We start from the raw sequence: 60,948 nt of genomic DNA, 5'->3' as shown, positions 1-60,948 counted from the left end.
GCAACTTGTGACATTGACACTTGCTGAGGAGCATGATTGCTGAATCAACACCTCGCTATTCACAGAGGATTATCTAACTAATTAATAATCTATGCTTTACGCATTTGCTAGTTTTATTATGTTTTGTGCACATTTTCTGATTAGTTTCACGTTGATATTGTAAGCGTAAAAGAACATTTGCAGATTTGTCGCGGAAGATAGTTCACATTCAATAGATGTGTTCAAAAGAAGTGCTTCTAGGCGTAATGTTGATATGTTTATATAAATGCATGCTAATGATGGTTTAAGACTAAATATATACATAAAACAAAGATATGTCTTAAATTCTTGCTAGACATTCATTCAGAGAAGCTATTTTTGTCTTTGAGAGTTTAGTTCGTTATGAGTCTGTATTTGCAGTAATATAAAAACTTTTGCACAAAACATTCATGTTGAAGCAAACAAAAGAAAGCACATAAACCATTTGTTTTGTCTTCAAATATACTTTGATCTACAATGCTACAATAACATAAAAGCTGTAAAATAAATAAAGCAAATAACAATAACATGTAAAAGCTGAAAGTTTGATGAAAGCAAACTAACGTACGAATAGTCTGGATAAAACAGGAATGGGGAAGCTGAGGTATTTTCAAAGCATAGTAAAAGCTGCTATAGGAATATTGTAGTATCGTAACATACATATATTTTAGTAAGTGGCGCAAAAATTTGAGGTTCAAATTAGGACATGTACATGTAGATGCAAGGGTGAAATGTAGCATTTTTTTAGTTTGATTAAAATATGGAGATTCCGGATTGGTTGTTTCCTTCCTCATAAGTTATGTGTGGAGAACATGGCATGGAGTAGGGAGAGTGATTATCATAACTTTGTCTGTGGTAATCTCTAGGTCTCCTAAGAAAGGGTGGTGGGTCCAGGTCGGCGAGGCGTTCTGACATTTGTGGTCTCACAATCTGAGGCTGTTTTATTGGATGGGGTGCGATGTACTCCTTTGGCCTCCTTAGCGTTAACTCCGTCACAGAACTGTATCGTTTCATTCCATCTAAATATTGAAATACTAAATGTCATGGTTGCACGAAGCAAAACGATTGGTTAGCTGAGGGTCTCAAATTTTCGACTCACTAATGAGCGAGGTGGTTAAACAGAAAAAAAGAGATTTTTGCCTGTAGTTGAATCACAACAATGGCCTGGTACCTCATACCTATATCTTACTTGTTAGCAAACTCAGCGGAGGGAGCAACAACAGGCAGTACAGAGATATTTCGTGCCACAGCATATTTAGTGGCATGCTATATGAAGTGAAAAGAGTAAACAGCTCAGAAATTTAACTTCTGAATTACGAAATATAAGTATTAGTATGAATCTTAAAACCTGAAAACTTTTGTTTGTGATACTTTTATTAACAGTTCATACACAAACTCCTAGCATATACATAGAATCAGGCCTAACTAAACATTAATGTTACTGTAACTAAATATAATGAAACTGGAAGCAAGATTACCTTGAGATTGTTGGGTGTATCCAGCGGGACTGAGTAAATCTGGGAATTGTCTTCTTTCATCTGTAATGCATTAGCTAATGAGAAAGGGCTATGACTAAGGAGGATATATACTAGCATATAATTTATGACTAGCATACATTGTATGACTAGCATATATTGCATGACTAGCATATATTGTATTAATAGCATATATTGTATTAATAGCATATACTGTTTGACTAGCATATATTGTATGGCTAGCATATATTGTATGCCTAGCATATATTGTAAAACTAGCATATATTTTATGACTAGCATATATTGTATGACTAGCATATATTGTATGACTAGCATATATTGTATGATTAGCATATATTGTATGATTAGCATATATTGTATGATTAGCATATATTGTATGATTAGCATATATTGTATGATTAGCATATATTGTATGACTAGCATATATTGTATGACTAGCATACGTTGTATGACTAGCATATATCGTATGACTAGCATGTATTGTATGACTGGCATATATTGTATGACTAGCATATATTGTATGACTAGCATATATTGTAGACTAGCATACGTTGTATGACTAGCATATATCGTATGACTAGCATGTATTGTATGACTGGCATATATTGTATGACTAGCATATATTGTATGACTAGCATATATTGTATGACTAGCATATATTGTATGGCTAGCATATATTGTATGACTAGCATATATTGTATGACTAGCATATATTGTATGATTGGATATACCAAATACACCAAAATAATAATAATAACTTCATTCATCAAAAAGGATATGAATAATACAAAGACATTCAGAACAGATAGCTAGACGTAGCGTCAAAGCTGAGTTAATAAAACTTTCTAAAGACTGCTAACTTTTAGTTGATATTCTTGGTCTAATGCTGTAAAGGCTACAGTTTCTAGGAAGTGATAATTATATTGCTAAGGCAAACGGTTGGCATCAACCATAGACATCAATAGTAGAGAGCAAACGCTAGTATACCTTAAGCGCACTTCACCTAAGAAGGTTCACGGGTAATGATCAAAGACATAAAGTGAAGTTCATGGGTTTAAGGCTGGTTCATAATATATCCCCGCAGTTCTTTCAGTGTTCTCTGTCGATCATGTGCACAGTGAACTGATGGCATCGACGAAGAAGCGCGGATACGTCAGGAAAGTTTGTAGCTGTCAAACTTTCCCGATGATTCGCCGAGCATCGACGCCAGCTTGCACAATGTGCACCATTTCGGTGATAATAATTTACTGTCATAGCTAGCTTTATTTACGTATTTCTATTTGTGCTAGTCGCTGCGGGACCAGTATTTTATTTGATCAAGCGACAAGAAAGAGGGTCCTTCGAAAAAATTAAAAAGAAAATGGAACCGTGTGGCGTGTGTTTATGATAGGGTGAGCATTGTTATCATCGACGATCACTGAAGTATTTTGGCATCAACGCCGAGATACAACGATATATGTTGCGAACCAGCCTTTAGTGAGGGAAGATGCATGAGGAGGCGACTCTAAAGATCGAAACTATTTGCTATGACGTAATGAAATGTTAATACTTTACATACATGATTTAAATAATATGGTCAGTTTGGTAACTTACTATAATAGGAAGGTAAACACCATTTGTGCGTGTATGTATCAAATGTAGGTCTCTCCTCTTCCCTTGCCCCTATCATGCTGTGGAGACGTGCTGGTCCACGGCCTACCATGTTGAGTGCGGAAGTAGAGGAGCTAAGTTGACGACCAAGGACCCCAGGGCCTCGCGGTGCTCTCACAGGCGCATATCCTTTGTACTTGACTCCAAATGTAGCCTGCATCAGAATACTCACTAGTAGCCTACTAAAAACTTCCATGTGCAAGCAGCAAATCTCATTGAGTGCACCATAGACCTATTAACTATACAGGTATAGTTAATAGGTCTATGGAGTTCACTGACTGCACATGTGGCCATCACCATTTGTGTTGAAATGAGTTTTAATGCTGCCAAATGACCGATAACAGATCACAGTTGCTTTCATCTTTTGTTAAGTGTCAGCGATTCCCCGTGTTAGCGACGCAAACACGGGAAAGGACGACCACGGGAAAGGACGACGAAAGTATTGAGAATGTTTAAAATTGTATTTTAATTTTATTTTAATGCTGTATTCTAATGCGTATTTAAGGCACTGTGTTTTAATGCGCATCGTTCGCAAGTTGCTGTTTCCATTATTCGCAAACACGATGGAGTCGATAAAGTTTTGCAAATAGCACAACTCGCTTAGCTTGCAGATTTATGCTGTTTTTACAGTGTGGTTAACTTGCGATTGGCTCAAATTTGCGAATCATGCGCATCATGCAAACATAATGTATAAAAATCCATAAAAGTCCATAAAAGTCCATAAAAATGTTTAGCGAACCGAGCATTGCTAGCCATCATCATCATTATTGGCAGTTTATCAAGTCGACGGTGGACTATTGGTTATAGTCTTTGGTGTAAATCGTTTGAAATTTTGTCAGCAGATTAGACAGCAGCTCAACTCAAGTTATCCACAATAAGTCATGTAACACTTTACAAACTCATTAGCTAATTTACCCTGAGAACTGAGTTAATATGACATAAGGTGACACATACCTGCTGGTGGTCGTACCCAAGGGCGTGTGAAGACCGATCCTGTCTAAGGTCCGGCTCATCATGAACCGACTGCACAGCGCATGGATCATCAGGAGCGAATGCTCTCTCTATATTTCCTTCCCACGCCGCTTTCCATGGGGATTTGTACTCCGTTTTTCTAACCACATTCTGTTGCAACTGATCATCCAGCCTGTTGAAATGCGACAGCTGCTGTCTGTTGTTCTCATCAATAGTGAACTCTTCTGCACGCTCCGCATTTTTCCTGTACAGATCGACTCCTTTTCCGTGATTTCGACTTCTGGTCAAAGCCGAATTAATGTCAAAGGCGACAACAGGAGGCAAGAGGTCATGTTTTGAGATGTTCTCCGTGTTATGCTCAAGTCTCTCGAGTTCGTCTACTGAGAGGTTCTCTTTCATTCTGCTAGGCCAATGGGGGACATCGGTGTAGGGGCGTGTGTACACTGATGGACAGAAAAGGGTATGCAGAATGTACTTGACCGTGATGCAATAATGTATAAGGTGAGGGCAAGGTCATTCTGAGCTTTATAAATAATAATCCAAGCTGGATAGATAGGTTTGATCACCAACAAGGCATCTATGGCTATGTGATGATTGAGTTAATCTTTTGCCAAGTAAACTGAGACATAATACACTCACACATTTATGGATGTTTCAATTTTTATTTAGGGTAAGTTATATCAACAAACAAAATTGAAATCAAAATTACTGGATGACCTCTGTGATAGTCACCTGAGTCAAGGCCGCTGTATGGTGGCTCATATTTCTGCCCCATAGACTCCTTCGCCCATTTTTCAGCACAGTTTTTGCGCTGGTGGTACATCTTGCCACCCCGAGATCTCATAGCACCTGGGGCTTCGAGAATGCTTGATATCATCTTGCATAGTCGCATCTGTTCGGGGATAGTCGGGTACATTCTGTCTTTGGTCGTGTAAAAGCTTGAGTCTGAGTATAGATCTCCTGCAAAATGGTTGCTCTTGTAGCAGCTTATAGCTTTTTGTGGGTTTTTGAGCAAATTTATTCACAATAATTGTACTTATTTTAAGGTACTTCAGATACAAACTATTCACCTGGGTTAATGTAAATCGAGTTATAACTTTGCTAGATAACAATAATATTACTGTAAGAATAATAATAATAACTTTACCGCTGTCCCCGATTAATATCTGACAAAAAACAGTGTTAGACTATTTTTTCAGAAGCATTCATACATAATCAGCAGAAATACTGAAGAATCTGTTGACTTAAGCTAAAGCATATGAAAAAATGTTGCCATAATTTTTTAGGAAATCTGCTGGTATTGACTGACATTAACAGTAAATGCTGGTATATTTACGTGTATCAGGAGTGCCTGATATCTACACTTGCTGCTTTCTCATGATTGGATGACTAATTGGCAGCAATTATGTTTTAAAACTAAAATGTTCGAAATGTACTGAAAGTAGTTAATTTTGTAATAAAACTAAAGTCCCTCTCAAATAATGGAACAAAAATCAAAAAAATTGTTACAAAAGTTTAATTATTCAAATTTATATTATACATTATCAATTTGTATTACGAGTGTCATCATAGAAACTTTTATGCATAAATGTCAAAAACAAACTTTATAACTGTGTTATGTGTTTCCGTGATCTGTACTAGCAAGGACAGCCAGAGTAAAATGCTGACACTTCAAAGCGTTGAAATATCCACTGGTTATTATTAGCTGATGTTGTAAGACCTTGCAGATAGCTGCCCTACATAGTGACACTTAGTTAACCAAACACATAGTCTTAGTTCTGTAATTAGTTTTTTTTGGACATTGACATCATTTCCTAAGAAATGATGTAAATGCAAAAACTAATTAAACTAATGCAAAAAATGTCCTAAAGAAAAGGACATAGAACTATTGATGGAGAATGGCACCGTTGTCTCTGATCTCATTGATACATCAGTTCCTAGAGACACCCGTAAAATACTTGAGGACCTTGTTGATCCCCTGTAAGTTATGACCACCTGTTCAGTTCGATTATGTCAAAGTAAAACCTGGACCAAAAATTTCTGGGAAGCTCTTGAAATATGTTATAACTAGCTGATGTCTCCGACCTTGCCAATAACTGCCCTACATATTGACACTTAGTGTAATTAGGTAAACGCATGTGCTTTTGTTTATAATTAGTTCTCCTATTGACGGTATGCCCTACTCGTTCTTTTCTTATTCAGAAGTTCAATTACGCCTGAACAAGCTGCTAGACAATGAAATGCTCAAAAATTTTATAACAATTAGATACATGTGCTAAAGTTCAGCACAAAGGACATCACTATCAGCGCAATCACCTGTCCATTCAATTCTGTAAACACCAGCAATCACATGAGACATGAAGGCATAGAATCATGCATAAGTTGTGCATAGCATGGAGAGTATGTTCATAACTCTTGTTGTTTGCCTGACATACAGCCCCGCATTTGATGGCTTAGAAGGTGTATAGAAACCAGACTTTACTTTCTGGATGGATGATAGGGTTTCCCCCAAAGTCTCCCTGAGTGTCATCAACTATCAGAGGATCGACCATTCCAGGCAAGTGGTCTGGCTGGTTCTTCATAAGCTCCCAGTAGTCTTTGGCAGGCTCTTTATCCTGGTTTTGCGACGCTTCCCCTGCGTAAGGTTGAACAGGGCTCACTGTTATTGGTTTTTAAAATTATAGGTATTTAACAAGCATTTGAAAGAAATTATAGACAAAGCGGGTTAACAATTTCATGACAAATCAGATTTGACAGACATTAAATATTCTATTAACTGCATTTCAGTTGAACTCACCTGATCATATAATCAAACTAGATTTATTACCTCTCTGTTTCCTAATAACTGGACCAATTATGGAAAAACCAAACTCCTTTGGTGCTGTATTACTAATTTCAGTAAGGGAATTGACATATGGCATATCAAGCCCTGTCTTTGCTTTGCAAAATAGTTGTCAACAATATGTACATACACATATGTATTGATTTGTAGGGCTATCACTTTTCATGATAAGATTACGTTTGTGCAGGCTCTATGAATGAAAACTGTAAAAAATTGGAGATGTGTATTTGTGTATATAAATAATTGTAGATGTATACTTGTGTATATAAATAATTGTAGATGTATACTTGTGTATATAAATAATTGTAGATGTATACTTGTGTATATACAAAATAAAAATTTGGAAAAAGAAACTAGAAAGATACTACAAGCTATGAAAGTTAGAAAAAGCACCAAAAATTAATACTGTGCAAATGATATTAAAGACAGAAACTGCAAAGGCCGGAGGCATCTATGGCACTAGCTCTAGCCCTTATACCAGGCTTACATTGGTATTGAGGCTAACAAATTACTCACCTTCTTTGGCAGGTTGCCAGAATTGTTTAGGTGCTTTCACAGCGCGAACTTTAAATTCAACTGTTTCCGGCTCATTCTTTGGCATTGCAAATGGTTTAATAGGCACAACAACTGGCTGGGAACCGATTGATCTAAAAAATATCCATGGTAGAACATTGTTTGTTTTTGTTTGGATTTGTACTCTTTGTTTCGTTAGCAGCCCACACTCTAGCTACACATTAGTGAGTCCAGAATGGAAATAAAAGTTATTATTTGGTTTATTTCTTTTTTTCTTTAGCATAATCATACAAGCTCAGCCGGGTTAACTTAGTTCAATTTAAAATATGCGAGGGGTGCCCACGCTCCGACACGTACACCAACATTTCTAAGGCAACTTTTCTAAAGAGCAGCCAATGGTTCACTAACTACTCATGAGCCTGTGCCAACTTAGTTCTCACGGAGTTCCTCATAACCTCTGTATGTACACCTGTACTATAGTATTTACAGTTCATAGACCAAGCTCCAAAAAGGCTAATGATTAAGCTAAATAGCCCAAGGTTCTTGAGATTGGATAATAACTCAGACTTAGTTGACTATGCCACTAAAAAGTGTACCGTACTTTTCGGACTATTAACCGCACCCCCTATATAAGCCGCATCTGCTTTATTTTCAAAAAAACGATAATAAAACACTACATAGGCTGCACCTTTTGTATAGGCCGCAGAACCGATGGCGGTGCTATTTAACACGGCAGCAACTTTGCTGGTTAAAACGGAACAGTACCGTTAGGCCCTGCTCCGCATTAACCGGCGCTTTTTAACCCAGTGCCTAGCGGAACAGTACTGTTAGGCATTGTTTCTTATTTTCTTTCACCGCTAGAGGCGCACTAACCGGAGACTCCGGTTGATGCGCCCTAGCGGTGAAAGAAAAAGCCACAGAATAGCCGCACCTTTATATAAGCCGCATGGGTCAATACATCAGAATAAAGTAGTGGCTAATACTCCGAAAAGTATGGTAGTTGATTTATATCAGGCATGCTTAACTACATTTGCTCCCATGTTCCTAAGGCTATACTGGCTGAGGTACAGTCATACCTTGACATACAAGCTTGATGCGTTGTGGGACTGAGTTCATATGTCAATGTGCTCGTATGACAAAGCAATATTTCCTATATAAAGTAACTAAATACAAATTAATCCGTTACCATACTATGAAAAAATACCTAAAACAGGATAGTACAGTGAAAAAACGTCTTTTTTATTTTCTTAATTTAGTATCTACGCTCACAAAACAAAACAATTATCTACATATATTTAGTGGTAATGATCTGCAATAAAATGTAACATTACTATGTACAGTACTGCATGGATTACTTATCTAAACATCCATGTACATTCCTACCTAAACAATGTATATTTATAGAATTGATGCATTTTGATTTATACAAAAATTTTTGTAATATTTTGTACAAACATTTGTACAAAATTCACTCTAACTCCTATAGAGGGACAAAACAAAGAAAATGAGAGTAAGGAAAAATCAGACAACACTTTTAAAGTCTAATGTATTTTTTGGGTATATATTAAAAGCTATATCAATTAAAAGCTATATCAATTAAAAGCTATATCAATTAAAAGCTATATCAATTAAAAGCTATATCAATTAAAAGCTATATCAATTAAAAGCTATATCAATTAAAAGCTATATCAATTAAAAGCTATATCAATTAAAAGCTATATAAATTCCAAAGTTAATCATACAGACCTGCTTGCAAAAATGCTTTCCCTCTCCCCTCCTGTTGCTATGTTGCTGGATGGATGAACAATTTGACTTATAATTGGATGAGGCACAGTTCGGGGTAGAGATGCAGCCCGAGGCACTTCTGAGCCGATTGTAGATCTCGCCGGTTTGGGTGGCGGCTGTCGGCGTTGTGGAACCTCACTTTGAAATGATTTGTACTCAGCCGGGCTGTGAATAAGATATTTTTAACAGATGGTAAGTCATTTATGTACCAGGCATGTACACTTTGTTCTTCAATAATACTCAACAAATTATATCTATTCCTATTTTAAAACTATTAGAAATTGTCTGCTCACATATTATTTTTTATCTACATCACTCATCAGTTGGTGAGTGCTAATATGAGGCAATCACAAGGTCCAGAGGCTAATACTAACCATATCATAAACTAAGTTATTTTTTAATACTATGCTTACCTAATATAAAATTTGATTACTTAAATACAAACATTTGAGTGACTTATTTTAGAATCAGCTCTGTTTGGTGCAAGTGCAAAACCACAAACAACAAATACATTTATAAGTCCTTTGAAACTGAGAACCACAAAAATCACAAATCACAAATCTTACCTTCTGCATTCACTAGTAACAGTTACATAATAATATTACTATTTCTTTTGAACAACTTTTATCTGTTTTGAAGTGTTCCAGAATGTTCCAGAACATTTTAAAGCTAAAAGCAGTTCATATGTTGATGATTTTATTGTATATAGATTTGTTATATAATGTTAAATACTTTTAGGATACTACAGAATAATAGTTATGAGTGAATTTAACTTTAAGAAGCATATTATTTACTTTTTGTATATTTATTTGATTTCTTTAGGCTTATTAAAGAAAAACAAGGAGATTTTTAAAAAAGAGGAATTATGATAATAACAATAACAATGCTGTGGTTTGGTGAATACAGAGCCAGGAATGAAGCCAGAAATGAAATAGAATGCTACAGGAAGATTTAAGGTATAAAATGGGTTGTAAGGGACACCAAAAGCTTCTACTGACGTTTAACAAAACTAACCTGGTGGTGTTTATGTCCACTTTTAACAAGCCATCAGGTCTTCCAGTCGCAATCGAATGTCGTCTAGACTGTGCTCCAGTGATGATATGTAATGCTCTAGAAGGGCTCGGCGCTCTTCCTAACGTTACTTGAGCTCTCGAAATGCTTGGTTCACGGCTACGTACTAGTGAGGCTTCTGCAAATTGCTGGCCTGCTCTGCTGACGCTGCCTTGACTGTTCTTTTCTACGAAGGTCTTGTACAGGTTAACAGCTGACTCGACTCCTCTATAATAAAAGTATATAGTGAGTACCTCACAATTCTACCACCCTGGACATCTGACATGCTGAGAGCTAGTTGAAAACAGGACTAGTTCAGGGTAGCGCTAGTTGCAAGGGGAGGGGCTAGTTGCAAGGGGAGGGGCTAGTTGCAAGGGAAGGGCTAGTTGCAAGGGGCAGGGCTAGTTGCAAGAGGAAGGGCTAGTTGCAAGGGGAAGGGCTAGTTGCAAGGGGCAGGGCTAGTTGCGAGGGGAAGGGCTAGTTGCAAGGGCCAGGGCTAGTTGCAAGGGGAAGGGCTAGTTGCAAGGGAAAGGGCTAGTTGCAAGGGGAAGGGCTAGTTGCAAGGGGCAGGGCTAGTTGCAAGGGGAAGGGCTAGTTGCAAGGGGAGGGGCTAGTTACAAGGGGAGGGGCTAGTTGCAAGGGAAGGGCTAGTTGCAAGGGGAAGGGCTAGTTGCAAGGGGCAGGGCTAGTTGCAAGGGGAAGGGCTAGTTGCAAGGGGAAGGGCTAGTTGCAAGAGGCAGGGCTAGTTGCAAGGGGAAGGGCTATTTGCAAGGGAAAGGGCTAGTTGCAAGGGGCAGGGCTAGTTGCGAGGGGAAGGGCTAGTTGCAAGGGGCAGGGCTAGTTGCAAGAGGAAGGGCTAGTTGCAAGGGGAAGGGCTAGTTGCAAGGGGCAGGGCTAGTTGCGAGGGGAAGGGCTAGTTGCAAGGGCCAGGGCTAGTTGCAAGGGGAAGGGCTAGTTGCAAGGGAAAGGGCTAGTTGCAAGGGGAAGGGCTAGTTGCAAGGGGCAGGGCTAGTTGCAAGGGGAAGGGCTAGTTGCAAGGGGAGGGGCTAGTTACAAGGGGAGGGGCTAGTTGCAAGGGAAGGGCTAGTTGCAAGGGGAAGGGCTAGTTGCAAGGGGCAGGGCTAGTTGCAAGGGGAAGGGCTAGTTGCAAGGGGAAGGGCTAGTTGCAAGAGGCAGGGCTAGTTGCAAGGGGAAGGGCTATTTGCAAGGGAAAGGGCTAGTTGCAAGGGGCAGGGCTAGTTGCGAGGGGAAGGGCTAGTTGCAAGGGCCAGGGCTAGTTGCAAGGGGAAGGGCTATTTGCAAGGGGAGGGGCTATTTGCAAGGGAAAGGGCTAGTTGCAAGGGGCAGGGCTAGTTGCGAGGGGAAGGGCTAGTTGCAAGGGCCAGGGCTAGTTGCAAGGGGAAGGGCTATTTGCAAGGGGAGGGGCTAGTTGCAAGGGGAAGGGTTTGCTGAGTAGAGGGCTATTCACAAAGTTTAGTTGAAGGAATGGCTAGCTGAGGGGAGGGCTAGCTGCAAGGAGGGCTAGTTGAAAGAGGGCTAGTTAAAAAAGGCTAGTTAAAAGGAGGGCTAACTTAAATGTAGTTTAGGTCAAGGTTGGACAAGTTTCTGGCAACTAAAATAAAATATGCATAGATTTCAAGCCAAGCTTGCAATCACAAGACAATAGATATATTCGGGAGTGTCATTTTTATTAAGAATTTATATTTAAAGATATTGTATCTCTTGGTGTATTCAGAAAAAAAGTTGATTAAAAAGGCAGATAAACAGGTCAGATTACCAGAGAATTATGTAATGTGTTCCTTTTTACATCTTTAGTAAGTTATTTGTAAAATAAATGTTATGGAGTCAAATTATAATATATTTAATACAGTTTGTATTTGCTACAGTGTGTAATCTTCTTGTTTCTTATAGAAAAAGCTCGAGTATGCAATATACTCAATCTATGGAAAGGCTGTTAATTTAAACTATGAAAATTATCCAAAACGCAATAAATTTGATGAAAGAGCAATACATGTAGTGTTTAAGCTTAGGGCTCAGTCTCTTCTAGTCAGCACTAGCAGTAAGTGCAGTGATGTCCGAGATTTCTCTCATATATAATTAGACAGCCACCATGGTGGTGTTCAAGAGGCTGGCTCTCAGTAATCAGACCGAGTTGGGAAACCTAATATTTTTGTGACCTGGCGAAAGGCATGAAACACATACGTGTGAAGTTTGGATGAAATAGGCTAAAATTGGAAAAATGCACAGCGTTTATGGGGACAATTCTTCACACTCGCTGCACACAAAATAATTGTTACAGCTTATAATATAATATGCAAAACTACTGTAATAGTGATTACTATGGTAAGCCTCTACAGACGTCTTTCTTGAGAAACCTTTGCTCCTCAAAAAACTTTTTCTGAAACTGTTGTCTTTTTCAGTTGAGAATTTGAAACTAAACTCACGCAGAAACAAGCAATCTATACACCTCTTTGCCAAACCGGTGCTATAACCTTTCTAAATTAAATCATCTGTGTGATTGTATAACTTCCGTTCCATTAGCGATGTAACCAGCACTATCACTTTGCTTTTAACAGACTTAATTTATGCTTGTTGGATAATTTCATCATTCTATCTCACATTTTGTAAACTTTAAAACATAGATGGCCACAGTTGGATTTGCTCTCATGACACGACCAGCCCCAGGCCTGTCTTCGAGCCCTCTTGGACCATGTCTTGTTTTCAGGGTTGGGTCTTGAAGGATTTGATCCTTCAAGCCTCAACCCTGTTTGACTACCTCATTCATTAATGAAAGTAGAAGCTCAGGAGAGTAACTGCTACTAGATGTATTGAAGTATGCTTGTATGAGTTATAGGATAGCTCATTTAGGAACTAAAGATTTGACTTCCAGTATGCCTGTATTGGTCTGTAGGAGCAGTAGGCCTAAATAGCTCGCTGAAGATGAGGAGTTATGGCAACTTGTAGCTAATACAAAGTGTTGTGAACACAACCTCTATAAAAGTCTTGTATTACTCAGCCTGGCACCTCCACATGTTTCTAATTGTAAATGACTGCTCATTAGTCAGGAGTTATTAGACCTAGTTCTTGCCACATGCCCAGCCATATGTTTTGGAGGGATGACCACATTTTAGAGTATTTAACATATACTATAGCCTGTGATCCAACATCACTGTTACCTTATTAATACTCAGCCTTTTCATAGAGTTCTCCAATATGTGATGGCTTCCCAGACTTTCAATTTATAGCATTAAATGTTGTTTGAGAGTCACAAAACCTCTCAATACAAACTTACTTTAGCGAATGCTAAGTTTAAGGGAGTAGATCGCAGATAGCAAATAATAGATTGTAGTTAGTAGATACGAACTAACAAATAATTTACAGCGGACAGCAGGTAGTAAAATAGTAGATATGAAGTAATAGAAAGTAGGTAACAGATAGTAGGTAACTGATAGTAGGTAACTGACAGTAGGTAACTGATAGTAGGTAACTGACAGTAGGTAACCGACAGTAGGTAACTGACAGTAGGTAACTGATAGTAGGTAACTGACAGTAGGTAACTGATAGTAGGTAACTGATAGTAGGTAACCGACAGTAGGTAACCGATAGTAGGTAACCAATAGTAGGTAACCGATAGTAGGTAACCGATAGTAGGTAACTGATAGTAGGTAGGAAATAGTAGATAGTATATAATAGATTGTGAATAGTAGATAGTAGGTAAAAGATAGTAGATAGTAGGTAAAAGATAGTAGGTAAAAGATAGTAGGTAAAAGATAGTAGGTAAAAGATAGTAGGTAAAAGATAGTAGGTAACTGACAGTAGGTAACCGACAGTAGGTAACTGACAGTAGGTAACTGATAGTAGGTAACCGACAGTAGGTAACTGACAGTAGGTAACTGATAGTAGGTAACTGACAGTAGGTAACTGATAGTAGGTAACTGATAGTAGGTAACTGACAGTAGGTAACTGATAGTAGGTAACTGACAGTAGGTAACCGACAGTAGGTAACTGACAGTAGGTAACTGATAGTAGGTAACCGACAGTAGGTAACTGACAGTAGGTAACTGATAGTAGGTAACTGACAGTAGGTAACTGATAGTAGGTAACTGATAGTAGGTAACTGACAGTAGGTAACTGATAGTAGGTAACTGATAGTAGGTAACTGACAGTAGGTAACTGATAGTAGGTAACTGATAGTAGGTAACCGACAGTAGGTAACCGATAGTAGGTAACCAATAGTAGGTAACCGATAGTAGGTAACCGATAGTAGGTAACTGATAGTAGGTAGGAAATAGTAGATAGTATATAATAGATTGTGAATAGTAGATAGTAGGTAAAAGATAGTAGATAGTAGGTAAAAGATAGTAGGTAAAAGATAGTAGGTAAAAGATAGTAGGTAAAAGATAGTAGGTAAAAGATAGTAGGTAAAAGATAGTAGGTAAAAGATAGTAGATAGCAGAAAAGTAAGACTAGATCGGTAGCCAGTTGGCAAACACATAATAATCCTTACCTTTCAGCCGATGCTGACTGGCTGTAGATTAAAGACTGATCTACCCTATTGTTATAAGTGTCAGTAGTGGAGAGTTACCTCTGGTCAATGTACACTGGAGAGAAAGTTGGAAGTGTGGCAGAGTAACAAAACTATCATCAACATAACAGTAATCACAAAACACATTCTCGGTTTAATATTTTAAAATTTCAAGGAAATCAAAGGTTTGCTGCACAGTAATAATTTAAATTGTTAGCCCTGTAAGTTAAGTTACTAAATTTGAAACTAATTGAGTTGGGGTTCACATGCTACAATATTGAACGAGAAATTAACCTTGGATGAAGAGCAGATAAATCTCAAACTTATAGAATTGCAAAGAAATATCAGATTTCCTTTAACTCTGATTTGGAAAAGTCATGTGCCCAGTAATTGAAAACTCTGCAAAGCCCAATGGATACAAAACTGTGTATGCACTATTTTAACCTTGACATTTCTGCATCACAATTTCTGCTATAAATTTTGCAATAAAATTGAATACTTTCTTAAACGCTCCTGAATACTTTTTGTTTGGGAAATAGTATGCATTGAAAGCTGCTTTATTTTATTATATGATATTCATATTTTAAATTAATTTATTTTTTCTAGCGCAGTGTTAATTTTCAATAATAATTGCTAACAATCATTCAAACAATTACTATGAAATGACAACCAAAAACTCTCACCATAGCTTAGTACATGCAATTTGCTATTGCTCATCACTGCATTTGTCGACAACAGAAACTATATACTAGGCCGTACTTGGACACATTTGTAATAATGGCTAGCTTATAGAACATGACTTATTCTTATTTAGGAAGCCATGAATAATTCATTTACACCCAGAGAATAAATTAATAGCAAGCTAGCAGTGGCTTGCATGTTTAGCCTTGTAACTATCATTTCTACTGCTCACTTCCTTTCTTGCAATTATTTTATGCTTACTTCTGTGTGGATGCTCAATAGACATAAAGAGATGTTTCATAAGGAAAGTTATAGCTGCAACTATTGCAGTCTTCTCTGAATCAGCGAGATGAACTATTCAGAAAACCAGTTGGTAATAAGAAGGTCTACGTATTGTAGATCATCTTATCCAGCTGGCTGTGCTTTGATAAAAGCTGTCACATGTGGGTAAAATAACAAAGTTAGAATTTTGTGACCTGTTCATCTAATATTTGTGTAGCTATTTACTGAATAGTCTGAGAGTAGCTCTTTCTGCCCATGTTTATCAACAAAATATGAAATTAAGATTTGTTTTCTCTTTTTTATTTCAATGACATTTTTGTAGTATTTAATATCCGTCCACTTGTTTACGAAAACTCTCTGCAATTATTAACTTGTGATGAAAAAGAGCAGACAAGTTATTCTATGACAGAAGTGAGTTTTCATTTAAAAACATTTAAAAACTGCAGGCTATAAAGAAATCACTCAGCTCTAATGGTGGGGTGAACATATCATGGTTTTTGTTTAAATACTGCTACGCTGTGAACTTTCTAATAATTTAGTCTAAAAATTAGCTTTAGAGCCACCATAGTTAACGAAGGCAATATCAAGGTCCTGATGATTTAAGGACTAGTATTTTACTGTCAGTTTGTCACTCATCAATATTTTATGAGCCATGATTAGTCAGCTGCATCTCTAGCTGATGAACTGTTTATGCTTATACCTAACAAGTGAGTAACTCCTCTTATTAAAATTTTCTTAAATTTCCATACAGCAATAGTGTAGCGACACCTGGTGATACCTGGTGACACCTGGTGACAGCGGTATGCCAGTGCCAAAGCGCCACGCTGGGCTGACAAGCCGATCCTGTTCTCATGGAGCGCTATAATAGAGCAGCAGTTGTACGATTCCTTATGTCAAGGTTGTATCTCGATATCTTATATCAAGGTTGTAAGAAAGACCTGTGAACATGCACAAGTGCGACATGGTTGGTACTAAGGCTGTTTCCATGGCATAAAATATGGCGCATCGCACCTGTGTTTCACTTCCAAGCAGCGACACTAAATCACGAGAGAATGAGAACTGCTTCCATGATGACATTGCAGTGCCATATGGGGTCGCTACACTATCAATGTATGGAAACTTAGTAATCGTTTGCAACCAGCCACCGATGATGACTCAGGGTTTGTTAGTAGACTGCATAGCTAGCCTACATAAGAGCTCAGTTCATGACGTAGTAGTCACCTCCCCTACCAGCACTTTGGCTGTATCTGTTAAGCCCAGTGATAGTGAGCAATGCATTTCTTGAGCTGCGATGCAGTGCTTCCAATGCGCTCTTAGGCACCATGCTTGCATTGGACAGGGTGGGTAATTTCTTTACTTTTTCGTAAGAGAGACCGATTTTTTCGGAAAACAGCCCTCCATTGCGACATTGCGCTGATATATGAAAACCAGGCTTACTCTTTCGTACAGGAGACTGATTTATTCAGAAAACAGCCCTCCGTTGGAATTGTGGGATAGGTCGAGCGGTGTATTGTGGGATACATCATTGCGTGCACCCGTCGCAAGGATCCATTATGTTGGACCCTTGCGATCAGCGTACGCACGTTGCGCGATCGTCGTGCGTTGACGTTTCCATATCACAGCCGGCCTACGCACGACGTCGTACGCCTTGTTGCGCGCCTTGCGCTGTCATATGGAAACCAAGCTTTAAAGATGAACTTGCACAAAATCCTAGTATATTTTATCAGAAAGTATCCGTATTTTTATATTATTTGCGATAGTTTTTGGCGTTTGAGGTGGTCTGACTGCGAGGATGTTTATACACAAGTCGACAAAACTTAGTCACAGTTAGAACAATCAGATGAAGAGAAAGTGTGACTATGATGTGTATAGTTGCAAAGAGACCGGACAGAATAGAAACACATAACACTGCAACTTGATTGCAACAGCTGATATCAACTATAGCAACGATAGCTACTAGTGACATCATTTCGCATGTATTTTTCTTCTAAGGGTTTTAACCGCAATCAAGTTTTGTTGATTTTAATCTTGAAACATCCTGGCAATCAGACCACATCGAACATCAAAAACAACCACAAATGATAGAAAAATGCTGCTATCTTTTGTTAAAATCTCTTAAAATTTTGTGTAAACTTATTTTTAACGAGAGTCAGTTTTTCATAGCCTATGTACCTTCTTGTGCGAGTTGAATAGCTACAGACTGTAGACGTGAAGTCACTTGGTTCCCTCTCCTCGGCAAAAGGAGCACAAGATCGTGATCGCACCGGTTTCCATTCCCATTCGCAGGTGCTACGATATGTTGCGCCTTCTCCTATGTCCATGTCTAACTTGAACCAATCAGATGATAAACTGGAGTTGTCTGTAACTAGGTGCTATAAAGACCTATTTTACATCTTGCATGGCAAGCCTGAAGCGTTCCTTCTGATGCCAAGGTTAGAGTTGTATTTGCATGCTACTAGTTATATGTAATAAGTTGATGGAGCTCTAAACAATTGCGTATTTGCATTGGAACACTAATACCTGCAATCCCAACTCATATTCATAGTGTCTTCTAGCCCGCAGTATTATCATAGCAACATGTAATCCTAGCCTTAGAAAATAAAGATAGCCTCTCTTAAAGTTGGCAACTTTCCAGGCACCCTGGTGCTGCTACTTGTGATAGTGGCAATCCATCCATCTGTACCATGAGAACCAGGGCTGGTTTTGAGAACCAGATAGACGATTCATTTCATAGTGCTAAAGTAGTGCTCATCTGTAGCCGAGGGTCTTTCAAGTCATAAATATGTCGTGGAGCTCAAAGACCTCTGAACAAGAGAAGAGGACTCCACATCATTATACACAGTTTATGCTTACAATAAGCAAAGAGATCATACTCACAACGTTGAGACTGTTTCAGATGAATCGGTATGACTACTGAACACAGGTTGTGCTGCCTATAACAATAGTTAATATATTAACAATAGGTGATGTGAGCTAAAGTTCAACTGCAGGGCATGATGGTGTTAGGAGGCGCATCAGGTCCTCAGCTGTCATTGTTTTTCCATCTTGTGAAAATAATAATAAAGTTGTGCAATGCTAGTAGCGATTATCTCTACTCAAAATATAATGTCTCTCAACAATCACAGAAAGATGACTGACATTAAAATGGTGAGAGCGGTAGGCACCCTTTTACAATACTTTGCCATCACTAGCCCATACTGTTACTATGCAGGAGATGATGGCTGTCCGTGTAGGCTGGTTCACACTATATTGCCCTATGACGGTGTTTTCATTTCGACGTTCATCGTCGATTATGTGATGGTATCGACGAAACAATGCGGATACGTCGAGCAAGTTTGCAGTGTCAAACTTTCCCGAACATCGACGACTACCTTTTTAATGTAAACCATCTCGGCGATAGTAATTTGCGGTCGCGGATAGCGCGATTTATTTATTTCCGTTTATGATAGTTACTGCGATACTAGTATTTGATTCAAGCGCGTGAAAACAAAAAGATTCTTTGCGAAAATTAAAAACAAAAAATGAGAACACTACCTCATGGAGTATTTGCTGATACATAAGCGGATAAGTTTGTGATAGTGCGAACTTTGTTATCATTGACGAACACCGAAGCATCGTGGCATCAACACCAAGATATGGCAATATAGTGATGCCTTGACAGATGTTAATAGTTAATATACTGTGTCATGGAGATAGGTATGGTGAAATGGTTGTAAAATGGGTGGCCCTCAAAAGGGCCAAGGGATAATATGGGATATCGTGAGGAAGCGTTAATTTATACTGGAGCATAATTTATACCTTATTATCGATCTATGTAACTGCCTTGATCGGTACCACCTCTGAATGTTTATGGACAATACAAACTATTAAATTCTCAGACAACCCATTACACTCACTTGATGTATGATACGCTAGTAGACTAACATCTGTGACCATAGCGGTTCCTTTCAATAGCAGCATATCAGTTTTACTTATTAGAATAGAAGATGTTTGAAACACTTGATGTTCCTCGTGGTCTTAGCCTTCATATTCTATATGATGAGACTGAAGTGAGTTATTACATAAAACAATCTGCCATCGTAGCCCAATTTATCTACTGGTCAGCTTTACTCTTGTATTTATAGTCGACTGGACTTGGTGCAATGCGAGAAATAAGGTTGCAGATATACTTTTTATACGCCCATATAAAAACCCTATTATTTAGTATCGTTCTGAAATACAACATAAATATACACACTACTGCGCAATCCCAAATACATAGACTCAACTACCACACATAGCTATCACCCACAATTCTCTTTCAGCTCACATGTATGTAGACATCTAGTCAAACACCAATAATATTGTTAGCAACACGGGGTCTAAGAGTAGGAGTGCCCTTGACTATCGATCTGGGCGTATAAAATGCATCACACAGATTACTGTCAGTTATGATAGCTCTATTGCGTATGAGTGGAGCTTCTGGGTCTCATTACATTGCTCGGTGTTGTTCTGGGTGCCTGTTTATCGAGCTTAACTCAGTACATCCGCATTCCTCCGTGTCTTCACTGAGAAACATCTTTCAACGCTGATTAAAGAGTAGATTTACTGATAACTCAGCTCAATAGGGTGAATTTACACTTTTACTGTACAGAATAATTTTCTCTTGTAAACGGATGAGATTTAGTCTAAACCAAGTCAGAAAGGCATAAGTAAATATTTAACAAAATAAACCACTCTTACTCAAATACAAGTTTTTTATATACATGGAATGAATGACATGTTTTTAATCGAAGACCCAAAATATGTTTACAGCTTTAACAGGGCATTTGGAGTCGAGCTAACACTCTATAGCTTTGAATGTTTCCTTTCTTACCTCACAAAACCGAGTCATACGCTCGGCGACGTTGTTTTTATTTTTGGATTTTATGGCTTCACTCAATTTTCACTATGTGAGCAGTGCATAGGCTCTTCTGCATACACTTCCCTTTAATTAAATACCTGAGAACTGTGATAATTATATTGTCTCCTCCTTGTTCCACGAGTCGCATCACATCGCGATGGCTGGCCAGCCTCACATCTATCTCATTAACTTTGAGAATTATGTCCCCTTCCTCAATGCCTGCTAGGTAAGCTTTGCTGTTCACCCTAACCTGCAACATAAGTGTCTAAAGATTTCCCTGGTCTCTATTGTCAGAACTTTTATTTGTATCTTTGTATTTCTATTGCTTGTTAACTTCTTAGTGGCAGCGTCCGGCAGCACCACTAATAGCTTTTAATTAACTTATGATTTATTGTTAAAGATGAACTTACACAGAACTTTAATATATTTCATCAGAAAGTATCAGTATTTTTTATCATCAGCAATTGTTTTTGATGTTTGAGGTGATGTGACGGCCAGGATGTTTCAAGATTAAAATAGACAAAACCTGAATGCGATCAAAGTGCTCAAAATGACGTCACTAGTTGTTGACATTGTGATAGTTGATATCTGCTATTATGTTCAAATTGAAGCATTACACGTCTCTATTCTGTCGATCGCTTTGCAGCTACAGATATCATAATCGTACTTTTGCCTGATCTAAGCGTTGATAGAGACGTGTAACGCAGGTACTTGAATGCAATAGTCTATATCAACAATCGCAATGATAACATCTAGTGATGTCATTACACACATATTTTTATTTTGAGCATTTTAACTGTGATCAAGTTCTATCAATTTTAATCTTGAAACATCCTGGCAGTCAGATCATCTCAAATATCAAAAACAATCACAAATGATAAAAATATACCGATACTTTCTGATAATGTCAGCTAAAATTTTGTGTAAGTTAATCTTTAATATTGTGAAGAAATCACTTCTGTAATATTTGTAAAAGTTTGCTTGGAGCTGATTGGTTTTTGTAAGCAAAAACCTTTTGTAGATCCGTAGAACTTTCACAATCTAATATAGGATTGACACATAAAAATGAATTCCTTTCAGACGATCAGGAGTCTTTACTCTCATCAAACAGCTCTGAGCAAGTGTAAAATAATCGCTTGAAAGTATAATATAGATTTTATTTGTATAAGGAGGATACCGTATAACCTCTATTTGGATGCCATGTCACTTTTTTTCAGTCCTCCCATAGCGGCGATGTCCCATATGCATAGTCCTCCCAATCGAGGCTTTACGATATTTCTAACTGTTGACTGTCCATAAATGTAACCAATCATTTACTACAGAGCAGTGTTATATAACCAGGTCTTCAAATAACTCTGGTAATATTTTTATATCTAAGCAATGGTTAACTCATAATGTCTCCGTATATATGTAATAATACAAGATTTAAAACCATAATATACATCTGATATCTCAGCTATGTCATCAACAATGCTATGATGATATCTAGTCTAGCTAAAATAGAGACTTACATTTAGCTCTTACCAAAAAATCCTTAGGTTATAAACTTAATGCACGCCTGGAATTCACTAGATCACTTCCTTTCCTGTTCCCCTAGGTACTCTGATAAAACTAATTCAGCATCGTCATATGGCTATTCATCTAGGTAGACCAGTCCAGGTGTGGGCAACATGTGGACAACATGTGGACAAAATACGGCAACTAACATAATCTAAAGTCAAGCTGCTCTCATGCTGATCAACAACAATGAAGGCTAGAGGAGTGTGATTAGCCGTACAGCAGTATGAAAATTAGTAGATCAGCTTTCATTCAGCCAATCACAAAACAGTAACAATTAACCAAGGTTTTTTTATTAAGCATAAAATACATTTTACCAGCTATAGTATTTCTGTTATTACAATAATGTCTTTGGTAATTTGGGAAGAGAAAAATCAGCGAATGTATGAGCACTTCATTTGAATTTCACGTTTTCTTCACTCGACCTGAAAACCAAGGCATGATGAATGAATGAGGAGTTGCTTACTCCTTAGAACCCTCACTTGAGGATCTCATCTCGCTTCTCATTTGCAGTTGTTTAAGGCTATCTTTAATACATGACTCCTGAATGCCCGGCGTTCAGGGTTAATAAAAAAGTTTTTACACAGAAAACATATTTTAATCAACATATACACCATTTACCTTCCTAACTTTTAAATGAAGGTGCTGGTTTATTTCTGTGTGTGTCCGGCCAATGCATAATATTTGAAAATTAATGCTTAAATACTTGAAAGATTGAGGCATAGCTAAAACAAATTGCTGAAAAACATTTCTTGCTTCTTATACTATACATTCATTCAAAAATTAAAACAGCTTAGAAACAGTAGCAGGTAAAGCAGGTAACGTAGTTGCCAATGGGCAAGTTCCTCCACCCAATGACTGAGTAACTAAAGCTAGTCTAAGTTTTTACTATAATAAGAGCCAAGTCTGTCTTTTTGAAGCTAGCGTTAGGAAAAAGATTGCGTCATCATCTCCCGTGTAATCATAATCTTCAAAACACTCAGATTTATATACAGTCAAAGTCGGCTAACTCGCTCTCGGATAACTCGCCCTCGGATAACTCGCCCTCGGATAACTCGCCCTCGGATAACTCGCCCTCGGATTACTCGCCCTCTGGTAACTCGCCGTCGGATAACTCGCCGTTGGATAGCTCACCCTCGGCTAACTCACCCTCGGATAACTCGCCCTCGGATAACTCGCCCTCGGATAACTCGCCCTCGGATAACTCGCCCTCGGATAACTCGCCCTCGGATAGCTCGCCCTCGGATAACTCGCCGTCGGATAGCTCGAGCACTTGGTTAACTCGAACGAATTTGTTTGGTCCGTTCCCAAGCAATAATAAATTTCTTTTGATAACTCGAACTTAACATCATTAATTCAACCAGTTTTTTGCCTAACAGCTACCGAGACGGTTGTTATCACTTTAGAATTTCACTTTATTCCAAGCCATAGAGATAAACATCAACTTTTAGTAGTTCTCAGGCATCGTTATTACCATAATCTGCAAAATATTTTTGTTAACGACTTTTCTAAAGGTTTGCAAAAAATCAAATTTCATCAAACATTTGCTTTGGTAGGAATCAAAAATTCGAAGGCAAGGATAAGCGAGGTAACCTTCGAATAAACGTAAAGTAAAATCGGCTAAATTGATCTTGGTTAAAACGCTTATGAGAAAATAATGTCATTTTTTAGCGTTTTAACCACGATCATGTTTTGCCAATTTTAACTTGAGAACGTCCTGGTAATCACATCACCTAAAACAACAAACAAGTCTCATGTGATAGAAAAATATCTAGACTTTCTGATAAAAAATTTTAAAACTTGACACGAGAGGCTCTTTAACTTGCAACAAGCAATCTATGCTTTTGATTTATATATAGTTTGTATATGTACATGTATCTACTGATAAACACATGCACTTGTGACTTGTGCTCTGATAACTTGAAAACTCTGATAACTCGAACACTTTCGCTCGGTCCTGTGGAGTTTGAGTTATACAAGTTTCACTGTATATAGATTGAAAAAAATACAATGAAACAAAAGGTTTAATAGCAAACAAATATGAGATTATATGAAACACTTCTCAAATACCTTTGAGACCTCGAGGGGGCAGCGATAGTCTGCTCCACCAGCAAGCCTGAATCCCCACGGTCCTCCATCACTAAGTCTGATGACATGCTCTACGGTGTTATCCATGGCGGCGGCACTACTGGTGCCGCTTTCTCATGACTTTTGAGGTGCTGACAGGAGTAGCGATCTACTGACAAGCTTTTAGAGGATAAAGATGGAGCAATAAATAGCTATGATCAGCATATGTATCATCATATTCACATAATAATATGTATAAAAGGCGCTAGCCTGTGCTCATTAACTAGTGACTTTGGCTTATAGAAACAAGCTAGACTAATGTAGAGATTTCAAGGAATAAAACTAAAACATTGCAATTACTTTCCAGCCACGCATTTGTATATAACAATTTTACTGTTTATTGCCTTTAAATTTAGTTTTATTTTCTGTGGAGTTAACTGTTGAGAAGAAAATATGTGGAACACAGACTAGAGATTCAAGTCCTGCAATCTTGTGATAGCCATTATTGTTAAATAATGAAGCAGATATTTATGGGAACATCGGCTTAGTCTATGAACTAGATGTCATCCAAAGATGCACCTACGGCTAACTCGTATCTTCTTATCTGATTGGACAATAAACACAATATGAATTGTGAATACAATAATTAGATAAGCGATAGGATAATGCATTTGACCTCATAACCAAGTTCTTGAGAAAGAGATTTGTTTGTCCTTGAACTAATATGTTCCTTTACACAAGTGAAAAGAATATCATATTTATAGACTTAGGTTCAATGGAAATTGATTGGGAAACAACGCCAACAATTTTTTTCACAATAACCAACATTTTTTTGCTGAAAAAAAGTAAAAGTATAGAATCAGTTCTTTTAAATTTTTGAAATCAGTTTTGCATCAGACTAAGTCTTATTATTATTTTATTTTTATTGCAACTAATCTTCTTCACGAGGAAAAGTCCTTTTAATAATTTTTGTTGGCTGCTTGTGTATATCTAAACAACTCAGGCAAATAATTCAAGCACTTTTTAATGCGATTCAAATGAATACAGATGTTTTGTTTTTAAATTTTTTTTTAGAAATTTATATATCTAAAAGGTTTTTTAGGAAATGAATGCAATATCATTCTCAACCATAGAAGTCATATTTTGCAGACAAAGTGTGAGTTCCTTTATACTCAAATTAATGCATCTGGGCAACTGCTTGCTCAAAAGTCCTGGCCAGAAAATAGAATAGCAAACATGGCAGTGCAGACATTAAAGGAAAGACAACTTTAAAAATAGCTTTTACCTAAATGTTCTACATTTAAATAGACTCTAACACAGTACTGCATTCTCTACATTGAAACACTGAAACATTTTGTGAATATTTTTGTTCTGATTTAACAGTTGTTTTTTTAAACTACAGATAATTTTGTATTTGGCTGTAATGTTTAAGTTTTGAAATAGTATCTTCCAAAGCAGTTGTACCAAAATGAGGAATGCTGGGTAGATCAGTTTTATACTTCTCACAATATCTAACTGTGACACTATGAAGCCTTTGTCATGGTCGCTCAATTGTAAGTTTTCATTTTGTTCCCTGTGATTTAGCAAATTATTGCTGGAAGACTATCTTACGCAGGTATTTTGTAACTCACTAAAGATTTTTTTACTTTTATCACAATAGTACTACTAGGTAACTAGGCACTAGCCTCTACCCCAATCCACGTTTTTTTTATAGCCACATGAGAATTAAAATAAAAATTGACTATTTATCTTTGGAATTGTGAAACTGTGAGCACATTAATGAGAGCACAACTCACAATACAGCTCAACATTTATTTATTGAACCGTTAGTCAGAGTGCTGGTCACATACAGGTCAAGTAAGACTCTCTCCCTCACCCCCTAACTCTCCTCACACCTCTCACCCCCTCACCCCATCTCCCCCTCACCCCCTCACTTTCCTCACCCTCTCACCCCCTCACCCCCCACAGCCCTCATTCCCTCAACCCCCTCACACCCCTCACCCCTTCACCCCCTGCACCATTTGGCTAGTAAGGTAGTGAAAATCAGAATGGTTAACTGGTTAGAACTATTGGGTAAATACTGTAAATACCGTACAAGACACACTTTTTTTCTTAAGAGTTTGACCTAAAAACCCAGATGCATCTTATCTATGGATATTTTTATTATAAAAGTTGTGCATTTATCATAATATCGAAGTTACCATTGGCAGATCGTAGGCATGTTAATTTTCCTCATGTTGCTGCCATTGGTGAAAGTATGCTCACACTTAATCATCCATTCAGCCCATTTCTGCTTTAATGCTGCTTTGAATGGCTTATTCATAATGACATCTATTGGTTGCAGAATACTGGTCATGCTGCAGGGAATGACGACGAGGTCTGTATTGTGCCGCTTCAATTTTTGATTTAACATTGCTGGTTGTACAGCGTATTATTTTAGAGAATGATTTGATTAGCAGCTCAGTTAGTGACCTCCAGAAGACCTTTGACCCAGCATCACCTTTGGTATGGAGGCTTCAAAAAGGACTGTCATTCTTTCGGCTAACTTTTTGGCTAATTTTTTTGGCTAAATACAGACTTATGAATTACAATATCAACGTCGACGATTAGCTAGTGTGCGAATGCGAGATAAAAGCACATCTGTTGACGATTGCGCATTTTTCCTATCTAGTTGTCATGTGTACATGAGTGTCTCTGACTTGTGCTCTTTTGTTTCATGCTAGCTGATAGCTAATAGCTGATAATGCTTTTAGATTTTGTACGCACACCATAGAGGCATACACTATAGAGACATACTCTAGACAAAAATAATGTATCGTAAGCGGGCATTCAATAAGCTTTATTTGGTCCAAAGCTTGTTCATAAATTCGGAGTTATCTTCTACATGCTGCTTTCAGCGATGATACTAATAAAAAGTTTATACCATATATTGCATAGCGTAGGAAAAGTCTATTAGTGAGTGTGGTTGCGCTTTAGCGTTCCTGGAGCTCATGCAGAGTCAGGATGGTCTAATCAGTGCTGACCAATGATAGTAGCCGGCGTTGAGTCATGAGCTAAAGCTGTGATTAACTCATAACATTACGTTTCTCTAGCTTCTGTAGAAAGCAGGCTGATTTAAATTACCACTGTCAATTATTAAATTGTCAACTTGTCAATTTGTTATTGTCAATCGCCATAGGATTATTTACTAGAGATGACAGGTCAGTTGCCTATGCTGTTTTATTTTATTATACTGTGTTATATTGTTTCTTGTGACATTTCAGATGATGCACAGTACTTCTACTTGCTATCATACTGTAATTTTTAATATTTTGTTGTATTCATAATTATTGTGCTCAACAAGTTGGTATGAGAATAGTACTTGACTGTACATTAGCTGCAGCTAGTTATTTTTGTGCATTTATTTCTGTGCAGTCATTTATGCATTAAATAATCTTTTGGAGTGTTCCTGGACTCTTTTCACATTTAGTAGCTTGAAGTATGCTTGAGGCAAGCGTGGACGGGATTTCTAGAACAAAGATATTTTTTAATTCTCAGTGTAAATTAAATACTGGCTAATCGCATAGAACCAGCATAAGCTTTTGAGTAACTTTTTGTAGCTTTTGAGGAACCGTCAAATATGGCTGAATGTAGTTATACATGCGGGATCTAAAGGCAGATGTGAGCTTTTTGGTTTCTAATCGGTTAGCTCTTCTTATGTTTATTCGGAGGATAAGGCTCATTAAAATAATTCTTTTTATTAGATTATTTTTATTTAATTATTATTTTTATTTACTTGAATGGTCTTCTTGACTTTAAGCAGTTTAAGGCTTAAAGTTTAAATAAGACATATTTATGCAGCAAAATTTTTCAAAGAAAATTGTAGCATCTTACACATTATTTTGTTATAATTAGTTTAAAAGGACCAAACCTGTTTACCGCTCAGCTTTTACAGCACTCTGCTAATATAAACATAAACTTTGTTATTGCTGTATCTAACACACATCAGCTATACTCTATTTAATTGTTGATTATATGATTGTTTCAAACTCAGTCTACCTCAGTCTGAGTTGTTTCTTGTATGACTATTCCTGATAGTCCTACTACTCCTGGCTACAGGAGTCGGGTCACTCCTCAACTATGAGTCTACAGAAAGAACGAGAAGACAACTCTAAGATATTGATGAGCTATTGCGTGCCCAGCAGCTGTGTTGCCTACAATTGTGAGTATTTTTTACCTGATGGGAAAGGTTACAGAATTATACCTTTTTTCACGCAGCTACTCTTTTTGATTTGGTTTATTGAAAGGAGTTTGTAGTTGTGTGTAAGTATATTGAAGGTTGCTCTATATATGGCTAGTACAAGTGTGGTTCTATGGCAGTTTGAAACTACTTAAGTAAACAACCTGAATAGTTTTTGTTTAAGTTTAATGAAAGGTTTAGTGTAACTACTCATGTGTTGAGTGTTTTCCTTCTTGTAAAGTATTTTAGAGTTGTATTCCCTTTCACTTTTGTGCATTTGTCACTTGTTCGTCCTTGACATATCAAACTATTATTTCATCAGCCATAGCTTGCTCCACGCCAGTCTTTATTGCCTGAATGTCAAAATGTAATAACACTGCAAAAATAACTCTATATTCACTAGTACAGTGAAGCCTTCACTCAGTATTGCTGGAACATACCTATCTCCTAACATTTGATGTAAAATATCTGCAAATATTTTGCTCTACTTCTACTCTGATTTCTAAAACGGTGAAGCATTTCTATTGCAGAGGCTGAAGATGAACATTAAAAAACAAATTAGTTACCATAAATCCTTGTGTATCAGCCGCCATCATGTATAGGCTATACCCCAACTTTGAAGGTGGTTTTTTGAGTTACAGGTTTACAGCATGCATAAGCAGAACTTATCTTTTTTCCATTTACTTAACACATTTATTCTAACCTAGCCACGTAAATCATTCGCCAAGTTGACTGTCTCTGTCTGTCGTCACACACACATACACGCATTGGCTGATAAGGTGGCAGTCGACCAATGAACGTTTTTACTTTTGCGGAGGGACTGAGTTATGCCTTCAGCAAATTACAATTAACAAGTACTAAATCAGCGAGCACATTCTGTCAAATATATCATAAAGAAAGACAAATTACGATGTCGCACTTAAATTTAAAAATATAAATTTTGTTTTGGAAACTTCCAACCGAAATGGCCCTGAATTTTCATATTAACGGAAAGCAACCCTACAAATAGAATCAAGTGCTGGAGATGTCACATAACAGTGACCATGACTAATGACCTCATATTATGTCAGTACAAGAATTGGATGTTTCCTAGAATATTTCTTGTTGTTGAATACATTATTTTTAGCATTTGCTCATTTTAAAAGGTAATTATCTCTGAATGTAGTGAGAAATTTACTGATATTAGTTTTAGATTGATGTGTGAGCCGTACCCAAAATTTTTAGACACAATTTTAGGTTCATGAGTACGGCTTATACATGAGGATTTACGGTCGTCTGTACTTTCCTAGTCGCAGTTGAAGGAAGGTACGCAATTTCATCTTCACCCGGTCTGTGTCCTATATCACTACTTCTACACTTCCATTTGTGCATCACTAAAGTGCCAATAAGAGCCTGTTTTTATAAATACCATATTAATTGATTTGTGGGTTATACAGAGTGAAATCCTAATAGCAAAAGTGTAGTACAGCAATATATCTGCAATTATTTTTATCATAACACTCCGTAAAATAGTCAAAAAACAACCGCAGAATGTAACAAAAATCCCTGCAGAATGTAGCAAAAATCACTGCAGAGTGTAGCAAAAATCACCGCAGAATGTAGCGAAAATCACTTCAGAATGCATCAAAAATGACTTCAGAATGTATCAAAATCAGAATGTATCACCACAGAATTTAACAAGTAGCTGTTGATAGCAACAAAATGATAGAAATTATAATAGTAAAAGTCAGCCGTTACAAAATAAGATGCATCTTTCACACTATCAAAGGATAATTGTACATCAGTAGGGACGAGCGAGCGGGTAGAACATATGCTCTAGATCATGGGGGTCTCAGGTTTTGTTAAATTACTTTTAAGTGACAACTACTCAAATTCTTATTGGATTATTAGTCAGATGGTTATAGTAATAATAGGTTAAGTTTAGCGAGCATGAAGCCTGATGCAGAAACCCTCTGGAGTCTAATTGCTGTCAACCAGTTGATGGTCTGTGACATGTTTAGCATCATTATTTTTTCTTGTTAGTTTTCTTCTTGCCCTTTTAAAACAAATAATCAATGTATTTGTTGTAGAATAATAAATACATGTACCGAAAAACCTCTAATTGAACGCCACCCTAATTTGAATGCCATTTCTATTTGACCGCTACTTTAAGAGAAAGATTGAAAAATAAAGCGCCACTCTCTAATTGAACACCACCTCCATTTGACCCCCACTCTAACAATCTTTGATCTTCATGAACCAATATCAATTGATTTGTAAAAAAGTATCTACAAAATTGTATTAATAATGAATTGTTTACATCAATAACAATTAATTCTCTCGTTGTCCAAATCCAAAGCTTTTCGCTTTTATTTCGTTAAAACTTTGAAAGCAGCACCATAGAAATAATTAATAACTGTCTTAAGCCAGCAGTAGTTTTTTGTTTAAAGCGGTTTTAATACTTCAAAGTACATGTATATAAAGACCGGTTTACATTTACATTTATGATAGTAGATGAACGACTAGTTTTAAACCAAAGGTTACTCGTAACGAGCAAAACCTTTACGCATTGCATTTGTGCAATGCGTAAAAGTTTTGCTCTGCCACAAAACTGTTTGGTCACTAATAACTTGGTAACTAATATCGTCTAGTTCAGCGTCAGAAGAGCTGAGGTCAGAAGATCTTCATTCTATCGAAAGTAACAATCAGAACGCAGTTATCCGAGCAAACGATGCTAATACTTTTGTTTTAAAAACAACAATTTTTGTTTCTGCATGTAATATCAGTATGGTTAGTTTATGTCATTCGTTCATGAATATATATATGTAGCATTTGATAGATTACTATTATATAACTTATAAATATTAAGTGCAATGAGCTTTTATGCAACATTGTTAAATAAACATATAAAATAAAAATATGTCATCAAATTTAGACTGAAATAAAAATTGAAAGTTCTAACAAATTGCAAAGCAGGCCACAGGCTATAATATCATTGGAGGTTGATTGCAAGCAATAGATATCAACTGGAGAGATATTTCTCGATGCATATTTATTTAGAGATCATTGACAAGCTGAAAGTATTTTAGCAGATTTATTGCATTCAAAAGGTTTAATATCACTCAACCAGAAGGAGAGGGCGAAATATAGGCGACATTAGCTTTGCCCGTAAAAGGGCTAAATTTATTTTCCTAAGATTCTAACGAGCCATTTGAAAAATACAATGCCAGCCTCTATATTTGAATGCCAGCCTCTATGTGAATGCTATCTTCAATTGACCGCCTCTATATATAAAGAGTTGAAAAATAGAGCACCATCGCGTTCAATTAGAGGTTTTATGGTATATATCTACATACATGTGTATACTAAACTAAAGATAATAATTTTAGTATTCATGAACATGTATACTAATTAACAAAATTATAATTTTTTTTGCCATTACCAATCATTGTTTTATTACTTTTTTATTGTTTCACCTAGCTATATTGCTTCAAAGTTTTTCTGGCAGTTTTAGTTAGTAAATTAAATTCATGATTAAAAGTTGTGTTCACTTCTCACTTGTAGAAAGTGAGGAAAATCAATTGATCAATGCACATCTTTAACTCCCAGAAACAAAGCTTTGAATTATTGGCTTGGCATACTGATGCTTTTGTTAAACGTATGTTCTTTTTGTAATTTTACAGTCTCAATCTATACAACTCCCTATATAGTGGCCATCGAGAACGGGCTCGTATCTCAAAGGTTACGCGTATCTTTGAGATACGTTTTTTATGTTCAAATTATCGACCTATATCTATTTTACCTATTTTTAGCAAAATATTAGAGAGGCTAGTAAATGATCAAATAATAAACTATCTTGAACTAAATAGCTTGTTGAATAACTATCAATTTGGTTTTAGAGCAAAATGTGGGACTTCTGACGCTTTGTCAGCTTTTACAAATAAATCATTTGAGGCTTTTAATAAAGGAAACAGTGTTTTAGGAATTTTTATTGATTTCAGCAAAGCATTTGACTCTGTTAACCATGATATACTTTTATGAAAACTAACTAAATTAAATTTCAGTTGTCAAAGTATTAATTATTGGGTTAAAAGCTATTTACACGACATATTTCAACAAACAAAAGTTAGTAGTGTACTTCCTTCTGAAAAGCGCGTAACCTGGGGGGGTTCCACAAAGTTCAATTTTGTGCCCAACACTGTTTCTGATTCAGATAAACGATCTTTGCAAATCATTAAAACGCTTACAACCTATTCTTTATGCAGATGACACCACTCTTTTTCTAGAATCAAGTAACCTTAACAACATATTACCTCAGATAAATGCAGATTTGGAAGTCATCCAATGCTGGTGCATCAGTAACCAACTGTACTGGTTTTTGTCTTGGTCTACCAGTGTACCTAATGGCGACCCGACAGGTCGGCTTACATTAGCTTGCCGTGCCTATAACTGTATGTGATTATAGAAGACCACGTCAACCCTAAGGTCCGTCGTCTGATTAGCTTAGGTCGACCTCTCTTCTCTATTTAGGTCGACCCAGTCAGGGCACCTTTAGCTGCTGACCCCGTAGTCAACTAGCTGATCGATGATGCCTATACTGGTCATCTATCCGGCATTAATTCTTCTGCTGACTGCTCAAGCAAGAAATGAAGAGAGAGTGTATGTGTGTATAATTGTATTGACTATATTACAAACAACTGCCCCCACTGCAAGCTATGCCTTCCTTTATATAGGTATCAGCTCGCCCATATAAGGGCATAATGACTATATATAGTAATAACGACCATATAAGGGTTAATGACGCGGGGTTGACTAATAATATAAGTAAGCATGCACTTGAAATGAGCTAGATAATATGAGGAGTAACAAATCTGCCACATACGCCGCCCCTATAGACGGCTATCCGTCTATATATACATATATATAAAAATAATAGTAAAAATAATAATAAAAAGGATAGTAATGGTGATAATATAGCGAAGGAAATGAGTTCCAACTACTTGTTACCGTCGTAGCTACGGTCTGGCCTCTTGCTGATCGGCCAGCTTTTCTAAGTATGCGGCCCTCTTACGCAATTGCCGAGCTCCTAACCTCAACCGGTCAGCAGCCGACATCGTCTTCCTTGGAATCGAAATTTCTCACCTCTCCTGATGTACATTAACAGTCCAAACGGAGGTCTGAGGCGAGGGGTCGGAGGGTAGCGCCGGCAAGCACCTGGAGGTCGTGGTGGGTCGAACTATTTTGCTTCTCACCGCTACCGGGGGTGACGGAGATCAACTGGCCTCGGGTGCAGGCGCCCTTCTTTTCTTAGCAGAGTGGGTCGGAGCCTCCTTCCGATCGTTATTAGCCGTCCGGGAGTACTGATTGTAAGGCTCCGGCTTTGGGAAGGGATTCCGGTCGTCTAGAGCGACGTACTCGGCCCACGTGTAGTAATTGTCTGCGTCGACCTCATAGAGGAGGCCCTCCTTACTTCCGTGTTCCTTGGCCGCGTCCATCTCCCTCAACCGTTTTTGATGCTTGGACATCATGTCTCGGGAGGTAGAATTTCGCCCACACTGGCAGTAATATCAAGTAAAATGCTGTCGAATATGGATCTTTCTCCGTTTAGGGGTCGTACAGCTGTATTGACATATCGGACAGGCCATTCCTTTCTGGTCGGTATGTTTTCTTATTATCTGTTCCGTATGGTCGTCCACCCATCTTAAAGTAGCAGGGGCGACTCGGGCTTTCTTGGCCTTGGTTGTAATTGTTTCGAAATCGTCCAGGTATCCTTCTAGTTCTTCCTCTATAATTAGTTCTACAGGGTCGCCTTTATTTGGAAGCATCGGTAATACGTTAGTAGGAAGAGGCGATTTCTTAACCGTTTCCGAAGTGACATTCATGATATTGGCACCGCTTGTATAAACCTCTTGACAGGAAGGCTGGTGTTGACTGAATGACTGGGGCATAGCAGCACATTTTAAATTAGCCGCTGCCAATGACGTAATCGCTCCCGAATCGTTTAATTGGATACTGTTCAACTCATACTCCCGCAGGTGCAGAGGCAAATTCCTACTCCTCTGAGGCCTGCTAACATTGTCTGGCTGTCGGTGGACAGCTGGCTCTCTTGCCTCCACACTTGCTGGAGTGCAGTTTTCTGTATCTCGGCATTGTCCACTGGAAGGCTGGTCCTCTGGGTTGTCAAAAGCTTCCTTAGGAGTTGTCCCATCGCCACCTTTGGAGTTGTCTTTCCTATTTGCCTTTTCTGCATCTTCAGCTTCTAAGACGGGCTCTGCCTGAGTTTTTCCATTGTTTTTCCTTACTCCACGCATGTTAGGCCTTCTACTAGGCTCAAGCAAGACTGGGGCTTTTCCATGATAGTTGCTGCAGGGTTTGTAAGCTCTCAACCGGTGTTCAGACTGTACAGAACGCTGTCCCCGGCGTTCGATTGTGTACGTATGATTTGGAAAGCTTTGGATTACCCGGTAAGGCCCAACTCTCTTGACCGACAACTTGGAGTTCTCCCCCTTCCGTCGACGTCTGCGGGTCATCAAGACCAGGTCGCCAGCCTTGAACAGTGGTGGTTCAGTGGTGTCTTCAGCCACGATTTCTAACTGCCTGTGCCTGAGAATCTCATGGGCTTGTAAGAGCCGATCTTGGATTGCAATAGCGTACTCATTCGCACTCTGAAAAGATTCCACCGAACTCCCATGTTGGAGTTGGTCAGGAAGGCGCAACTCCCGACCGAGCATCATGTAATTTGGAGTTTCTTTGGTGGCTGAATGGGGAATCCCCCTCAGTGTTCTCATTAAATGTGGTAACACGAGATCCCACTCCTCCTGTCCTCTTCCAGTAAGGAGGGCTCGCAGGGAGTCTCCGAGTATTCTGTTATTCTGTTCAACTATACCGCTACCTTCAGGCCGGAATGGAGTCGTCCTTGACTTCTCGACTCCCCAAAGTCGACACAGCTCCTGGAATAGGTCGGATTCGAACTGGGCCCCTGATCAGTATAGATTATTTCTGGCAATCCGAAATAACTGAAAACCCTTTCCTCCAGCGTACTGGCCACGGTAGGCGCGGTGGCATCTGGGATTGCGATAGCGACCGACCACCTAGTGAAGTGGTCGGTCATCACAAGAGCCCAGATGTTTCCTCGGGTGGTTAAGGGGAGGGGGCCGACCAGGTCTACAGCCAATCTCTGCCACGGTCGACTAGCGTAGAGCCTCTGTCTATTGGAGGTTGTTGCACCAGTGCCATGTTTGGCCTGTTGGCACACTTCACAGGACATTACCGTCCGACGTACGTCACTGGTCATTCCTGGCCAATACCAGTCCAACTGGACCCTTTTTAGTGTCTGATCTACGCCACTGTGGGCCTGTCTATGTGTCTCCCAGATTAGGTCTTGCCGCACAGGTAAAGGGCAGACGGTGACTGCTTTGCTTCTACCATTTCCTGGGATTGTCGCTGTCAAGACCCCGTCAAGATCAATCCGCAGCTGCGAAAACATGTTGGCTAGCCTCTTCAACTCTGGGTCACCAAGTTGTAAAACTTGGGCATCTATGGGTCTACCAGTCAACACTGCCTGGTAAATTTTACCGATTGCCGTCTCTGCTCTCTTTTGTAGTGCAACAATTTCGCCAGCTTTCGTCTGTGCGGAGGGCCGTTTTTCTATAATAGGGGGGTGCTGACCTAAGCCTTGGTCGACCTTCTTGTTTACACTAGGGTCGCCCTTCTGGATTAGCCTGGGGCCGGCCTCCTTGTCTTTCCGAGGCCCGCTGTTGGGTCCGGGACGCCCACTGCTTGGTTCCTCCATCTCTGGGGTTGTTGGGGCAGAAGTGGCCACTCAATCTCATCCAGATTTCCCGTGGGTACTCGACTTGATGGAATCGTCCCCTTCTGTAATTCTTTACAGATCTCCGAGCAGGGAGGCCCACCATCTCGTCTATCTATTGAGGCACATTGCTTGCAGTCTTCACACTGTTGCCTACTCAAGCCATCAGCATTTCCATGCTTCTCTCCCTTTCGGTGCACAATCTTGTATCTGTGTTCCGACAAGCTTTCCAACAACCGGGCTATCTGATAGGAAGGTTCCTTCCTCCGGTGCAGCCAGACTAGGGAAGCATGGTCGGTCCTGATGACAAACTCTCGACCGTACAAATAGGGCCGGAAATGTTTCACGGCTAACACCTACGCCAGGAGTTCTCGCCTCGTGACACAGTAGTTCCTCTCCGCAGAGGAGAGCGTCTTGCTGTGATAGGCGATAACTCGCTCCTGTCCTTGTTGGACCTGGGACAATACGGCCCCAGTTCCGACGTTGCTGGCATCTGTGTCAAGTATGTACTCTAAGGTTGGATCTGGCTAGCCTAGTACAGGGGCATGCGTCAAGAGCCACTTGAGGTGACTGAAAGCTTCTTGTTCAGGTTGACCCCATTTCCAGGTGGACCCTTCTGCCGTGAGTAGTGTCAAGGGCTTGGCAACCACAGCGTAGTCGGGCACGTATCGGTGGTAGTAACCGGTAGTGCCGAGAAAAGCCCTCAGCTGAGTTACATCGGTTGGCTCCGACCACCTGTGGATCGCTTCCACTTTTTCCGGATCCGTGGCTACACCAGTTGAACTCACTACATGTCCGAGGTACTTCACTTTTGTCTGCATGAGGGTACATTTAGATGGTTTTAGTTTCAAGCCGGCTTGTCGAAGCCTGTCTAGTACTTCTGACAGCCTAGACAGGTGACTCTGGAGGTCGGCTGACATGACTATGATGTCGTCCAGATACAACAAGAGCGTCTTCCAGTGGAGCCCTTGCAGCACTCGCTCCATAAGCCTCTGAAACGTGGCAGGGGCCGACATCAGCCCGAAAGGCAGCACTTTCCATCTCCAAAGCCCACTTCTCGTGATGAAGGCTGATTTCTCCTGCGCTCCCGGTGACAGGGGTACCTGCCAATAGCCGCTCATCAAATCGAGAGTGCTGAACAACTTGATGCCTGACAGAGCATCCAGACGGTCATCGATCCGAGGAAGTAGATATGCGTCCTGTTTAGTGACCGCATTCAACCTCCGATAATCAATGCACAGTCTCCAGGTTCCATCATTTTTCCTGACCAGGACCACAGGAGAGCTCTAATCTCCATATGCCTGCTCTATCATTCCTTGTTTGGCCAGCTCAGAGACCTGCCGATCTATTTCCGTTTCCTTCCCAGGGCCAACCCTGTATGGGGTCTGCCGAATGGGTTGAGCATCCGTTATCGTGGGTATCTCATGTTGGACCAAGGTAGTCCGACCCACATCTCCATCCCCTTTACTGAAGACATCGGCATACTGATCAAGGAGCCTAACTACTTGTTGTCTGTCGTAGTCACCCCTACAGTGCACTATAGCTTGGCTATACAGCTCTTTCACGTGAGGAGCCACCTTTGGGTCAGGCCGGGTATCCTGGCTTGGTCTCGCTTCCTTTGGCCCCCCCTCTGTCCAGGGCTGGCCGATTTCAGTTTCATCAACTCCTGTGTAGCTGCCAATCACAGTTCCTGACGCTACCTGTACAGGGGAATCTGTCGGGTTCAAACAACGCAGGGCAACTGTTCCCTTCTCATCAGGTAGGTGGAGGCTGGCAGCCACGATGTACCGATCTCCTGATCCCTCTACCATTCCTAAGGGTTGGTATGTGTGGGTCGTGAGGCGGCATGTAACCACCATCTCCGACCGAGGTTGAAGTGTCATGGTACGGACAACCTGCACCTTGCTCACCAAGGGTCGTCCGTCCCGATCTGTGCAGATCAGCTTCTGACCATTCACTACCAATGTGGACTCTTGGAAATTCATCTCACAGCATTGGTATGTCAAGAATGGCATCCCGATGATGGCATCTTCTTTTAGGGGGCATACAAGAAGTGATACAGTCATTTGTACACTTCTGACTCGAACGGGTACGGTCAACATGCCATGAAAGTTTAGGCGAGACCCCTCAGCCATCGTGCCATAGTCTGTTCTCTCTACCAACTGAGCCTTCAACCCCGCGGGAAGCCGGTCAAAGACATGACGGCTGAGTAGGTTGGAGGTGCATCCACTGTCTATCAGGAAATGAGCAGGTCGGCCCATAATCTTCCCAGGTAAGAAATAGCTACTACTGTACGGTTTCCAAAGGGTGTCCGCAGCCACTCTCTCAGGACCGACCTGCTAAGTCGTCTGACCGGTGTGCTGCCACCTCTTACGCCGTCTCCTTGTCTGGAGCTTTTCTGTAACCACTGGGTTTGGGATTTGGATTTCCTCTGTTTGCTGCTCAGTTAGTGAGTCAAAGGAGTTTTGTAGTAAGACTGAGGTCGACCCATGGGGGGTCTGAGGTCGACCTGTCCGACGTGGGGTTTGCCAAGGTGGCTTTCTCTGGTTTGAGGGTCCACAGTCAGTATGTTTGCCTACTGCTGTGAACGATGCCCGTTTCCCTGCTGCTGGTTTCTTGCTGGCTGGGTAGCCGCCATCCGAGGACACTGTCGTCTGACATGTCCGACTATTCCACATTCCCAACAGCTGGTCGCCCTTCTGATCTGCTGCGGCTCTGGAGTAGTCCGACCTTGGCTTCTGGGTCGGCTACCATTGACCGCCAGTCCTGTCGTCAAGGTGGTCAGCTCCTTTAGGGCTACAAGGACATCTTCCAACGTAGCCGATTTTGTAGCTTGTGGGAGGTCGACCTGGGCTGCCTTGGGGTCATCCTCTTCCTCCCCTTCTATAGCCATGATGGTCGACCTTTGGGTCAACCGAGGATTAAATGGCTAAATTTGCAGAAAGTCATTTCCAGCCTGCACTGCCTCTCCCAAAGTCCGTGCTCCCACCGCTAACAGATGCCTCTGTAGATAGGTGTTGCCCAATGTCAAGGAGAAAGCATCTAATGCCATATTTGCACGATGGTGCTCAGGCAGATCAGCATAAGCTATATTGGCTAGTCTTTCTATTTCTGCAGCATGATCTTGCAAGCTAACCTTGACTTCCTTCTTGAGGTTTAATCGACTCCTGGCCTCTCTAACTGTCAAACCAAATTTAGTTCTCAAGGCCGCAAAGATGGCATCCGTAGTTTCTCCCCTGCCACAGCTTTTAGCACTGTCCTTCAGCACCTCTCTGAGGTGTAGACGTGCTGACCCTGTAGACCATTGATTAGCTTCAGCTACTTTCTGAAACTGACTGATGAACAGTTCAACATCATCACTGCTATCAAACTTAGGGGGCTTGAAGTCCCTCTCTGGTCGAGATTGCCGTAAAGCCTCAGTTATGGCGTCAGCCATCCGCCCATACTGATCAGCTTGATGGAGGTCAGCCTCAGCCGCCTCTCTCCTAGTTGACCGCCTTCCAGGCATGGTCAGACGATCTCACTGCTGCCACCAGTGTACTGGTTTTTGTCTTGGTCTACCAGTGCACCTAATGGCGACCCGACAGGTCGGTTTACATTAGCTTGCCGTGCCTATAACTGTATGTGATTATAGAAGACCACGTCAACCCTAAGGTCCGTTGTCTGATTAGCTTAGGTCGACCTCTCTTCTCTAATTAGGTCGACCCAGTCAGGGCACCTTTAGCTGCTGACCCCGTAGTCAACTAGCTGATCGATGATGCCTATACTGGTCATCTATCCGGCATTAATTCTTCTGCTGACTGCTCAAGCAAGAAATGAAGAGAGAGTGTATGTGTGTATAATTGTATTGACTATATTACAAACAACTGCCCCCACTGCAAGCTATGCCTTTCTTTATATAGGTTGCAGCTCGCCCATATAAGGGCATAATGACTATATATGGTAATAACGACCATATAAGGGTTAATGACGCGGAGTTGACTAATAATATAAGTAAGCATGCACTTGAAATGAGCTGGATAATATGAGGAGTAACAAATCTGCCACACAACTCACAATCAATATTGAGAAAACTAATTATATGCTTATGAAAAATCCACAAAGCAAATTTAATTTAAAAATGAACTCTCTGCTAATAGGAAATAACATAATAAACCAGACTGATCATTTTAAATTCCTAGGTGTTTGACTTGATAATAATCTGAATTGGTCTACCCATATATCTAAGATACTAAAATACCTTCGTTCAGCGGCTGGAAATTTTTATAGGTTATCGAAGTACTTCCCACAAGAAATAATGATTACATTATATTACTCCTCAGTAAATTCTAAACTTATTTACTGCCTCGAATCTTGGGGCAATTCACCCGACATATTTTTAAATAAAATTAAGGTCTTTTAGAAAAAGCTGGTGCAAATTATATGTCATAAACCCTTTGACTATCCATCAAAAGAATTGTTTACTCAAACTAATATTTTACAAATAAATAAGTTATACCGTAAGTCCTCATGCTCAAGCCGCGCGGCTTGTGCTCGCAAACAGACGACTCACGAAGGAAAAAATAATCCTCCAACAAGCCGCCTGTGGTATCTAGCCGCCCTTACCAACAAGCCGCATATGCCCACAGACCACGACTAATGACTGAGGTTTTGTCGTCCTTGACCCCTTTGTGAGCAAAAGTGTTGGCATAAAAAGTCATTTTTGGCTACAAACTGTTGCAAACATATCAATGAGTGCAATGAACTTTTATACAACAATGTCAAATATAGTTATAAAATATAAATATGTCTTCAAATTTAGACTGAAATAAAAATCGAAAGTTCTAACAAATTGCAATGCAGGACACTGGCTATAATATCATCGCAGGTAAATTGCAAGCAATAGATATCAACCAGTAGAAATATTTCTCAGCTTTCCAATGTATATTTGTTTAGAGATCTATGACAAGTTCAAGGTAAGTTAGCAGATTTATTGCATCCAAAAGGGTTAATGTCGCTTCACCCGATGGAAAGTGCAAAATATAGGCGGCATTTGCGTCGCAAGTCAAAGGGTTAAACTTATCTTCCCAAAATTCTTATGAGCTATTTGAACAATACTTCAACACCCTCTATTTGAACGACACCTCTAACAAAACGCCACTAAAAGGAAAAGGTTCAAACCATACATGTAGATATATACACCTAGATTGGCCAATAGGGAAAAAGCCTGTCAGACTTAAATAGCATGACGTTATGTCATTGAATTGTACCTAATGCTTGACTGCACTGTTGTTAACGATGGAGCTGATGTGGTGACAAAATCACATTTATTTTCAAATAAAAGCCTTTTTGGATACATAATCCAGTAAACTAAAGGAATTCTGTGATAATATCTGATAATCACCATAGATTGAAACTATAAAAGTTGTGAAATGTTGCACACAAATCATGAGCCATCAGGGCTTTATTTGCCCCCTCTCCTATCCCCCTTCTCTCTTTTTCCCTTCCCCCTTCTCCCAAGAAGAAGTGGAGAGGGAGAAGAAGAAAAGGAAAAAGAGAGAAGGGGAAAAGAAGAAGGGGGAGCAAATAGCCCACCCACCCAAAGAGCCAGACCCTGGCTAGGTAAAAGACTAATATCATGCTGAACTTAACATGACTAAATAATGATGAGCCTGTGAAGTTTTGATCTGATCAGGGAAGTGGAATCAGTGGCTTTCTTACCTTTATAATGTGCCTTAATGGAATTATATCTCTTAGCTATCTCACGAGCTAGGCTACTAGCATGATGATTACACTTAAACAATAGCATGATGTTGAACCTCAGCAACTTCTCCATGGTGGCAATTAGTGCTAGCCTGGGAAAGTTTCTCACCAATCCACCACTACTAAGCAACACTCTCATCGCTTTCTCTCTGTGGTGTCAAGCCACCATGATTCTTAACTGTGCATTTTTAACAACAGTGCAGTCAAGCATTAAGTACAATTCAATGACGTAACGTCATGCTATTTAAGTCTGACAAGGCAACTGATGGGAATAGCTATTATTGGCCAATCTAAGTTTATATATTTATGGTTCACACATAGAGCGCCATGGCGTGCAAATAGAGGTTTTACGGTAATTCGTGTTGAGCATATTCAATGTGTTTAATATTATAATAAATGGCTTAGAGAAGTGGATATTTTATTAAACTATTAGATTTGTTAGCATGTCTTCGGCATTATCTAACATTATAACAATCTACAGTAGATAACACACACATAGTGCGCTTTTTAAAATGTGCTAATACAAAGAAACGTAAAGTGATATTTTAACCATTTTAATAAATTTTGTAGCAAATATTCTTTTTGTGAAAACAATATAGTTACAGTCAAATTTAGACATGCAAATTTAATCTGTTTCAATATTTTTTCGTAGGCCCAAACCATTACATACTGAAACAATAATTATACAACACATATTTCACTCAATTTGCTTCAGAACCAAAAATAACTAAAATAACTAAAGCGATTATAGCATTACACCAAATAAATTATATAAAGCATTGTGAAAACAGCGTTAAATGTATAAATCATGTAAAAACTAAATTTATAAGACAATAAACAGTAATAATCAATAATCAGTAAAAAAAGGCTCCTGTTGTTGCTTTACCTTACGGACACATGAAGAGAAGGTTTGATGGTTGAGTGAATGATAGAAATACTTACACTAGATATAGTTTACATTAACATAATTTGGGCATCTGTATTACTTTTACTTTAAACTTATAACAGCTTTTTAATATTTTGATTGTAAACCTTGCAAAGTTTAAGACATTTTGTATGTTGTATGTGAAAGATTACTTTGTGTGGAGGCAATTTCTGATTTGCTATATACACAACACTAAAGTATTTCAATGGCAAGTGCGTATAGAACTTGTTATATATAATTTTAGAATTGTTCAAATAAACACTTGAGGCTTGGCGTTAACATCTTGCTTTGTACAGGCATTGATGCTCTGTGCATTCGCTTGGTTGCATCTCATGATGGCTTGCGCAGTGTCTCGGCACATATCATAAGGCATCGCATTTGTCATTTCCACTGGCTAATAGGTGAGCAGGTTTTTTCTCAGCTAATGAAAAATACCCCATCCAGTCAGGGTCATGAACTATATATATGCCAAGTTCTCTTTTAGTAAAACAATTTCTCGATACTCCCTTTTCCCTCAGGTTTTATAAAACAGAATAAATATTCATACTCTCAATATTATCTCTCTGCTTGTCTCCCCTGAATATAAGTAAAGCAAACACATGTTACAAACAACTAGATGATTATATCCTTGTTTTCGTCTAAAAAATACTGAACGTGCAGGAGTTTACCAATGAATAAGTTCACCAAATACCAAAGGTAATATATCCTTTGAACTTTCATGATATTGTAAGTTATCTGCCTTATTTGATTCTTGAGGTTACTATTATAAGCATGATGCTGTGACATCCACAAGTTAATTATTGCTCACTCTCATCATTGAAAATATATTTCAATACTCACAGAATAAACCGCCTCTGTCGCCACCTCCGTCATCAGTTCCACATCACCCATAAGTTCCCCTCTCCAGTCCGTCATCGCCTCTGCCTCCACTTCGTCACTGTAAAAGAAAGCAGCTGCTAACACAACGTAGCATATAGACTAAATATTAGTGACTTGCACTATTTAAAATAAATCACAAATAAGAGATTTGATATAATCACAAGTAATGACTACATGTTATACACTTTGTGTTACTATGACCATTGTTACACCAGCTGATAAATAGCTTCCAAATTATTATATCAGTAAGATATAATAGCAACAAATTCCAAGATCAATCACTAAAACTGTCGGCATTCACCTCTGTACAACTTTCTTTCACATAGACAGTTGCGTGTTGCGTTATCTTGAGTAGGCAGTAGAAATGGCCTCTAAACAATCTGTCTTCAGGCGGACAAAGAACATTGTTTACGTTTGTCATCTTTAGTGATATATTTATATCATATCCAATTTAACTCTCGTTTTTACCAGTATCATCGTACCCAAAATTTTGATGCATAGGTTTTTTGCAACAATAACTTTTTTACACACACGCATGCACACGCACACACACGCACGCACGCACGCACGCACGCACGCACGCACGCACGCACGCACGCACACACACACACACACACACGCACACAGTCTTGTAAACGCATGCAATTGGGGACGCGATATTTTTACCATCACTTTGAGGACAATTTTCATCTATCATTAAGAGCTTTAAAAAATAACATATTAAAACATTTTTTGTTGGGTTTACAAATGCACTGATTTTTGGAGCTGTCAGCTTATCCGTTTTTCAGTTATAGCTCATGAGAATTTAACACTAACTTTGGGGACATCACCTCACACACATGTATGAATTTTTTATCTAATAAACGGGGAATTTTGCGTAGAGAAGATAACTCTGGCTTATTTTTGTTTTTTTCAACCATTTTGGAGTTGTTCACGCGCACGCACACACACACACGCTCACGTACACGCACACGCACACGCACACACACACACTTCTATGTACTCATAGTTATTATTAGTTCAACATATTCATGATTTTTATTTTGTTTTGTCAGTTTGTATTAATTGTATCAGTATTAAATCATTTTTCATTGTAATCGTAGCTAAATATATTATCTAGCTGTTACTTGCTAATTATTTCACATTCAAACAACTTTACTGTTGTTTCTTTTCCAACTTTTTTCTCTAAACTTATTTGAGCTACACAAAACACTTTTCTCACGGTATGATGTTTCAGAAGATTTCTATTTTCATATAATGAACTTTGAGAACAACTAAAAATTTTCAATCAAGTTCTTTAGATATTAAACATTGTATAAAATTTTGGCGGTTGCCAGACCTACTGGGGAGTCCACCACCTAAAAAAATGAGCAATGCCCCCCATTTGTCAAATTCATAGTTGGTGCGGAAATGACCAGAGTAGGTGTCAGCTAACTCAAAGATGCTGGCCAAATATCAAACTACATTAAAATAACTAAATAAAAATCTATGAATGACACATACTTTATTATATATTTGGACTAGCCGAATGCCTAGCGTAGCACAGGTATTAAAAATAGCTTATAAACAGTGGTAGGTAATGTAGTTGCCTGCTACTTGCCATTAGTCTGGCAACAACTAGCCAATAGCAACTACATTACCTGCTACTGTTTATAAGCTATTTAAAATCTTGAACGAATGTGTAGCATAAGACATGAGAAATATTTTTCAGCAATCTGCTTTAGCCATAGATATATATACCTATATCTAGGTATATATATCTATATATATATATATATATATATATATATATATATATATATATATATATATATATATATATATATATATATATATATATATATATATATATATATATATATATATATATGATATATATAAATTTGGTAAGAAATTTATTAAAATTTGACTAAGCAAAAAATTACTAAAAGTTTCGTATTACACAACAGGTGTGTAACACTCATCAGATAAAATGCTTAGTGAGGACTATACACAAGATTCTGCATTAGCTGGTAAGCTGAAATAAAAGCTCAGGTATTAAAAGCTAGATGGATAAGATCTATTATGTAATGCTATTTCGTAAAAGGTGTTTCTTAGCATGTCTACATGTAGATATAAGTTCACTACGTTTGTTAAGAGTTGCCTTCTCAGGTCTGTAAATGATGAAATATTTTTCTAATGTACATAAACTGCACTTTCCGGTGCTTTTAGAGTATGGCTTGGCGTGTGATAAAATCTTCCAGGCTATGTTGTAGTCAGCGCCGCTTTCCTTGAGTTCCCATATGTGGCTGCTTAGCTCGGTAGAGTAGCGTTTAGAAATGTCCTTGAATGTGGATTTGTGAAGGTTATATCTAGTTTTGAAGCTGTTTTCGGTTAGCCCTACATATGTGGCTGCAGGTTTATTGTTATCAGTGGTAGTTACGCTTGCCTGGTATATCACTGATTTTGCTAAGCAATTGTCTGGTAATGGGCAGGTGTTCTTATTCCTGCAATTGCAGCCAGGATTAGTTGTTTCTTGATGGTTCAGTGACAGCAGCCTCTGATTGTGAGAGTTGATAGCCTGTTTCACATTGTTCATACAGCTATAGCTTAATTTTATAATACTTCTGTTAAAGATTTTGTGTAGCTTGTGGTCAGTAGAGAATTCTTCATCGATTAATTTAAAGAAAGTTTTCCCGATGTTGGTGTGTACGGTGTTGCTGTAAGGGGGGTTATACCAGATTATGTTTCTTTTTCTTTGTCTATGTCTAGCCTTTAGTGGTGTAGCTTTAGGTGAAGAGAATTCTAGCTTGTGTTGGTATCCGCTTTTTTTTAAGGCTTCCTGATAAATAGGTGCAGCTTTGCTGAAGGCATTTCCATCTGATGAAATTTCTGAGAGTCTTTTGTTGATTGCCAGTGGTATATTTTTAATGATGTTAGGCGGGTGGTTTGAATCTTTGTGAACATAGGTAATGGTGGTGTTTGGCTTAGTGTAGGGCTCATACTTCCCGTTTTCTAGGTTTAGGGTTACGTCTAGAAAATTTACTATCTTCCTGTTGGCTTCTATTAGTATTCTTAGATCATGTGAGCTAAAGATAGCGCACAGGTCTTTCTTGATGTTGTCAACTTGGCGGGGGGTTGCGTTTAAAGCTCCCAGACCATCGTCTCTATATAGTCCAAATTTGTTATTGTATTTTTTAGATATTTGGTACAATATGTATGCGCCTACTAGCTCACATGTTTCAGCACCATCAAAACATCCCATAGTTACATCAAAGAGATTTTGGGAAGTTTTCTTACCCCATGGCTGTCCATTATTATACAAGATTGACTTTTTGGTGTGTAGTATTATTGCCTTATCTCTTTCTGTGATGGTGGTGTAACCAGCGGCAAATTCCAGCGCAGACAGAAGTAGTTTTTCTGATATAGAAGGATAGAATTCGATGACGTCAAAGCTGATGAATGTGTGTTTGCTCTTGTTGGGGATTTCCTTGAACCACTGCAATGCATCTGCTGTGTTTCTCCACTGGTTAATCAGTGTGGAGCTTTTTATACGGATGTTGATGTCTTCCAACAGTTTTTTGCTGATCTGACCCAGTTCTGATTTCGTTGGGTTTATGAGCCGGCATTTTGGATTGTTAAAAAAGCTCTCTTTGTGATCCTTGACGGTGATGTAGGCATTTTTTTCTGCAGTGCTATACACTCTGTCATCTATTTCCAGATCTCTAGCTATAGATTTAGCTTCTCTTGTAATAGTCTTGAGCTCTCTACTGTCTATTTTCTTGTAGGTCTGTGTGATGTTGTTAAGTAGCAGTGTGTTGTAGTCCTCAGGACTCATGGTGTAGAAATTAGATGTTTTATCAGCAGGCACAATTAATTTACTGTTATTTTTGATTTTCCTCTGCAAGTCTGTTGCTAGTTTTCTTTGGAATTGGTTGTGAGTCGTTCTAAATTTGATGTTTCTTATCATTTGTATAAGTTTTTTCTCAAAGTTCTGCAGTTCTTGTATTTGAGGTGGTGACTTAATAGATTTAAACTTGAAGGTCTCTATGTTGTTGGTTGTAGCATCTGGATTGAGATAAAAGAATGCTCTCCATCTTAGTCTTTTGCAGAAGTTTTCGGTTTTATCGATAATCCTGTTGATATAGTCTTTCTCAGTTGGTGCTGCTATATTCTTGGTGGAATACTCAAGTCTTAATAGTTCCATGGTGACTTTTGCGAAAGTGCTCAACTAAGAAGGAGCGTGATACAATAAAGTATAGGCTAAAAGTCAGCATAAAGTGCTCGATACTAAAGTAGAGCTTACTATAAATTTGGTAAGAAATTTATTAAAATTTGACTAAGCAAAAAATTACTAAAAGTTTCGTATTACACAACAGGTGTGTAACACTCATCAGATAAAATGCTTAGTGAGGACTATACACAAGATTCTGCATTAGCTGGTAAGCTGAAATAAAAGCTCAGGTATTAAAAGCTAGATGGATAAGATCTATTATGTAATGCTATTTCGTAAAAGGTGTTTCTTAGCATGTCTACATGTAGATATAAGTTCACTACGTTTGTTAAGAGTTGCCTTCTCAGGTCTGTAAATGATGAAATATTTTTCTAATGTACATAAACTGCACTTTCCGGTGCTTTTAGAGTATGGCTTGGCGTGTGATAAAATCTTCCAGGCTATGTTGTAGTCAGCGCCGCTTTCCTTGAGTTCCCATATGTGGCTGCTTAGCTCGGTAGAGTAGCGTTTAGAAATGTCCTTGAATGTGGATTTGTGAAGGTTATATCTAGTTTTGAAGCTGTTTTCGGTTAGCCCTACATATGTGGCTGCAGGTTTATTGTTATCAGTGGTAGTTACGCTTGCCTGGTATATCACTGATTTTGCTAAGCAATTGTCTGGTAATGGGCAGGTGTTCTTATTCCTGCAATTGCAGCCAGGATTAGTTGTTTCTTGATGGTTCAGTGACAGCAGCCTCTGATTGTGAGAGTTGATAGCCTGTTTCACATTGTTCATACAGCTATAGCTTAATTTTATAATACTTCTGTTAAAGATTTTGTGTAGCTTGTGGTCAGTAGAGAATTCTTCATCGATTAATTTAAAGAAAGTTTTCCCGATGTTGGTGTGTACGGTGTTGCTGTAAGGGGGGTTATACCAGATTATGTTTCTTTTTCTTTGTCTATGTCTAGCCTTTAGTGGTGTAGCTTTAGGTGAAGAGAATTCTAGCTTGTGTTGGTATCCGCTTTTTTTTAAGGCTTCCTGATAAATAGGTGCAGCTTTGCTGAAGGCATTTCCATCTGATGAAATTTCTGAGAGTCTTTTGTTGATTGCCAGTGGTATATTTTTAATGATGTTAGGCGGGTGGTTTGAATCTTTGTGAACATAGGTAATGGTGGTGTTTGGCTTAGTGTAGGGCTCATACTTCCCGTTTTCTAGGTTTAGGGTTACGTCTAGAAAATTTACTATCTTCCTGTTGGCTTCTATTAGTATTCTTAGATCATGTGAGCTAAAGATAGCGCACAGGTCTTTCTTGATGTTGTCGACTTGGCGGGGGGTTGCGTTTAAAGCTCCCAGACCATCGTCTCTATATAGTCCAAATTTGTTATTGTATTTTTTAGATATTTGGTACAATATGTATGCGCCTACTAGCTCACATGTTTCAGCACCATCAAAACATCCCATAGTTACATCAAAGAGATTTTGGGAAGTTTTCTTACCCCATGGCTGTCCATTATTATACAAGATTGACTTTTTGGTGTGTAGTATTATTGCCTTATCTCTTTCTGTGATGGTGGTGTAACCAGCGGCAAATTCCAGCGCAGACAGAAGTAGTTTTTCTGATATAGAAGGATAGAATTCGATGACGTCAAAGCTGATGAATGTGTGTTTGCTCTTGTTGGGGATTTCCTTGAACCACTGCAATGCATCTGCTGTGTTTCTCCACTGGTTAATCAGTGTGGAGCTTTTTATACGGGTGTTGATGTCTTCCAACAGTTTTTTGCTGATCTGACCCAGTTCTGATTTCGTTGGGTTTATGAGCCGGCATTTTGGATTGTTAAAAAAGCTCTCTTTGTGATCCTTGACGGTGATGTAGGCATTTTTTTCTGCAGTGCTATACACTCTGTCATCTATTTCCAGATCTCTAGCTATAGAGATCTGGAAATAGATGACAGATGGAAACCTATGATATATATATATATGATATATATATATATATCATAGGTATATATATCTATGGCTTTAGCTATACCTCGAGCTTTCAAATATTTAAATTATTATAATATATCTGAGAGAAAACTATGCAGCTCATTTTTAAAACTATTTTACCATGATATGTGATTACCATGAAATTCAAAAACCTAGTTTATTTTTGAAGCACCCTGAGATCTCAATAAGATAATAGTATATATAATGAGGCAATTGTTGGTAGCCTCAGGACCCACAGGGTTTGTTGCGAGTGGGTGTGCAAGCCTCCTCTTCTGCTGTTTTGCTTATTACAGTTTGATAAAACATGATATTTATATTCTCAACATTATCTCTCTGCTTGTCTCCCCTGAATATAAGCAATGCAAACACATGATACAGACAACTAGTTAAGTATTTCCTTGTTTCCGTCTTAAAAATACTGAGAGTGCGGAAGTTTAGTAATGAACAAGTTCATCAACTATGTGTTGCTCATGAACTATGCTTATCAACTGTGTTGCTGGTTACTAATATTAACATATGTTAGATAGAATATTTGTATCTGTTGTATTGAAGGCTAAGTAAAGCTAGTGTTGCTGAGTAAAGTTTTATTATAAACACTATTAATAATGAATAGAATATGTTACCTTGAACTTTGATGCACACATGGGTTTTTTCTAATAAAAGTCTCGTCAGTAGTGCATATAGCAGTCTGCAAATACAAAAATAGAATAAACATAAAACCTTGGACTATATTCCCCTATAATTACTAAGGTACACTCTTGTTGAACACAATATAGAAGTGCTCACAATATAATTACTAGCAATATCCTAAGAATGAAGATGCAAACACTCGGCAAGTACATTTGGCAAGTACATAGCAAGTTTACACTGTGCTGTTAAAGTACACATGAATGGAGATAGGAAAGTGTACAGCCCATTTATAAAACTATTTTACCATGCACAACTGCAATGAAAATCAAGAACCTAATTTTCTTCTTGAAATACCCTGACGACTCGATTAGATAAGTTTCCCAAATTACAAATATCTTCACATTTTATTCAAGGTTATTAACTTCTTTATGTTTACAGAATGTTAATCGGTCGCAAAAAATTGAAAGTGTCAATAAAATGGACAGATTTTATTAACTGCTAATATATTTAAATTTTATTTGGGATTTTTATAAAAATAACAGTGCATGGTTAAACGCTGTCATTACCGTAAAACCTCTATTTGGCCGCCATTGGAAGAAAAGGGTCGAATAATAGAGCGTCACTGTGCAAATTCAACGCTACCTAATTTGACCAGTACTTTGATCTTTGCAAACCCATAATAGCGAGTGATCATTAGAAAAGTGTTCACAAAATTGTATTAACAATGACTATTAGTCTGTTTTGCAACTCTAAAGACGTTCAGTTTTTTCGTCAAAACTTTGAAAAGAACACCATATAATTAATAATTGTATCAGGCTAATAGTAGTCCCTTGTTTAACATGGTCCTAATATGTCGATGTATGTGAAAATCAGTTTACTAGTTGAGCAGTCCGAAAGAAGAGTTGAGATCAGAAGACATTGAACATCTTTTTGAACAGCCAAAAGATGTTCAATCTAAACGAAAGCAACAATCAGAATGCAATTGGCCGAGCAAACAATGAAAATGTTTTTGTTTGAAAAATGTTATTCTTTCTTTCTGCATGTAGTAAAAATATGATTGATTTATGCCGCTTTTCCTTGAATATATATTTGTAACATTTGATAGACTATTATTATAGAACTTATAAATTTGCAGATTTGTAACGCGTTATTTGATAGCATCATTATGGCTATTTCAAATCCGATTACAATAGATTGAGGTTCATTATTCCTCTACGAGTGGTTTCATTGTCGGTGCATCAACATGAAATCGACAGATGTTTTGACGCTGTCACTGGTGGTGTGGCTCAAGAATGGCAGTTTAGAAGGTGTAATCCTCTAGGTTGGGCTTTTCTTTATACATCATGTAAGCTTTATGTTATGGCATATGTATAAGGATGTAGAGACTTGTTCTAGATTGTCATGGTGACGTTTTAAATCTGCTTGTATCAACAGATATTTCTTCCGTTTATATTTTGTAACGTCTCATCTGTATGATGAGGGAAGTGCATTTTTTGTTTCCACTATGGTCAATTAGTACCGCAAGCCATCTGTATGGTATGTTAAATGTTTTCCATGTGTTTCTAGTATATACATGTTGAGAGATATTTGAATACTTGTTTATAGATTTATATTTATAGCATATTATTTAACAGCATCCTTACGGTTATCTTAACACGGCTTACAATAGATCGACGCTCATAACTCCTCTTCTATCGCATATAAAAGCCGGATTGGCTACCAACTGTAGCAAACATTTCAATGAGTGCAACAAGCTTTTATGCAACGCTGTTAAATATAATTATAAAATAAAATTATGCCTTCAAATTTAGAATGAAATAAAAAAATTCAACGCATCAACAAATTTCAAAATTGCAAAGCACGGCACAGGGTATAATATCATTGTAGGTTAATTGCAAGTAATAGATATCAACTGGTAGAGATATTTCTCAGCTTCCTAGTGTATATTTATTTAGAGATATTTGACAAGTTGGAGTTAAATTAATAGACCTTTTGAATCCAAAAAGGTTTAATATCGCTTCACCAGAAGGAAAGTGCAAAATCTAGGCAAAATTTGCATCGCTCGTAAAAGAGTTAAATTTATCTTCCCAAAAATCTGATGAGCTATTTGAAAAATATTTTATCACCATCTATATTCCATCGAACTTTCATGATATTGTAAGTTATCTGCCTTATTTGATTCTTGAGATTACTATTATAAACATGATGCTGTGACATCCACAAGTTAATTATTGGTTACTCTCATCATTGAAAATATATTTCAATACTCACAGGATAAACCGCCTCCGTCGCCACCTCCGTCATCAGTTCCACTTCACCCATAAGTTCCCCTCTCCAGTCCGTCATCGCCTCTGCCTCCACCTCCACCTCCACCTCCACTTCGTCACTGTAAAAGAAAGCAGCTGCTAACACAACGTAGCATATAGACTAAATATTAGTGACTTGCACTATTTAAAATAAATCACAAATAAGAGATTTGATATAATCACAAGTAATGACTACGTGTTATACACTTTGTGTTACTATGACCATTGTTACACCAGCTAATAAATAGCTTTCAAATTATTATGAGTAGGATTGCGTCAACATTCTATAGCGATTAGAAAATAATAATTTCACACGTCATAAGAGTACATGTGAATAACCTCTTCTATAATTTTATGTAGTTTTCTGCAGCTAAGCAAAAAAATTGCTCGAGCAATTGAGAGGTTTTGATCATGTTAGTATTAATATATGTTAGCGGTAACATATGTAACTGTTTTATTAAAGGTTAAGTCAAACTAATACTACTAAGGGAAACATTATCTTAACCGTTATAGTAATAAAGAATAGAATATATTTTTACCGAGGAAACTGAAACACAGGAAGAGACGTAGTAGGAGAATCAGAGAAAGAAACTCTGTAAAAGAAAGCAGCTGCTAGCACAACTAGACATATTGTAAAACGTCTAATTGAATGCCACTTTGACATTATTTGATCTTTATAGGCCTATAGTATCAATTGATCAGTAAAGTGTACACAAAATCATATTAATAATGAACCATTTACAGCAATAACAGTTAATTCTCTCGGTGTCCAATTCCAAGGCTTTTCATTTTATTTTCGTTCAAACTTTGAAAGCAACACCATAAAAATAATTAATAACTGCTTCAGGCTAATAGCAGCTCCTCCTTTAAAGGTTGACTTGCAACAAAATTCACATTACAGTTATTTGATATCAAAAGATTCACAATGTCTTACTCTTGTGTTGTGGGTGCAAAATATGTGGGAATGTGATTACAAGCTCTTAAAAGCTCAAAAATGAACAGTTAGTCGCAGCCACACGAGACCGCCGTAGTTTGGATTCTCTTTTCAAAACGGCTCAAATGTGATGTAGTTGTGGTAGATGGTTTCTGTTTACACTCTAATTTTATATGCTGGTATTAAATAATATTGCACACGCTTTGCACACGCTAAATTACGTATTAATTAATGCAGTGCGCCTATTGCTTTGCGCTTAATGCTATTCGCCGAAATATCTCCCACAACGCCTCAAAAAGATATACACGCATGTTGCACGTTATTCGTTACAGTAAAAATAGATTCGTGAACAAATAAGTGATAAAATTTCTGTTAAATTTTGAAGTTTACTAAAATGCATACAAAAACTTTAAGTATGTGTTTAATAAGCTAAATTCATTTAAGTTAGATTCAGCGTTTATGTTACACGTCTGCCTCAAAGGGAAAAAATTCCCATGGTATGCACTGCACGTAGGAAATTGTTATGTTACCTTTTCTTGCAGATCATAACCACCAAATACACTAAAGTTATTGTAGGTAACTATATTTAATAAAGTTAACATATTATTTGGTTAATAATTTTTACTATGTACAGTTTGTGTATGGAATTTTGATGATTTTCAACAAGAAATATTTGCATTAGATAATTGCTATGGGTTTCTATACCACTTTATACAATATATTCACCTTACGATACCAACACTTAAACAAATTAAAATTGTATAATTGTATACCACATAATTTTTCATTGTAATCATTGCAAAACAAACTTTATTTAGCCATTATTTGCTAATTATTTCACATTTACATTTGAACACCTTTAAATTTTATTTTTCTCTTAAATAATTTCAACAAAACACTTCTTTCATGACATGAAATTTAAAAGTTACAGCTGTTTGAAAAAGTTTGAAAACCTTTACAGCTGTTTCACCTTTTCTTCTTAATTCATTTGAGCACAAAAAAACCACTTTACTTATTATACAAAGTTTAAAAGCTAGAACGGCAACTATTGTATATGTTAAACAAAAATGAATTTTCTTTCCAAAAACTTTTTTGTTGCCCGGGCAACGCCGGACATTCAATTAGTGTATATATATAACAAAGTGTTTGTATTTTTGTCGTATGTGTGTCCAGCAAATACCGATTTGTTAAAATGCATTAACTGTGAAAACTATTGGTTATTAAAATAATGGTTCAGAATAGTATTGGCTCGGCATATCAGAGTTGAATAACCCTTTTTGAAAAAAAACACTTTTTATTATTAATTATTATCGCCTTTTTGCGTTTTTTTATCTTTTGGAAGTTTTTGAAAATCTTACATTCATTACCTATTTTTTAAATTGTTATTTTTGAGTGTGCCGTTTTAATTTAAACGCCTTCAATTTTCAGCTTTCATTTGTTTTGAATATTAACTAATCGCATGATCAATCACTACAAATTATTGGTATTCACCTCCTAACACCTTGCTTTTCACATGAACAGTTGTATCTCGAGTAGGCAGTAAATTGGCGAGTACATTCTCTCTCCGTTTGGTCAGACAAAGAACATTGTTTACCCTTGTGAGCTTCAGTGATATATTTATATCACATCGCATTTAATATCTCATCTTTACATTTGTACCAGTGTTGTTGTAATCAAAAAAATTTGCCAGTTAGCTTTTTTTGCAACACTAACTTTTTTGTACACACACATGTTTATGTACTCATTGTTATTATTAACTAAACATTCATGATTTTTATTTTGTTTTTACAGTTTGTATTAATTGTATCAGTATTAAATCATTTTTCATAGCAATCATTGTAGCAGAATAAACTATCTAGCCACTACTTGCTGATTGTTTTACATTTAAACACGTTTTCTGTTATTTCAGTTTTTTTCTAAATTTATTTGAACTGCACAAAACACATTTCTCTTGATATGAAGTTTGAGAAAATTTGTATTTTCATTTTCATATAATGAACTTCGTTTCGTGTTCATTATATGAATCAAACAATATAAACAATCAAATTATTTAGATATTGCACACTGTATAAATTTTCAGTGGTTGGTATTCCTACTGGGGAGCCCTAAAAATTAGCAATGCGCCATTTGTCTACCTCCTAGGTGTTGTGGAAATGACAAATGTAGATGTTAGCCAGCTCAAACATGTTGACCAAATATAAAACCACAAAATAAAATAAAAAATAAATGAAGAAGTACAAATGACAAACACTTTCATTACATATTTAGACTAGCTCAAGTTATTCAAATTTATTGGCTAAAAAAAACTTGTCAACTACAATGATAACTACATTACCTGCCATTGTTTATAAACTGTTATAAATGCTTTATCATGACTTAGTATCAATAACTTCTAGAAAAGCTACACAACTGCCCTCTTCTGCTGCTTTGCTTATTACAGGTTGATATAACATGAATAATCATACTCTCAATATTATCCCTCTGCTGGTCTCCCCTGAACATAAATAGAGCAAACAAATGATACAAACAACTAGTTAAGTATTTCCTTGTTTCCGTCTCAAAAATATTGAAAGTTCAAAAGTTTGGTAATGAACAAGTTCATCAACTATGTGTTGACCATGAACTATGCTTATCAACTGTGTTGCTGATTATGTTGATATTATATATAACATATGTTAGCTAAAATATTTGTAACTTTTGTATTGAAGGTTAGATAAAGCTAGTGCTTCTGAGTGAAATATTAGTATAACCACTAACAAATAGAATATTTTACCTGTCGTACTGACCCCCAAGAACATAACACACAGGCGCATCAAGAGTGTAATCCTCTATCTGAAAGTACAGAATTAGAATAAACATAAGGCCTTTGACTAGACCACCCTACAATTACTAAGGTGCTCCTTTGTGGAACATAAAATAATAGTGTTCTCAATATATTTACTAACAATATCCTAACACAAGAGATGCATGCATTCAGCATGTATATGACACTTTTAAGTTATTGAAGTGCATAGATCAAGTTATTGAAGTGCATAGATCAGCGAAAGAAAACTGTGCATCCCATTTTTAAAACTATTTTACCGTGCACAGCTGCAATGAAAATCAAGAAGCTAGTGTTTTCTTGAAGTACCATGAGGACTCAATTAGATAAGTTTCATAAATTACAAATATTTTCCCATTTTATTCAAGGTTATTAACTTCTTTATGTTTACAGAATGTTAATTGTTCACAAAAATCTGAGCATATCAACAAAATAGACATACAATGTACATGTATTTTATCAACTGCTAGTATATTTGAATTTTATTTGGGAATTTTTATAAAAATAACAGTGGTTAAACCATGTCATTACAGGAGGTAATGTAAAACCTCTATTTGAGCGCCACTTTTATGTGAACGCTACCTCTATTTGACCCCCACTCGAAGAAAAAGGTAGAATAATTATAGAGTTAAATAATAATAAATTGCATGCCAGCTCCATTTGACCAGTACTTTGAAATTCGTTGATCTTTATGAACTCATAATAGCATGTGATCATTAGAAAAGTGTCCACAAAATTGTACTAATAATGACTAATAGTCGGTTTTCCAACTTCGAAGCTTTTTCAGTTTTTTAGTTAAAACTTTGCAAGGAACACCACAGAAATAATTAATATTTGTATCAAGCTAATGGTAGTTCCTTGTTTAACGCTGTCTTAATAAAAATAATAGTTGTGTTGAGATTATGTGGTTGCGTACCAGGTAATGCTTTTGATACAGACATCTATTTAAAATATTTCAATGGAATGGAATATTGCAATGGAAAATATTGCAATGGAACTCAGCTGCTTGTTCATCTATTATAGCGTTGAATCTAGTTATAGCAGTTTTATACATGCCCGTACATTACCTTAAGATCATGTTGCTCAATTTTCAATGCATATTCCTACATTACATATCATCATATATCCTTTAGAATTGCATGCCAATTGTGTTTGTGTACTATCCTACTTTGATCTTGCTTTTCAGCAGTACATATAACAGACTATAGGTACATATAGTAGCAATACATTACAGTACATTACAGCAGTACATATCACAGGCTGTAGGTACATGTAGTAGCAATACATTACAGCAGTACATATAGCAGGCTGTAGGTACATATAGTAGCAGTACATTACAGTACATTACAACAGTACATATAGCAGACTATAGGTACATGTAGTAGCAATACATTACAGTACATTACAGCAGTACATATAGCAGGCTGTAGGTACATGTAGTAGCAGTACATTACAGTACATTACAGCAGTACATATAGCAGACTATAGGTACATGTAGTAGCAGTACATTACAGTACATTACAGCAGTATACATATAGCAGGCTGTAGGTACATGTAGTAGCAGTACATAACAGTACATTACAGCAGTACATATAGCAGACTATAGTCTTTAAGTTTAAGAGAAGTATTTTTCAGACTAATGACCTACTAAAATAAGTTTGAAGTTGAAATTTTTTTTAATTTTATTCAAATTAATTATTATGGAATGACAATGAAACCAAAAATGTATGAGGATATAATGGTGTACTAGAGTTTTCCAAAGAAAGCGTACAGTCTCACCTTTATATCGGCATCATTGTCTAACCTCAACTCTATATCCCTCTGTTTATCTGTAAATATACAAATTTCTAAATTAATATTGATACATGCCCACACTCAATGCCCTAATAAACATAAATTTCACAAATTGAGAAAATTTAAAGGAACTATTGAAAATAATTTTCTGCGGGTGATACATCTTTAAAAATGTTAAGTTCTAAGAAGGTGACACCTCAACCACCTTCCCTCTCGTTCTACATATTCCTATATCTTAAGTATTGAGCCGTTGTATACAAATGTGTTTGTTGAAGCTTATGAAATACTGACCATACTTGTGTAGTGAATGCTTCAATGGGATGGATGCAGTGCAATGGAATGAGTTTGCATTTTAAAAGATCCATTTGCATACATAAAGGCAATTGTCATGGTCGAGTAATGAAAAAGTTAAAAAACTCCTGTGTGAATTCTATAATTCGTTCTACATCCTTCATGCCTAAAAACCTGAGCGCGCAAAAGATGTCCTTGATGAATTATGAGCAGTAGTCTACTAAAAACTGCCGGTGATGAATCACTAGTGACTCTATTAAAATGAAAACATAAAACACCAAGCAAAAATTACACTGTTTAACTCTTTCACTACCGCATTAAATTCTGACCGAATGATTATTCTGCCCGAATTAAATCAAACAGATTTTTGAAAAAATCGATACATCTAGTATATAAGCAACATCTCGAGAATCAAAATAGATATCGTTTTACTGTAAAATGCATCTTATTCAGAACAAAATTTTTTGCAAAATAAGTATAAAACCGTTTAGTGAATCTCACTCTCCAAAAACTTTTGACGTTTTCTTTGCGTCCAACAAACGCGATGTGTTTCTTATTGTCAAGACGATAAAGATATGGTTTTCCTGTTTTCAAAAATAATTAGAAATGTAATTGTTGAGCCAAAATTTTTTATATTGGTTGCACATGATTGGCAACAAAGTTGTTACCTTGAAGACAAAATTTGATTGGTCTAGCTAAGGTGTGGGTTTCGTAATGAAAAAAAGTGAAACCTTATTGATAAGCCAATACATCTAATAGAGCAGGAACATACTTATCTTTCAGCTTTTTCCTTCCGAGGGTGGGCTACTCAAACAAAGATGTTTCATAGTCAGAAATTTATGCTGAATTCAATTATAATGTTTCTACACCAATGTGTTTGCACATTTCTGAGCTAGAGAGCACTTTTGAAATGGGAGGGGGCAACTCCTAGTTTGCTTGGAAAACCTTACATATCAGACCAAAAAAACTATTTTATAATCTCGAAAATTAATAAATGCTTTTATTTAAGATTAGGTGAGTCGACTCTCAGCATTTTTTAACCCATGCCAAAGATGCAGCAAGACTGCTCATTTCACTGTCTTGATCAATTTAGTCACCCTAGTCAGAGTGACTAAACTTCAATGTGAGACGGCCAAACAGTATTTAAACAAATGTTTGATATTGGAAGAAGAGAGCATTCAATATGAAATTGCTAAAAAGTGCTAAGCATTGAGAATTTTTATGAAAGTTCAGACTTGTTATGTCATTATGCCTGTTATAAAAAGTATTGTAACAAACTCGTTATGGAAAGAGCTAAAAAAAGACATGAGAATAGACAGAAAGAATGTGATACAGCAGAAGAGGTAAGATTAGATATTTATTACTTTACAAATTCATGATGATTACTCCATGATGACAGTACTTTGGTGGAAGAAAAAGAAAACATTTTCATTTTTGTCTGCACATTTTGTGAGCAGCAAAACTAACTCTTTGCAGTTTACATGACGTGTTATAGCCTACAACTTGGACATAAATGTATAGATAAATTACATGTATGATCCTTCCTTGGTCTTTTGCATATGACCACACAAACTACGCTAGATATGGCACGCTGTACTATGAAGAGGTGACTAATCTGAAAGTTTTGCATAGCAAGGTGTATAAGACTCTTATGAAAAAGGGGTATTTTACTTATCAATCCCGACATCATTGTCCATTCAGCTCTCTTACTTGTGATCAATCTATTGAGCAAACAGTTAAAAGAGACTCAAAGTCTCACGGTGGAATCATAGGGTTTACCAGGAATCATCTGCCTCTCAATGCTGGATTCTATCTCAGCCGGAACGAACAGCTGTACAGACAGACATGAAGAAGATGCTAGTGCTTGGTGATTCGGATGCAGCAAGTTATGAGAAAAAGGCATGGAAAGCTAATGAGGAAATGAGGGAAGTCATGTAAGACTCATAACAGCAAGAATAAATCCATTTGCGTTTCAAACCACCAAGCTAGTACATACTACCAGTGGTGCAAAAGCCTCCATTGAAGTGAAGCAGCATCTTGAAATGGCAAATGAGAGGAGAGAAACTGCTTTCAGAATTTGTCCAGAAGAGGTTAAGCACCCAAGAGACTTGATTTCAATA

At 37.7% G+C, this 60,948-nt stretch overlaps 4 protein-coding genes across 4 annotated transcripts; all 4 read right to left on the bottom strand.

Annotated features, from left to right (window-relative positions):
* Positions 1 to 376: 376 nt before the first annotated feature.
* On the bottom strand, positions 377 to 24,479 carry LOC137393637 (uncharacterized). The gene is made up of 11 exons (XM_068080277.1): positions 24,324 to 24,479; positions 20,795 to 20,946; positions 10,291 to 10,554; positions 9,238 to 9,441; positions 7,495 to 7,625; positions 6,619 to 6,771; positions 4,869 to 5,096; positions 4,119 to 4,579; positions 3,108 to 3,318; positions 1,497 to 1,556; positions 377 to 1,037 (listed from the first exon to the last, which is right to left on the bottom strand). Exons 1-11 carry the CDS (start codon positions 24,426 to 24,428, stop codon positions 772 to 774), a joined length of 2,235 nt encoding a protein of 744 aa, XP_067936378.1. The 5' UTR covers positions 24,429 to 24,479; the 3' UTR covers positions 377 to 771.
* LOC137393039 (uncharacterized) lies at positions 13,676 to 18,135 on the bottom strand. The gene is made up of 4 exons (XM_068079424.1): positions 18,016 to 18,135; positions 14,571 to 14,792; positions 13,941 to 14,135; positions 13,676 to 13,813 (listed from the first exon to the last, which is right to left on the bottom strand). The coding sequence occupies exons 1-4, from the start codon at positions 18,133 to 18,135 to the stop codon at positions 13,676 to 13,678; spliced, it is 675 nt and encodes a 224-aa protein (XP_067935525.1).
* A 10,919-nt stretch (positions 24,480 to 35,398) lies between the features above and the next one.
* Positions 35,399 to 36,310, bottom strand: LOC137394400 (protein NYNRIN-like). Its single transcript, XM_068081115.1, has one exon. The coding sequence runs from the start codon at positions 36,308 to 36,310 to the stop codon at positions 35,399 to 35,401; it is 912 nt and encodes a 303-aa protein (XP_067937216.1).
* A 1,304-nt stretch (positions 36,311 to 37,614) lies between these two features.
* On the bottom strand, positions 37,615 to 38,589 carry LOC137394399 (uncharacterized). Its single transcript, XM_068081114.1, has one exon. The coding sequence runs from the start codon at positions 38,587 to 38,589 to the stop codon at positions 37,615 to 37,617; it is 975 nt and encodes a 324-aa protein (XP_067937215.1).
* Between the last annotated feature and the right edge of the window lie 22,359 nt (positions 38,590 to 60,948).

The sequence above is a fragment of the Watersipora subatra genome, chromosome 4 (assembly GCF_963576615.1).
Source record: "Watersipora subatra chromosome 4, tzWatSuba1.1, whole genome shotgun sequence".
Classification (NCBI taxonomy): Eukaryota; Metazoa; Bryozoa; class Gymnolaemata; order Cheilostomatida; family Watersiporidae; genus Watersipora; species Watersipora subatra.
This window is presented reverse-complemented; position numbering and strand designations above follow the sequence as displayed.

What these genes read in the sequence shown, in the direction of transcription:
- LOC137393039 (XM_068079424.1), bottom strand. Translation starts at nt 18,135, where the DNA reads ATGGACATAGGAGAAGGCGCAACATATCGTAGCACCTGCGAATGGGAA. An exon ending in CAAGTGACTTCACGTCTACA is followed by an intron (nt 14,793 to 18,015) that starts GTCTGTAGCTAT and finishes CTACCGATCTAG; the next exon opens with TCTTACTTTTCTGCTATCTA. An exon ending in CTATCGGTTACCTACTATCG is followed by an intron (nt 14,136 to 14,570) that starts GTTACCTACTAT and finishes ACCTACTGTCAG; the next exon opens with TTACCTACTATCTTTTACCT.
- LOC137393637 (XM_068080277.1), bottom strand. Translation starts at nt 24,428, where the DNA reads ATGGATAACACCGTAGAGCATGTCATCAGACTTAGTGATGGAGGACCG. An exon ending in GTGGACATAAACACCACCAG is followed by an intron (nt 9,442 to 10,290) that starts GTTAGTTTTGTT and finishes TCTTATTCACAG; the next exon opens with CCCGGCTGAGTACAAATCAT. An exon ending in CCCTATCATCCATCCAGAAA is followed by an intron (nt 5,097 to 6,618) that starts GTAAAGTCTGGT and finishes ACCATTTTGCAG; the next exon opens with GAGATCTATACTCAGACTCA.
- LOC137394400 (XM_068081115.1), bottom strand. Translation starts at nt 36,310, where the DNA reads ATGGAGGAACCAAGCAGTGGGCGTCCCGGACCCAACAGCGGGCCTCGG.
- LOC137394399 (XM_068081114.1), bottom strand. Translation starts at nt 38,589, where the DNA reads ATGGGCCGACCTGCTCATTTCCTGATAGACAGTGGATGCACCTCCAAC.